Raw genomic sequence first — 72,089 nt, 5'->3', positions numbered from 1 at the left:
GCTCATTACTAATATCATGTCATTAGACAATGTCTACATTATCCCGACCAGACGCTGTTAATACGCAGTGCAAATAACTGGGCTGTGTATAGTTATGTCTACACATAAACTCTTATCAGTTCTAGTATTAGTATGACTATCAATTAAACATGGCTATGCCTAACAGTTAGTGTAGAGTCTGTGCACTGTGTTATTAATCAAGCTAGGGGCACAGTGCCACATCTTTATGATTTTGAAAAAAGAAAGTGCATGATTGCCCTAGACTGCATGTATAAGGTTAGTTAGAACCATAATAAATCATGGCTAATGGCTATCAACTGGTCGAATTTTAAAGTCCAATTGCTGGGCCCTGAGTTGAATTGGGAAGTAATTGATGAATTTATGCGTTTTTGGATTTTGGAATGTGCTTGATGAGAACTGCATCAATCAAGATTAGGCATAGAAACTACTAGACCTCTCACGTTTTCCGTGTATACGTTACTGTAGCCTTTGATGCGAGGCAGAGGTGACTGTCTATTGGCTAACCGTTTCCTCTAACTGACACAAAATGCTGGGGGGGGGGGGGGGTTGTTGTGTCTTATTTTGTTTTGTTTTTTGCTTCCAGGAAAAAAAAAGCATTCATTAAGATGTAACTGGTACTGTAGAAATGGAAACTTGGCTAATTTCATTGGCAGTCATGTGTAGAGGTAGACCAATAAATCTTCCTCTTGTCGGGTAGCCTCTTGTTAACTGTATTTATACGGTCGCTAATGCAGTCGACCGTATTACAGACTGTACAGATACAATTAGGCTACCGAACAAGAGACAAATTTATCGGTCTAACCAGTTAGTGTAGATAGACACAGCCCCGTCCTGTACACAAGAGGTATAATATTTCTAACAAGTATAGGTCTAACTAATTTGTTAGGTTTTTCTAATTTGTTGTGAATGCATGATATATTTATAATGGATAGGCATGCATTAATATTCATGGGTAAGCAGCTAAGAAGATAACACAGGCAAGAAAGGATTAGTAGAAATATAATTAATTTCCAAAGCCCAGATACATGTAGATTACATAGCTCTTTATGAGCTAAAATTTTGGTTTAACTTAACAGTTCAAACTATATCAGTACATTTGTAGGTAGGGATCTATTTTTATGACTATTTTTAATTTGGACCATTGTTCAGTGAATAGCGTAGGAGTAGACCCTCTACGAAACTAGTGATTCTCTAGTTTGTTAAAAATACTGCCATCTCACTCAGGATAAGATAAAGTGGAAGAAATTAATGAATATTAGGAGTTGATTATGCTTTTGAAATTCCCATTTTGGAATTTAAGTCTGACTCTACGCATGGCTTCAGGCCATGCGTAGAGTTACGCAGGACTTGGTGGGATTTACGCATGACTTAAGCTTTGTGAAACAGGATTCAAAGTCCTGCGTAAATTTACGCAGGACTTAGGGATTTACGCAGGGTTTGGGGATTTACGCATGAGTTAAGTCAAACTTAAATCTTTGTGAAACACCCCCCAGGTCTACCTATCTGTATACCTAGAGTATACTTCCTATTCCTAGACACATTGCTAGTGTATCAGTTCTTTATATATGGGCTGATATCTGAAAAGGTTTAAGGCATGGTTACTAACTACATGTCATGCATAATATTAGTCCTATCAAAATATGAATATGCATTGTTATAACACAAGTTAAAATAGTTGGTAACAAAAGAGAAATTTCCCAACATACTTCAAAGTTTAAACCCAGAATATATACTTTGGGTTTTTATGTCTTTTATCTATTTTCTCACCTTTTGCATGTTAGATGCTCTCTCATGAATATTCATGAGCAATACAGAAACCAAGTCAAAACATGGTTCGTGCAACTTGAATCAACTTGTGTTACATTTTCCAGTTGGGTTGATGAGGTTTAAACTGCATGGGAAGAAGTGAGTTCTTGGTACCATGGATATATTAGTACTAACCGGGTGTTTGCACTCACCCACACCCCCCCCCCCCCACACACACACAAGCACACACATACACACATACACACACTACACACATTCACACATATACTAAATACAGGCTGTAGTACATTTATTACATGAACGTACCGGTATAATATTTTGGGTCGTACTTGGAATTTGTATGAGATAACACGCAATGTAAATTAGTTCCAAAACTTTGCTTATCTTTAACTGGCCAGGCTTATTTGGCTATAAATGCTAAAAATTGCATTTTGGGAGGGAATTTCGCCTCCCCCCCCCTCCACAAGATCTCGACCATTAGTATTACGATCGTAACGAAATTTGGCCCAAGTTACAACCACATTGTAATCTACAAAATTATGTGTTATATGTCTTATAAGATTTTTTTTTATTGTCAATTTCTAATTTTAATTCATCAATTAATTATTTGTGCAAATTAGGCCCAACATCTTATTTTAGCCTAATTAAAAGCATTAAGAGTCTATTTCTTAATCATTTGTAAGTCTGTTTTTACATGTTTAAAGACCATGCATCAGACATTAAAGGACTTCCAAAAGCCATTTTTTTATGTATATGATTTTTTTTTTAGTTTCAAATGTATTTCTTTGTTTTTTATTGTTTCCTTTGTTTTCTTATGAGATTCTCATCGACCACTTTTATACCATAATTATCATAAGATCAATCAATCGCAGTGATTAATGTTACAGCAGTGATAGCTCCAGGGGGCCCCTTCTTTAATTTTTGATAAGATAAAAATAAATAAATAAAAAGAAAACAAAATGAAAATGGGCGTGTCTGCCCCCTTTAATTGCGGAAGTGGCACCATGACAGATCAACTGGTAAAACTGCCAGATTTGATGAACTGGTATGAACTTCCCCAGTCATGCCAGTTTGATACATTACCCGGCTGGGTTCTACTAGCTGTTACAGCCTAAACTTTATCAAAGTGCATGTAGGTTAAATCTGCATTGCTTTCAAGTTGAATAAATCTATCAGTTGTGTCAAGTCATTTGCAACAGGTATACAAGAGCCTGGTTCAAAAAAAGTTGAATCTGCTGGAATCATGGAGTTGATGTTTTAGTATGCCAGTTCTTACTGGTAAATCTGCCAGTTGTGTCCAGTCGATTCAACCTGCACCAAATTGGTCCAATTTTTTCGGGGTCATCCCACAAGTCATACGGCCCACAAGCTCGACATTGCATCATGGGGCTTATTGTAAAAGTGTCGTGGGCCTTATTTACCTAGTGTCGCAGTCATATGGGCCTTGTTCGCTAGGTGTCAAATTCATGGGTTGTTTGATTTGTTGGCTGTATGATTTGTGGGTGTCGAACTCGAATGTGCACTCATTGTTTCTACTGGAATCAACTGGTTGTTGTATGCCATTTCACACAATTTCTTTCAAGTGGATCATCAACTGAAAAATCTGCTTGTTGTGTCCAGTTGATCCCACTTTGTCTAAGGGCATACTTTGGTCTATTTCTTCCTACTGGAATCAACCAATAGGCTTTAATGTTCCAGTTTACACAATAGATCTAATTTTTTTAATCTGTCATTTTCATTAGAACAGTTCAACTGTTAGTGGTATGGCAGGGCCCTGTGGTATAGAGCAGCGACAACACTGGAGAGGCTCTCCTGGATAAGACCTTATTATTATTATTATTATCATCATCATCATTATTATTATCACCAGTACCACTATGCTACTACTATTAGGTATGTTGTTATTACACACATGTAACTCACTCATCACAGTTTGATCCATTTGTTCAAACTGGAGTCATCTATGTTTTCTCAGTGTACCAGTCCATTCCATCGCTTTCAAGTGGAATCAACTGGTAAATCTGCCAGTTGTGTCTAGTCAATTTCAATACAATTATTTTATTTATACAGGAATCTGGTAGTTGATATTTCAGTATGACACTTTATTCCGTTTCTTGCAATTGGAATCCAGTGGTGAATCTGTAGGTTATGTCAATGAATTATAATTGGTAGACAATTGCCTAGTTTATTTCATTTGTTTCAGTCTGTCAGTTGGAATAAAATGTTAGTTTGGAGTCAACTTGTCTAAGTGGAGTCAACTAGTGAGTCTGCCAGTTGAACATGTTTTCCAGTTGGTACAAATAAAACTTCATAATCAATGATTTAGAGCCAGGCCATAATATTCAGCTGGAATTGATTGTTTTTTTTGGGTTTTTTTCAGAGTGTGCCAGCTCATTCAATTTAGTGTCAGCTGGAATGGCGTGAGTTGGTATTAATTTTCATCTTTAATTGTATGGTAATTCACACCATGGTAATGTGAACGAGTATCGGCCTACTTCCAGTTTGCAACTATTTGAACAAGTTGGGTCAAACGGATAGCTATAATGGGACCATTTTTTCCTTGTGATACCAGTAGAGAATGTACCTTTTTTCGTCATTATTTGACATTTAAAAGGAGTATACAGTACTGGATGAGATGAGGATTCAGCTTGTAACATTTTGCGAGATATTTAGAAACCACTCTTTGAAATGATAAAGAGCAGAAGAGGACTCAAACGTTTATTTAATGAAAACAGGCTGAGAAATGACTGAGATATCTAAAAACAAAGAGCTCCTAATGAAAGATGGGGCCTGTCAATTTCATTTTGATTTTTTTTTTTTGGGGGGGGGTTGGTAATCTCAGCCATTTCAAGACGAATTTTCTTCAAAACGTTGAATCCATCTTGAAATTACAGCTGTATATGCTCTTTCATATTTCATGAGAGGTTTATCATCTAACAGAAAAAAATAAGTTGTAAATCTGAATCCTCATCTCAACCAGTACCTACTGTACAGTCCCTTTCAGCTGTAAGAATATCATAATGACTATGGTTATTATGCTGCGGTACAATTAAAGACCCTGTGGTTGCAGTACATGGTATGATGGTTATTATATGGTATCTCCGTGGTTATTCTATGGTACAAGTAGGCCTAGTAGTGCCAGAACCGTGCCATGGTATGATGGTTATTACATGGTATATCCATGGTTAATTAGTGCAGCAAAACTGAGGAAATTCCTTATATACCATGGTTATTTTATAGTACAAGTGGTAATACCGTGGTGATGCCATGGTATGATGGCCATAACCCGGCATCACCATAGTTATTTTATTGTACCTGTATAGTTATACCAGGCAAATACAGTAGATGGCATGGTTTTTCCATGGTACTGGTAGTAATACCATGGTAGTGCTATGGTATAAAAATTATAACATACTATTACCATGGTTATTTTGTGGCGCCTATGGTAAAACCATGGAAATACCATAGACTTCACAGTTATTCTATAGTATACGTATCAGTACCATGGTCGTGTCATGGTAATGATAGTTTACCATGGTTTTTTCTGTGGTATCACCGTGCATCACCATGGTTTTTCTGTGGTACTCATAGCAATACCATCGATACCGTGGTTTTACTATGGCAATTGAGGTTTTACCATGGTTTTTCTGTGGTATCACCATGCATCACCATGGTTTTTCTGTGGTACTCGTAGTAATACCATCGATACCATGGTTTTACTATGGCAATTGAGGTTTTACCATGGTAATACCTTAAATTTCATGGTTATTTTTTGTAAGGGAAATTTGGCTCAACATTTCTCCTTTTTGAAATGTACTTCTCTATTAATTACACATAAATCGCTGTTCACATTAAGAAATGGCACGCTAATAAAGTGTTTTGCATGTAGATACGCGAATTCCTATTTTACCGTATTCTGGATTATGTTGCCCTATTCTACTTTCATGTCATTAAATTATGGGTCTCAAAATACATAGGTCTAAGATACCTACCGTACCTCAATCGCATTCTGAATACACCTTTTTGTGAATCTGCATGTAGCCTTTCTCCACATATGTGAGTAAAATCTCAGGCAAACTCTGATAGGCCTATCTTTTAGTTTAATAGAAAAATGTTAGGGTGTGGCATAGGACACCTAACAAAATTACTAATCTAGGCCTACTATCAGTATTACTAAATAGTAGGCCTATAGTGTGTGTAGATCCTCTAAGTGACATCTCTATCAATTAATGTTACACTAACAACACTAACACTAACACTGTAACAGTATAGGTCCTACTCACACTGAACTATAGTAGTATGACTATGAATCATGAGGTCTTCCGAGTTTCACAAATTTATTACCGGTACCGATCCAGCCGAAGTGAAATGACATCTCTGTCGTTCAGCCCCTTATCTTCTAGTGTCTTGAGGGGAATTGGGACTCTACATTTTATTTTTCTGTCACCATCTCCATACTCTGTCACTGGTTTTCATGGTCTTCCTCTTCTTGGAGACAGATCTCTCGCTCTCCTCCTGCGGCTCCATTGTTAGTGTGGATGGAGTGGTACGGTAAGTAGGCTATACGCAGCCAGCAGAGTTCAAGCGGACCCGTGCTAGCTAGCTGCCGGGCGGATCCCGGGAAATGCACCGATAACGCTCGCTAGCCAGTGAACAGGCACCCGGGTTTCGCCTCGCAATCGCGGCGATATCTTGGGCTTGCTTTTCGCCTAGGAGAAGGCAATACATTAACGCTGTGCCAAAATCGGACAAAAGAGGGAGGCAAAAACAACACTTGAACGGAGAGCCTCTAAGCCGACCCCCCGTGATTTTGACAAGCGTTACATGTAACGCTCTTCAAAAAATCATAGATATCTTCATAATGCCGTATTTTTCATCGATTCTTTTTCATTGCTTAGTCCTTTCATAGGCATTGGTCCTTGTTTTTGCCTGTTTCACTTCATGAAATAGCACTTTTGCATTTTGGGTTCCAACACTCCTCCCCAGTCCCTTTAAAATTCGGATAAGGAACCTTTGGAGTAACGACACGAATGTTCGGATGAACGCACGCTATTTCATTTTTGGATTAAAAAGAAACATCTACCTACAGGGAATTTGTGTATTTCTGCGAAAAAAGCGAAAAGCGAATGTTATTCTATTTTTGGATCAACGAACCTGCGAAATAGCAACATCTCTCGTCCAGGCCTCATGCAATATCGACTCTTCAAATTGACATTAAATAGTATAATGAATCCTGCTTGAACAGATGCTCAGCCGATTCCGTATCGTTACACTTTTCGTGTTATTAGTTTACCCAAACACCATTCTTCTTACACGGGACTGTTAAGCATAATGTAAAGAACATCTTTCTCATCAAGGCTTGTTGTAGTAAGGTGGAGACAAAATGTCCTGTAGATAAAGGAGTGAAATGATTTCAAGAGGATAATATTTCGCAGGAAAAACTAATTTTACTGTGTGATGTCATTCGCGCCCCAAATGCGATAGTCAGGCTGAAAACTGACTTGTAACCGATTGTCTTCTAAACTACCAAATTGAAGCTGGTCATGTAGGCCCGCCGTACATCAGACAATATTTTGCGAGTATGGCATATTGTTTATCGACCTACTTGAAAAGGTTACTAACTTCCGTTCCCTCTACACGGTTGAAATTGATGCAGACTATTGTCCTTCCGACCAGAGCACTGTAGGAAGAAAAAGAAAATCAATAATCGATGTAGCACTAACCATGACCTGCGTGCAATTAAACTTCGAGTACTGTTGTTTCGATTTCGTGGGTATTCGTACTTTTATAGATGAGTGAAGATGAACAGAGAAAGAAGATGTAGATTACTTTTATCTTGAGCCTTAGTATAATATTAGTCGAGCAGTAGATCATTACACCATCGGTTTCTTTAATCAACAAGTAGACAGTTATCACTTTCTCATTTCTTAATCGTGTGTGTGTGTGTGTGTGTGTGTGTGTGTGTGTGTTCTAGGTGAGCCATTGGAATGAGCATTCACTAGATTTCCTCTTTTGGACTGAAAAATATGACTGGAAATTGCATACATTCACATATCTATTTGATAAGTAATTATTGTTTCATTTGTTTATTTTTTCCATATTTTTAAAACCTTGAGTCTTAAAAGCCATCGCAGTACATGATTATTCTCTACATGTTTCTCATTATGTGGCAGCCATCGGTATGAACTGTATAGCAGGCTAACAAATTGCCCTAAGACACAAATCGACGTAAATAAGAAACATGTTGTTCATCATGATCATATAACTTTAACAAATATAGGTGCATAATCATTGCAACTGATTGACAAATTGCCCTACATCAACGTAAATAAGCACTGAATTAATCAGTGTTTTAGTAGTAGCCATGATAAAAAATCATGGGCGTACATACTCGAGCAGGATTCGAACCTACGACCTCCTGATCACCGGACAGGCGACATCTCCACTAGACCACCGAACTTTCGCCCCACAGCAAGTGTTGGTTCTAATCCTTACAGCATGCAGCGGGTACTGCGCAATTATTCAAATTCGTTAAATTCTTTTGTCGAGATGTTTTCATTGCCATTGATTGACAAATTGCCCTACATCGACGTAAAAAAAAGCACTGAATTAATCAGTGTCTTAGAAGTAACCATGATAAAAAATCGTGGGCGTACAAACTCGAGCCGGATTCGAACCTACGACTTCCTGATCACCGGACATGCGTCATATCCACTAGACCACCGAGCTTTCGTCCGACAGCAAGCATGGCAAGTGTTGGTTCTAATCCTTATAGCATGCAGCGGGCGGGTACTGCGCAATTATTCAAATTCATTAAATTCTTCTGTCGAAATGTTTTCATTGCAATTGATTGACAAATTGCCCTACATCGACAGTTGCAATGAAAACATCTCGACATAAGAATTTAATGAATTTAAATGCATAATCATTGTCAAAGAATGTCAGGGGAACTGGAGAGGAAGAGTGTTGAACAATATAAAAACTAATGTGTATGGCTGGAGGAATCGAAGTAAAAGATGATTAGCAAGTATAGCGGATTATATCGTTTGGCACGAAGTGAACGCAATTATAGCGCTGACTGGAAGAAAGGCATGAGTACGTAAAGAAAATGAAATTGAAACAACCGTGTATAGTAGTCCCATGTTACAGCTATATCGTCGAGAATTCGGGAAGCTGATGGCGTAGGAATCGGTGGTTAACATTATCAAGAAACAAGCCTCCAGAGCGGTGATGTAATGGAGAATATTCCAGGCAGCTGTTTAGCTATGAAGCTGCCAAATGCGCCTAATGAGTTGTTTGATAATTCTGCTTTTTAGTGTCAAAGGGCCTGTCTCGCCGGTGAACCGAAAACGCAGAACTATTCACAAGTGGCTTTCAGTCTCATTGACATGAAAGAAAATAATGTGTTTGAAACATCTCTTGTGTTTAGGGGTATCAGATCCATGCAAAGTGCATGTTCGGTTGTTGTAAATACTTTTGTTTGTGTAGAACTTCTCGAAGGCCGTAATGATTTCTGTGTATCGGTGCTTGTAAACGGATATCGGAATTAGGATAGGCTTTACACAGCGTACAGTCGGATCAAAGTATCCTCTTGGTAGGCAACACCATTTTTGCGGAGACTACTGTATTGAAAGAGAGGAGCACTTCACAGTTAACGCCATAAGGCACTCTGATGTGCAGTGGATTGTGCGGCCTTGACGCTGATATTGAATTTATTACTTGAACACGGAACATCGCATTTTGCAGTTTTAACTGCAGAGGCGTGAGAAGGAGGATGACACGTGTCTGCCAATGTGAACCTGTGACTACTATCCATATCGTGATTATCCTCGGGAAGAGAAACAGAAACACAGAAGTGGTTTCTGTTAAAAAAAATGATAATGATAATAATGTTTCGGTAAAATATGTGAGCAAACTGAAAGAAGCGCCCAGAACTCTCTCAAGAGGCAAGTATATTACGGAATGCTAAATACAAGGCAGTGTGACATCGTATAGCGTTTTCTCGTACTACCGTCACGTGGTTTGTGTTCACACCACGCAGTGGTGGATCCAGAGGGGGGGGGGGGGGGGGCGCAAGAGGCGCACACCCCCTTTATTCATCGTTAAAACAAAAGAAAAAAATGAAACCCGGAAGTGGCACCAGAAATATTGGTTGCGTCCCTCCCCCCTTTACAGAATTCCTGGATCCGCCCCTGCTACGTGATCCTTGTCAAGGTCAAGAAAGAGAGAAAAAAAGTGTTTTGCACCAATCCTCATACACGCTATCGCTTTCTCACTTAGATGAGAAATTGCCTGCTCGTCAGTATTGCTGTAGTCAGTAAACATAATATTTTGAATGACACTTTTCTACCCGCTATCACAAAATGGGTAGGCCTACCAATAGGGGCCCTATCATGAAAGTGGATTCTTAGATATTCTGTTCATTGCAGTAAATATCACAATTTCGCTTCTTGAATTGTAATTAGCCAGCAGATATTACAGTAACGATAATAATGATTATAAGGATACTGTTAACCAGTAATAACGGTGTAATAATGAAAATAATGATGATAATAATCATGATATTGATGAGAATGGTATAAATTTGTACTAATAATGATAATAATATTAATGATAATTACAGTAATAAATGATTCGTAATTCGGGTTAGCAATGGTGTAATTATACCGATAAAATCTTCCGCTATCCTATGAATATTTAATGTATAATGATTCATCATGTTATACTGTGTATATCTAAAAACGAAATAGAAGTTACAGGGGGAGATTAGGAAAATTTGTTTCATATGGAAACAGAAAGGAGAGGACGGAAATCCTCGTAGCATGATAAAGAAGAATTTGAATAAAACAACTAAATCTATTATACAATGCTTTAAAGGGATAGTATAGTTTTGGTTGAGATGGGGCTTCAGGTGTCCAGCATTTTTGTGAGATAGTGAGAAAGCTCTTATGAAATACGGAAGAGCATTAAGAATAATTCAAAGTTTATTTGATGAAAATTAGTTTTGAAATGGCCGATATTTCCAGAAAAAAAAAGAAGTCCCAATAAAGGGTGGGACCTACCTTTCATAAAGACCTTTTTGTTTCACCCTTATTTTGGGATATATCGGTCAATTTTTTCATCACATCACAATTCCTAGTTCCTCTAAGAACCAAAACTCTACCATCCCCTTAAAGGGTGAAAGAATTGAAGACATTGCGGGGAGGGAGAACGAAGGTGATTTTTTTTTTTTTTTTTTTTTTTTTTACGGTTTCCTCTCCAGACAAACCGATGGAGAACGCTTTCCAATCAGGCAAGATGGCTTTTCGATCATCGATCACTTCACCCTTACCATCGAAATCAATAACCTTCCTTCCAACGAGAGCTCCTCCTCACAAAGGACAGGTTGCCTAGCAACGCTAAAGCAAGGCAAACAGCTAGCTCCCCTTTCCTGGAGCACGTTTGCTCTTTTCTTCCCGTAGCTTTATTCCCTCTTCGCCTGGTGTCTTTGCTACTTCTAGACAGTGCTATAGACTTCATCCCCATGTTAATTGGCGATAAAAGTATGAAACTGCAACGATTTTTATAAAAATTGGCACGCGCGCGGAGCCTCTCTTGTTATACCCATGCAATAACAATGACGATCAGGCGGCGATTAATTCTCTTTACAGCACAGGCGGTAACTCTCTTAAGGGAGGGAGATAGATAGATAGAGGGGAGGGGGTGGGGGTGGGGAAGGGTTATAAAGTGATTCGAACTCATTATGGCACCCCATAAGTGCGAGCGTACGTTTTCACTGCTAGGAGCACAGGGAGCATGTTGAAACGAGACGTCAAGTGCACGTGAGTTGCACCACGAAAGAGGAGGCTCCACATAATTGTAATGGTTGTTATCACATCGCTGGTATCACTCTGCTAGCTTCCAATTATAATGATTAACTATAACACTACTATCTCTGAGAAAAAAATGAATGCTCATAGATTATCCAATTGCGATTTCTTTAAAGCATTTCATGATCAATTTGAATGTCAATATCCCCCATAGCTTCACCAGATACGCTGTTATCTTCCAATTTGAAAACGTTAGAACTTTAAAACATTTTTACACCTCGAAATATGCCGCTTGTTGACAAAAAAGAAGAAGAAGAAAAGAAAATAGAAACAAAAACCCACGAACAAACCCGAAGGCTTACCAGGTGTGCAAGTATTCTGGTGCATAAGGTTGAACTAAAAGTTGATTTGATTGTTGGTACAAATGCCACCCAGCGCCTTCTTAAAGGACCCGTAGCACTATAGCGTGTAAGCTAGCGTTCATAGCGAAGACATGTATTACTTTATTATTTATCTTTTTTTTTGGGGGGGGGGTCGAATTCTCAGGCAAATCCGGTTTTCAGACAATATCGTAGCTGATGGTGAACGTATTATGTTAACCGTATTACGATGTAGCGCACAAAATTAGCGATGGAAAGTGCGTGCGTAGCGTTCATCCAACGGATGCTATTTGTACAAACAAAATGACCAGCGAATATCCGACGGATGTTGACCATAACGTTTGACCACCAAATAATCAACGCTTGCATGCATAATACAGTCATTTGACTACATTTGTTATAGCATTGGTGCATGTGCTTTGCTGTTTATCAAAATATTCAAAATGTCCGACGGATGTTGAACGTATTGACACGTTTTGACCACCAATCAACGCGTGCATGCATTTATACAGTCGTTAAATTTTGACTACATTCATAATGGCATTGTAGTCAGTACTTATGATTTGCATCAAAGTATTCAGCAATTTCCTTCTAAAATTTTCGCTATATTTACCAGAGTTACTTTGATAGCGTTATCAAAGAGAGAATGCATTTTCAGTACATTTGAATGTCTCCAAAATGTTTCATTAGCGCTTGTTTGCCAGAATTTACAAAGTCCTGCGCACACTCGTCACTCTATCGCTAGACCAGCGTCAGTCTGTCAGGTACGTTAGATGAATGTATTGTGAACGTTAACGTAGTTTGGAATATGCTGTATATATCCGTTGGTAATCTATTAGTCCTTTGCTACACTGACGCTGTGTGCAGTATACGAATAGAGTACATTGGTTTCTGCAAAGTTCCAGATGGGCTAGACTAACAACAGACGACTAAAAAACAGCAAGCGAGTATAATGCTCAAATCGGGATTGTTCAACGTATACGTAGCGTATTGATTGATTCGTTGTCACCCGCTCAAAGTTTTGAACAGGTCCAAAACCAACAATCAGCTCCTGTGTTTCTGCGAATCCCTGCGAACAACTAACGAATACAATAAATGTCACATGAATACATGTTACGAAATAATCAGCAACGGATGCGAACGTATTTTCAAATTTACCCATACTGTTATCATATATCGTGACTATGTAAAATACCCTACGGACAAAGGTATTGACGGTAGGTACTATAAACAAGTGATGCAACTTTCTCAGATCGTAATGGTATGTGTTGATAACACCTTGGTTAAAACAATGGACACCTAAACAACAATTTAGAAGGGGAAAGTCGATATCAAAATAATTATCTTATTTACTTCACAATTTCATTAAAAATTATTATCTTTCTTGAACGATTTAGACTATATATTATAGGCCTACGCGCAAATAAAAGTTTTGTCAACATGCCCAGCGCTTTAGAGAAATACCAATCATTACTTGCACTGCGCTATATCAATACGCTGATTGATTTTTTATGAAATAACATTACCAAAATATAGATGAAGGTCTCCTATAACAATGAGAGCGTGATGGCGTTGTCGGTGTGAGTCAAACGGTATCCTGCTCTTGTGCCAGCTCTATAACCCTTTCAGAAAAGGCAAAAACAAAGTCAAGAAAGAGATACAGAGTGGCTATTATTTGCAACCATCCTCCGGCAGTTCTAAATATTGCATCTATTTTAAATTAGCTGTTGGCGCCATAAAACTGTGCAAACTTCGCCATCAAATTGACGCCTAAGCCAGGCAATGCAAAGGTAGTGTGTATGACAAAAGAATATCTTAATCATTGTTGCTGTTTTTTTTTTAATCTACATGAGTATAGTCTTATTTCAGTCGATACGTGATTTCCATTTATTTTCAGTGATTCAGTGCCTTATAACAGCATTCTAACCAGTATACCAGACATGACACCTTTAACGAGTAGAGTCATCGTTTTTGCCTGACTGCGGTGGGGTGGGTGGGGGAGGGAGGATGGTGATGGTTGGTTTCTTTCACAAAAAAACGACAATGCCTGTTATAATCATGAATCAAACTGGTTACGTTGCATAATATGAAGATGAAGTGCTAGTGTCTTCTGAATGGTGTTTCAGAGAGGTCAAAGACGACTTTTATACATAGTCATCTTAGGACTCAGATTGTTACTATTATCATTTAATTTTGTATTATGTGACCATGCATCACAAAACGAACAAAAAGTCGCAGCCCTTGATCTTACGTGAGGACTCAAAAAAAGGTGAAATGGGTCAACCGAGTCAATGTTGAGTTTTTCATATTTTCTGAAAGAGCTAATTTTCTTCTACACTATTCTCTAGTTTGGGATCACGACATGAATGGGAAAGTGTGTTTTTAGCAGCTTTTTCTAAAATGATAATGCTAATGATGATAATAATAACAATAATAATAATATTATCATTACTATTAGTATTATTATTATCATTATTATTATCATAATCATTATCATTATTGATAAAGTAGCAATTGTTTACTTATTCTCTTAATGTGTATACTAGTAATCCATCTCACAATAATTTTAGGCCTGCTTTAGAGGTACAGGTGTACTTCTCATCACAAATACGCACAAACCTATCAACGGACGTATATACAGTATATATATATATATATATATATATATATATATATATATATAACGCTATTTCCAGCAATAAGGGGAAATGCGGAATAAATGATAGTTTGGGGAATTTTGATAAAAAGCATGAAAATATTCAGAAAAAATGCAAATATTGCCCTTTTTGAAAAATTATGCATTAATATTGGCTTAATGCAAAATTGCACTGACAAGAGCACAAAATGCATGTTATACCACTAAATTCTGTATGTTAATCAAAAATACAACTCTTTTGTAGAAAAGGCAGATATATCTAAATTCAACTAATGACCCGTTTTCTATGCACATCCAATATAATATACACCCATTTTTTTTTTGCATCCCTGCCAATCTCCCCTAAATTGTATTGATAGTACAGCCCTCAATCTATACACACTATGCCATCTGTGCCCTACTGTGGAGTAGTCCTGGGGCCCCAGATCAATGATAAGGCTTTTATTTGAAAGACATTGTCAAAATCTTAAAGGGAATAAAAACTTTCCACTTTGGAATGAAATCCCCTGAAGACACCTCGTTTTCAGACGTATATTCCCCCATGGACGCTTTTACACTAATAAGTATATATTACTTATATTAGTTTCATAGTTTTATCTACAGTGCACTGGGGCTCAATGGCTTAACTGCGCTTCATTTATAATACAACAATAATACAACTTGGTGTATTGGTCTGTGGTCTGTGACACTTATTGCAGACTATAATATTGTGACTTTAAAATGCTTAATTAGCCCGTATCCTGTATTAGGCCTATATGGTGCTTTATTACTCCTCTGGATTTACCCTCGGTGAGACGAAACTGTATCATGTGTTGGGAGTATACATGCATACTTCATTTGTGCACACTTTCAGCACATCAATGCAAACACGCTCACTCTTTCACTCTCTCCCTCTCTCTCCCTCTCCTACAGACAGACAGACAGACACAGACAAACAGACACACACACACACACACACACACACACACACACACACTATAGCTTTATTTGTTCCTTTCGGCAAATGCTGTAGACAGGCTGCTGACGAGCGATATTCAATTTCGGTATCTAATAGCAACCGCCGTCTGATGACATTAAGTGATGAAAGTAAACAAATTTCTGTTCGTCAACAATAATATCTTTCGTGGTGAGTTTTCTCAAGGACTACTGACCCAGTCAGTCCCCTCCCACCATCGAATATCGGCTCTCTCAATGTTTAGATAAGACCTCTTCTCCATACTCTTCGTAAAAGATTTAGTCTTACTTTGTCGTGGGTGTTTTTTATCACAACTCATTGGTCTCATTTCATGAATGAGAAGGTATAGAAGGGAAGCACGTTGCCCCCCCCCCCCCCATTCCCGTTTTCTCCCCTCTCTACTCTTAACCCTCCCCTCTTCTCCCCTCCCCTCCCCTCCCCTATAGGCCAGCGGCCAATGGGTATACAGTATGTAAGAGCCTCTACTACATATCCACATCACAGGGCTATGTAAAACCGGTAGTAGCTCCATGGTAAAACCGGGCGCCAATTAGAGCCCAAAATGGTTGCACCCGGACGAAATGTAAAGACATAAACGACCTGGACTTCAAAGGCATATTATACCATTTGCAGGTGAAACAAAAACCCAGCTCTAGTGCTTCATAATGTTTTTTTTTAATGTTATTTAGGGATAGAAACAACCAATGTAAAAATGTTAATCAGTATAATCAATGTTACGTATAGTTAGAGATTCATAATGTGAACAACAATTATAATAAGATTATTTTTGGAAAAACCCATCTACAGTAATAGTTTATTTTCTCCTTATATTCTAGGGTTTATTGAGAAATTTGTATCATCAATGATTATGATAGGATGTTTTGTGATACAATGCATCAAAAGTGATATAACCCGAACATTTTAAAATCACTGCTCGTAATGGTGAACAATTCTTTTAAATACACTCACAAGCTTTGAAGTGACCGTTGTGTGAGGTGTGTACAAACTTAAAATAAATCTGTCAATATCACAAGATATCTCTGTATTATCATTCCCAGCATTCAGTTACCCTTTCAAACGCCTGCGTGAGATCTCAGCGCAGACGAGAAACTGTTTAACAAAGAATTTAAATCGGTCATAGCTCAAATGTCACATTCTCGACATTTTCTGGACGTTTCCGCAAAATTCAGATCATAATATGAAACGTTGGTACAATTCCATTCGTCTGTTTCCAATGTTACACTCCATACAGACAAAGCGTTTATCCTTTCAAGCTTTAAACCTTTAAATTCAAGGCATAAATGGTTCCGTCAAGTCCAAAGATGTACACATGACATCCAACAATTGAAAAAAAAAAAATCACCATCTCTTCTTTTTAATGAGATTGAGCTTGAGGATTGATTTTAAGTGCGTCAAGGTCTTCAAATTTTTTAGATGTTAGTGTTGGCATGATTAGTTAAAGACTTACTTTCCTTGTGATGAAACTTCGGAACACCTATATGCAAAAAGAATGGTGAAACCGTGCTGGATATAATATGTACTGCAATCTTAACGATACGCATGGTATAAAATTCTTCACGAACGCGTGGATCTCACAATGCATGTCAAGTACATGTTGATTTGTCAGATGTATTCGAGAATATTTTGTATCAATGTTGATAATTTCGGGGATGGTTCAGTTTTAAATCATTGTTATGCCTCCGCCACGAAGTGGTGCCGGAGGCATTATGTTTTCGGGTTGTCCGTCCGTCCGTCCGTCCGTCCGTCCGTCCTTCCGTCCGTCCGTCCGTCCGTCCGTCCTTCCGTCCGTCCGTAATAAATTTTGTGGACAGGGTAACTATCAAAACCTTTTAAGGTATCCTAATGAAACTTGGCATGTATGTGTATTAGGGGGTGAAGTTGTGCCTATCAACTTTTGGGTGCACATGGTCAAGGTCAAAGGTCAAAAGGTCAAGGTCAAATGCGTAAAATTTCACTATTTCCTCCATATGTATGCAATGCCTGAAGATATTTTCTTGAAACTTAGTGTATACATGTATTACCCAATTAAGATTCTCTGGTGAAAGTTTTGGTTCATGAGGTCAAAGGTCAAAAGGTCAAGTTGAAATATTAAACTTCGCTTTTTTCTCCGTACCTTGGAAATTGTTCAAGGTATCTTCATGGAACATATACATGTACTGACTGGCAGTTATTATCTAGAGAATCTAGGGTTCATAGGGTCAAAGGTCAGGGGTCAAAGGTCAAGTGCAACACTTCAAATTTTTACTATTTCCCTCGTACATGTATTTATGTAATGCCAGCATTTTTTTTTTTTTTTGCTCTTGGTGTATGCATGTATAACCTAGATTATCTGGAAATTTTCTTTTTCTCTTTTTTTTGGGGGGGGGGGGGAGGGGCGGGGGTTTGCCTCAAAGGTCAAAAGGTCAAAGATCAAGGGAAAGTACTGAACTTTTTCCTCCATATCTCAGAAAGGCTCAAGTTATCTTGAAACTTATTATTTACGCATGTTCTGCCTGACAGTGATTATCAATGAATTTTAGGGTCAAAGGCCAAAAGAAAATGGTAGCAGTGTACTTGTCAATACAGAAATTACACTTTTTCTCCATACCTTGAAAATTACAGTATTCATACACATATGAATGGGTCAAAGTCAAGTTGAAGTCCTTGAATCCCCAAATACATGCTCTCCTATTCATCTAATTAAACCTAGGTAAAGGAAGGTGAACATTCAACACATTTGTGACAAACATGTAATTTCAATATTTTGCCAATATTGTGAAAATGTAATTATACATTGTCCACATGTACTATAGACCTAGGCCTATTAGGAGAATCATGCATTATGGCGGAGGCATAGCAGTCGCCTTAGCGACATTTCTAGTTGCTTACTATCTGAGAATATCATAAGGGCATATCAGCAAAAATAGTTCAACAGACAAATTCGTGCTAAAAGACGACAGATGCTGAATATAGTTTGTGAGTAAACGTTATCACAAAAAGCTTTATAGGCTTCATCTGATTGCTATCAAATGTCAGAGTATGGTATCAAAGCCGTGATTAACACATGAAAAGTTACATTGTACCTGAATTGGCAAAGGGAATACGCAGTCTAGAATAGATGTCGAATCCAGTTCTCATTGCATGATCCACTAAATTTGGTGGCAAATGGTATAGGCTGTTTATACCTTTCTTTTTATCTGTCCTCTATCAATCTCTCTCTCATTCTTTTTACACATTAGTTTTATTCATCCCTTCATCTTTTGATTTTTTTCCTATTCATTCATTTATTCATGCTTTCACTCGTTTACTCATCAATTCAATATTTTGATAATTTATTTAGTGCACATAATGATAGCACAATAATGTAATAAGCGGAAGATGATAGGTCTCTTCGTGTTCATAAATGGCTTGTTTCATTATTTTGTGGGATGAAGGGCCAGATATTTCATTATTCAGTCACGCTATAATGGCCATGGCAGCATAGCTACCTGAAATGAGGAGCCTGAATGCTGTTTTGCTGCCTTCCGTAGAAAAATGCAACACTTCAGACCAAGCATTATGGCTTATTCTTCTGTATCCAAGCTTTTAGGTGATGGTAATGCTCTCATTTCAACTGAATATTAAATTCAATTTCCCCACATCGTATATGCTATTTGCCTGGATCAATAGATTGAAGCAAGGTCCTCCATTTTGTGGTGACGTCAGTTTTGTGGTAAGATACATTGTATGGCAGACCATTATACACGCATCATGCTATCGAAAAGTTAATGTTTAACAAAACACTCTACATCGAGATCAATTTGTTACTAAAAAAAATATTACTGAAATGGGATGTGGTGGAACTCTTCGATCGTCTTCATTTTGTTGCTTTTGTGTATTTCTTTTCGTCTAATGTTGCATAGCAGTATCAAATTTACTATAAGCCTTATATAGCTGGCAGCAAATACCACAGAACTGCGTTCTCTCAGCTCTGTATGGTTAAATTCAAAACCAAATGACGTTCCCTTCGATATTTTGCAACCATGCACAGTATAAAAGGATAATTATGGTCTGCACTGTTTGATACCTAACTACTGGATTCAGCACTTGTATAGCGTTAGGGAATGGAACGTGTCCGCCTTTTCCCAATAATTGCAATAATTTCATTTTCTTAGGCTATTTTTATCCTTTCTGAGCCAGGGCTTACATTGAAAATCCAATGACGTTCCCCTCGATATTCCGAAACCCTGCAAATTATAAAAAGGATACTGTTTGCACTGTTCGATGCCTGCATACAGGAGTCAGTCTGCACTTGCGTTATAGAATGGAAAGTGCGGGCTTTTTCCGATAATTGCTATCATTTGTTAAGTTATCATTTCATCTTTTCTAAGCCACGGCTTTGAACAGTGTGTACATCGCTCTGGGGTTTTCTGTGTCAATTGATACTCAAAGCACACAAAGAGGTAAGAATTAATATCAGCGGCACAGAATTACAATTATGATACATGGTCCCTAAGGATGAATGATTGTCAGCAAGACAGTATGCATTTCTACCAAAAAATGTGACCCGGCATCACAAAATCTACAAAAAGTCACCAGACAGGGATTTTTAGTTAAGGGCAGATTCTGAAAAAGCAGACTCTACGCTTTAAAATGATGTATAACCCAACTCAAATGGACTCCCCATACCTATCTAAATACTGAAAAAAAACCCCACACACTCTGGAAAAGTGTGAACTGAGAAAAGAGGCTCTGAAGTACAGGGTCTATTCAAGTGCTTAATCTTTACCAAACCGTGCTGGCTGTGTGATGAAAGGGACAAAAACACACGATGTGAACCAACGGAGCAACAACAACGAAGGAATTACCAGATTAAGCTGAAATTAGGCATGCTCTATCAACATATTCTGTCCATAATTAATGCCAACTTTATTCAAAAGTTATTAGACTTGATAGTGAAGAGTGTGCAAAGGATTTCAAGAAGTGAAAAGGGGCCTCTAAGACATACATGATCATTCTACTCCCCCCCCCCCCAAAAAAAGGGTTGTTTTATCCTATGATATAATACATAATAAATAAATGAATGAATAGATAAATAACATAACAATAACAATGGTGCCCTATTTATCCAGGGTTGCATCTTCGGTGTTGTCACTGCTCTACCAGAGGGCCCTGCCATTATTACCCCAGCGTTGCTAGGTACCCATTTATACGCCTGGGTCGAGAGAAACGTGGTGGTAGGTAAAAACATCTTGTCCAAGGACGTAAGCACAGGGCGGGATTCGAACTCGGGTCCTTGGGAGTCGGGGGTCTCATCCACTATACGATGCCACAGCGCTCCCACAATTCATCTTACCTATAATATGCAGATGCTTGAGAGCTGTTATCCAGTCATTGTGACAGAAGTATATTCACCATCAGCATAAAACTGGCAAGCATGCACCCCCAATAAAAAAAAAAACAACAAACAAACAACAACAACAACCCATAAATGGACAAGAAAAGTTATGCCATACGTACAGGAAAAAAAAAATCATTTGTCAAGGTGATATTACGCAAAGTTTCTAGCTGTCATTAGTCATTCAATTCACTGAAAAACAAAAGAAACGGTAAATCAACATTTTAAAATTTGTCACTCCTCTAACCTTTTTATTGATGTTAAATCCAACACTTACAATGTTTAATATACCGTTTCTGAAATGGTAGTTCAACATTTTAAGTATCAAATTTAACATTACTAACAAAAGGGTGGAGGCGTGACAGCATTTAAAATGTTGATTTTACGTACCACCTAATATTTTAGAGTGAGTATACGACACTTTTGCGGTCAATTTCAGTTTGTTTTGCTTGTTCATGTCATTGATTAGAGGAAGTATGTGTCTGTTAACAATCATTGCATCATATTTAGAAAAAAAAATACTTCATTCCGCTAGAAGCAATATCGCATTCCTTGTCGCATACAGGGACACAGTGTAATGAAAGTGCAATTTTCCCTGGTGAGTCACTTCTTCCGTGGCTAATAATACTAATAATACTAATAATACAGCACAAAAATCCCTAATACACAGTGGAATTAAACCCCCCCCCCCCCCGCTCGTACGTACTCGTGTTATTGTCCTTATCCTACTATCCAGAGTGTTACCAAATCAAGGACCGTTTACAGTTTAGACGTCGCCCCGGAAAGAGAAAGAACAAAAATCGATATCGGTAAGCATGGTAAGTTCGCATCGCAATATGGACGACAATGCGGAGTTCACACGTCAAACCTAACGGGAGCTATTCCGCGGTATGCAGAAATTAACTCAGCGCAAGTCATGAATATTAAGTTATCGATTAGCTCGTAAATCGCCTCGTATACAGGAATATACGTACTGTGCGGTGGTGCAACGACTGAGAGGACCCATTTCATTTCGTTCTCCACTGCTAGTCGATATTGCGTAGCCTTTACTCAAGGCGCTAATCAATCTCGACACATCGCGGTGATTCTAGTACTATTATAACACATGTTGAGACAGATCCATAAGGATAGAAATGATTTCATGTACAGTGTATGATGATTCTGTGTTTGGTTATTATGGGAGCGCCCAAAGCTTTTACAGGGACAATAATGATGATGATAATACAAATCATTATGATAATGAAAAGGAAATATAGATTATGTATGTGACTATGTGTATCATGGGTGGAAACTCATGGTGGAAAACATTAGAAAATCATTTTAATTAGAAAACGGACCTTTAAAGGACAAGTCCACCTTCATATACATAAAGATTGAGAGAATGCAGCAATATTAGTAGAACACATCAGTGAAAGTTTGAGGAAAATTGGACAATCCGTTCAAAAGTTACGAATATTTTAAGTATCTGCGCAGTCACTGCTGGAAGAGAAGACTACTACAGTGTATGATGTCACATGCGTACAACTATATAAGGAAAATAAAAAGAGAATTTCACAAAACTTTACTTTTTTAATAAAGTGCACAGTTCTTCGACTTGCTACTGACTTGTTAAGGGGTAATATTATTCCCCCTGCCTTCTGAAAGAGAGAAGTCGAGTGTTCGTTTGTTATGCAAGAAAAATGGAAATATGTTGGATTTTCTTTATTCTTTCTTTATATCGTTGTACTCATGTGACATCACAAGCTATAGCAGTCTTTTCATCTAGCCGTGACCGAGCTGAAACTTCAAAAATTCATAACTTTTTAACGTATTGTCCGATTTTGCTCAAACTCTCACTGATGTGTTCTTCTAATATTGCTGCATTCACTCAACCCACATGTCTATGAAGTTGAACTTGTCCTTTAAGTCAGAAGACCAACACAATTCATCAGTTCATGTGTTCTCTAAACAGAACGAATGATAGTATCAACAACAACAACAACGTCAACAACAGCAACAACAACAACAACAACAACAGCAACAGCAGCAGCAGCAGCAACAACAACTACTACAACAACAGTAACAACATCGACTAAACGATCGGACTCGGTCGTATTCTTTCACATCAACTAAGGCTCAACCAGGGCCCCATTTCATAAAAGATGTTAGGATGGCAAATCTTGCCGGAATGGCAACATCCAATAGCAACAGCCAATCAGGAAGCTGGATTCTTGGCGTTACTATGACAATTGCCATTCCAGCAAGAGTTGCTATCATATCAACTTTTTATGAAATGCGGCCCTGTTCCACGGGAACATGGTGGTCTGCGTATATGGATTTAAAAATTCAGCATGCATGTAGCGGGTAATCAATGTTCTATCACAGAGGTCACTAGAGGGAGCGATTTTCACCATTCCATCATAATCTCGACCCCACCCCATCCCCCCCCCCCCCCCCCCCCTCGGCAAGTCTCAAAATAGTTTTATCTAATGAGACGTTTCAACAAAACAAACATACCACAATTGAGGTACGTGATCATCTGAAGCTATGACGTCATAATAGCAATTTATAATACATATACAAAGATTCAGAGCACCGGGAGTAGTCATATTTGGGCTATACCCAGCAAAGATGTTATGACGTCATAAAAGAAATTCTGAATGAATTATTATCAGAATATTTTCATTTCTATGGCTGATTTGACATTTAATGTCCCAGATTCTTAAGAAAAATTGAGCAATATCCCATTTATAAGATATTTCAACCGGTGAAAACACTTCCGAAAATACTTTTTTTCTTCTTCTTCTTCTTCTTCTTCTTTTCTCCTTCTCCTTCTTCTTCTTCTTCTTCTTTTTTTCTTCTTCTTCGTCTTTTACGTTTGCTTTATTATTGTTCTTCTTCTATTACTTCTCAGATTATCTCGCAGTTATGAAGTAAACAACAAGTTTGCGCTGTTGTCAGAGACAAGTTGGGGCAAGGTCACGTGTCTTTTGGGGTTTTTTTTAGGAAGAGAGAGAGGAAATTAAAGCGAAAGGATATCATTCATGATGGATTCAAGAGTTATCTTCATTTCGACTATTCTCTCATAATTGTCATCTCATTAAGCTTGCCGTGTTACATACAACGTTTGCCTGCATTGATTCCCATTTGCTTTTTTGTTTTTGCGCTTAATTCGTTTAATATGCAATCCATAACCATTATATTCTATTTCATTTCACTATTTTCATTTTCAACAAAGAATGTAAGTGTACGAAACTTGTCATGCAAAAAAAAAAATGTACATAATTATATTAATAAACATAACCATCACATTAGTTTAGTCATCAATGCTAATGTACCAATTATACTAAAAGCCAAGTAACGGCAGGTAATCATTCTGCACATCGGTGGGTCATTTTTTCTTCTACTCATTTCATTCTCTTTAGGCTATGCATAAAAGACCGGTATTTTCGTATTCTGCATCATTCGTGAAAGAAATTATCATTTCTATATGGCACTGTCAACTGAGATCAAAAACGATTTTTTTTAAATATTTTTTTAGCCCAAATAGAAACAATGAGCATCTTTTTTGGGAGTAGCGACAAAGGTAGCAACAAGCTCGTTTCCGAAACTTATGATAAACTAGAATAAACAAGTGGTGGAAGTAACTTACCCATATACTGCCACGATACAATATTCCCGACACCTTTTTTCCCACTCTTTAACTCTTTCACTATTTAATGTATTGCGACTTAAATGAGACTAACTACAACCTCGCTTGGCGGTCGCCTCTACGAACATTTTTTCATTACGAGCTCAATACCATCCGTTGTCACCAATGCGAATTTTTTTATTGCTGCATTGTTGGCTTTGATCGATGCCTGTGGGGTGGAAGTACGGTATTGTCACTGCGCTCATATATCTCGTTAATTTCCAGTGACAACTATAACGATAAATGACCGTCATCATTGTTACGATGTGCGGATGATAATGGCGGATCCCCTTGTATGCACGCTATCAACGGAGTTGGCGTCACGTATCCATGGCTGAAGTCGCGGGTATGGGTAAGACGTTCTGGAAAGGGATGCTTCTACGAATGGTGTGATACATGTGGAAGACCAATGCTCTCTTTCTCGACGGTGGAATGTACTAGTTTACAGCGTGGAAAGAAGATGAGGAGGCGATATGTCACTCAAAGCGAATCGTTGTTTATGGTATGGATGAGTGATATAAATTGTTATCATTAGCTTACTGCGCGTAGTACTACAACCAACGAAAAAAAAAAAACTCCGTGGAGATTACCGTAGAAAGTCATGTCGCATTGTCGGTATGCCACGTTGATGATATCTTCTAACTGATGCAGTCTAATGACGAGTAGCAAGTAGTAGGCTTGCAGAGCTTCACAATTTGTCACTTTCGTTCTTGGTCTTCTTGGGCATAACTGTAAACGGACTGAAATGGGTTGCGGAGCATCCCAGAAAATGAAACAAATCGAACAGGAAGAGAAAGAGAGGCTGAAGAGAAAGAAAGAAGAGATGGATAACAAAAACGAGGAAGGGGAAGAAGAGGAAGTGGTGGACGAGATGGGGAACAAGAAGAAGAGGAAAAAGAAAAAGAAACCAGAGAAGGACGAACACCTACTTTTAACTTTCAAGGGACACAAGAAGTGTATAAATTGCATGTCTTTGAGTGAGGATGCCAGTTATATCATCACAGGAAGCGACGATAAGACGGCACGAGTATGGAATGTGCTGGACGGGTCAGTTAAGGCCGTCTTAAAGGGACACACCGGATATATCACATGCTGCCAAATCTACGAAGAGTTTGCCTTCACCGGCAGTGCCGACAGGAAAATCATTAAGTGGAATATCGACGAGGCCAAAATCGAGCACGTCATCGAGGGACACGGCGGTGCGATCAACCGCCTGATCTGTACGGGCGACTTCCTCTTCACCAGCTCGTATGACAAGACGGCGATGTGCTGGGACCCCGACGACGGAGAACTCCTCCACATTTTCCGCGGCCACTCCCGCTCTGTCACGCCGCTCATGTACATCCCCGCTGAGGATGCGTTGAAAGACGACGTCGTCGACATGGACCTTAACAAGGACATCCTGATCACCGGGAGCGCCGACGGCACGGCGAGATCGTGGAACATGGACTCCGGGGACAGCATGGTAGTCTTTCGCGGTCACAAAGCCGCTATCCATTGTCTAGGGGCGGACAGCACGGGGACGGTTTTGTATACTGGAAGTGGCGACTTTACTGTGAATAGTTGGAACATTACTACTGGGGAGATCTTTAAGACGTTTACTGGTCACCAAGGATCTGTCATTAGTCTACAGGTAAGACAAAATGGAGTTTATGTACATACACGCACCATTTTGACTATCTTCCAACTGCCAGTCCTTCAAAACTCATTGTCATAGGGAAACTAAACTTCACCCCAAAATAGACTGTGATAAAAAGAGCAAAGTCAAACACACAGAAAAAAAAAAAACTATTTCAGTTTCCATTTCAGTAAGTTTTATTTCTCTTATAAAATAAAACAAAATTATGCATGACAATATCAAACATATGTGACCCTGCACCTCAAAACAAACAAAAAGTCGCCAGACATGAATTTTTAGTTAAGACCATATTCTAAAAGAGCAGATTTTAAGCTTTAAAATGATGTATAACTCACATCAAATGGACTCTCCTAACCTATCTTAATATTGGAAAGAAAGCACAAACTCAGGAAAAGTGTGAACTGAGAAAAGAGGCTTTGAAGTACAGTGTCTATTCAAGCGCTTAATCTTTACCAAACCGTGCTGGCTGTGCGATGAATGGGACAACAAAACAGGAAGTAAACCACCAGAGTAACAACAATGAAGGGATTATCAGATTAAATTGAAATTAAGCATGCCTCATTAACACATTCTGTCCATAATTAATGCCAACTTTCAAAGCAGTAGCACTATCCTTTCAAAAGTTATTAGAGTTGAAAGTGAAGAGTGTGGACAAGGTTTTTCAGAAATGAAAAAAGGATTCTAAAGACACACCTAATCACACTAAATTCTATCAAAAATGTTCGATACAAACTGCTAAAGAACACACTTTCCTGCCCGTTTTATGATACCAAATTTTAGCATAATGTAAAAGAAGACCCGCACGGTCACATATGTTAAAAAATCATGGAAATATAAACAGGAGTTCTCAGTACATAATCATGTAAATCAACACATATATTTCATGACGACAAGTCTTCAATCGTATACAGGTGGAGGAGACCTTTTGTCAATAAGCAAAATCACTTGACTTGGATAACGGCCTTAGAGAACAAACCTTCATCTGATTTCATTGAAAAAAAATGAGAGCGCTATATAGAATTCAAAATTACACATGTTTTCACACAACAACCCTCCTCTCCATCCCCCACAAAGAAGGAAAACAAAAGAAAGACATATTCTGCTGATCAGTGTATACAATGTATCTAATACTATAATATTGTTCTGTTTGTTGTAAATCTTCCTTTGAAAACGGAAGTAAGGAAAGGTTTGTGCCCACTGAACACTTTTCACGAAACAGTTGTGATTGCATGGGACAATATTCTATTTGTTCAGGTCATTGTAGTCGTAGTATAGTTATAGGGTTTATCCTACTGACATAACCCATTCTTATTTGAACGGCATTTGATCACTCATGCTCCTCATAGAAACGACGTAATACCTTCTATTGTTTATCACCTCCATGATCATATTCATCATGGACATGTTACGAATTCGCTTCATCAACGACAGCAGTCATGCCGGAGTTACTGCACCAACACTGTCGTCGTTCTTGATATTATTCAAAACCCGAAGTATATGTGCCTAATCCTGTCATTCAAGAACGCGACAACCAGCACGAGCAGTTGTAATTTCTTTTATAAAAATCTTTATGACCTTCTGATTGAATAGAATTTTGAAATCTCTTCTACAGGCGTCACACTGTCCCGAAGTTGAGCCCAGACGGACACACGATAACGGAAATGTTCAAATTTGGCTCTTTAAATATCTTTGAATATCTGGTCATTCGTGAGAGTGGTGTAAGCAGTCGTATGGCCACCTGTATAAAGTTTCTCAGGATCCAGCAGTAACTTCGTGAGAGGTGGCAAAATCGTTGTATATCCATCGTGTTTCCTTCGTGTAGTCCTTCGGATAAACTTCTTAAAGGAAACGTCAAGATGATTTTCAGATGTTTACATTTGAACAACTATAAATCAGTTACAATGAGGACAAAGTTTCAGAATTTGTGATAATTTGGATGACGAATAAGAATATTTTCAAAATTTAGAACAAATTGCATTGAACAAGGATGATGACATGGCAGAGTCACCATAAGAATGTGTGAGTTGGGGCTCAAGGAAGCAGAATAAAAGAAGAAGGTATGCATTATACACATGCAGGTGAACTCGCAAGCAAGCGGTAGTGCGATGGAATTACACTGCTATATTTCTGAAATATGTGAAGCTCCTATGTCATCATCCTTGTTCAGTGTAATTTGTTTAAGGTTTTTGAAAGTATTGTTTCTCTGCTCAAGAACCACAATAAATTCCACTAATCTATGCATGGAGTTGACGATTTACGTACTACATGATGTGAAATTATGAAAATCGTCTGGAATGTCCCTTTAATAAAGATTCACATATTCATGTAGCCTTCGTGTGTGATTCCGGTGTTACACTGTCACCTTCTGTATAGGCATCGTATGTGCTTCGACTGTGGGTTGGGTTTTGACCAAGTTCGGGGACAACGTCGCACGAAATTGAAAATTCCATATTCGTATAACATGACCATCTTGTGTCAATGTGGGACAGTGTGACGCTACCTTCATCGAAAGACAGATAGGATAAGCAAAGAATCATCAGACGCCACTTTATAAGATGATGTATACATTTTCAAAGTCTGCACACGGAAGAGCTATGTCATGTATGTCAGTTTGGAATAATCACGAGCGAGGTATTTGGTAGAGTAAATTATTGATACAGTGCCAAGACCTCGAAATACAAAAGATGTTTAAAAGAAGTAAAATAAAATGCGACACGAATTAAACAAAATATAACACTTATAAGGTTGACGAGACTCGGAAGCCACTTTCTAAACATTTTCAAAGTCAAGCTTTCTTGTGGAGCACAGTCCATTTATCCAGAGGAAAAAAAAAAAAAAATATACTTGAAATATTACCTCATGTTCCAGACGCAAAATGATTAACTTACTTTAGGTTTCGAACAGGGTATGTCATCTGGTATTGTGGAGGTAAACTTTCAATTATTACTATATCAATCTCTATCTACTTACTTAAACAAAGTCATTTCCAGTATATTATTCGTTGTGAAAATAAATCTCCCATTACACCGCGAGACTGAAGGGTGTCTTCACAACATGGAATCATATTTACATGTTTCCTTCAGAATCATGGCGTCATGTCAGTATAGTAGTATATCATAGTGATAAATGGTATCAAGAGAAGAAGACAAGCTGATAAACTTTGATCAAATTCGAACGCCAAGAATCTCATAAAAAAAAAAGATCAAGGTAGTTAAGAATTGAACCAAAAGGAGAAGACATAAGCCATTTTGTTTCAACATTTTTTGCTTCTGCTTGCATAGATTATAGTGAAAATAATAACTTAGCAATATCAAATGAGTGAATGAGGTAGGCGAAAACTCTCTTGTTTTATTCCGAAGAAGTAGTATCAACGATCAACGAATGACATAATTATAATACCATGCAAACACCTACGAAAATGATACTAACCAGAAAATGCAAGCTCGGTCGCAAGGAGAGAATTCTTTAAGTTCGAGAGAATGTAACAAAATACTTAACCGCGAGAGATTGTAAATGTAAGTATAAAATGAATGGCTTGGGGCCACTAAAATTGGTGTCGGGCCACCAACTTTATCTTTTTTTTGGCCCGATCGGGCAGCTAAGATTCCAAATGGATTGTTACTTTTCATTTCGGGCGACCTGATATCTTGTTGTTTTTTTCTGGCCACTAAATTTCCCATTTAAAGATGCCCTTTGCTCGAGTGATCAAACAGTCCACCAGACAAAAAAAAAAAAAAAAAATTAGTGTTGAGTCCTGCTTATAATCAGATATATATATATATATATATATATATATATATATATATTACATTATTATTTGCATGTATGATTTTGTTTTCCTGCTATGGCTGCCCCATTTGCTTCCACCGTTGCTTTATAGCCTTCATCACTTCTTGTTTTCTAATCAGTGACTTTGTCGAGTGAGGCTATTGGCCCGAAGAGGTCGGGCAAGAATACTCGAAAGGTCTTTCTTTTAATACTCGAAAGACTCTTTCGAGTCACGGAGATGTGCGTTAGCTTTTATGGCACCTTCCATACGGACATCCGGCACTTACTGTGATTAAATCCTCTGGCGGCTGCTTGTCCTTTCTTCAATAAATTGTTAATAAAGGCTGAAACCATTATGCATAGTAAATAACATCAACCTGGAAGTCCCGCCGTGTCATATCTTCGTTTCGGCAATGAAAAGTGTACCGTTCTAATCTGATTCGCGCTTTATTCCTCCTTTTTTTTTCATGGCAAAAAGGAAGAGATGTGAATGATTACAAAGATAATTAAAAAAACAACAGCTGTAAAAATAGCACCAAAACTGATTATCTGACTGATGACATATTAGCTGTTAATATTGTTGCAATGCTTGTAGTAAAAGTCACTGAAATCATTCGTGACTGACGGATGAAGGGAGGGGGGGGGGGGGATTGGGATCACTGTAAGAAATATAAGAAACCGTCTAAGAATGTACTTGGTGGGACCGTGATATACTCAATGATGACAAATTACAGCGCACGAGTATAACTACGGTAGTCACGAGTATTTTCATATCTTTGTTCTGTTTTGTTTTATTTTGTTTCAACAAAATAAAACCATCAAACACAAGATCTGTTTCAGTATCTTACACACATATCCGACATTCTGAAAGAAAACGAGACCTAAGCCCTAGACGTGAAGTCGACATGTGTTTATTGTGTACATGGCTTAGTTCCTACCGAATGTAAGACGCGACAGATCGATAGGAGCAGTTTGCGGCTTACGAAGAAATCAATAGCAGGGACCCTAATAGCCAAGTTCTAAAGAGTCCTGACGTCACACGACCCCTGCAGATGTGCTATCTGTATCCTACAAAATGAATCAATCCAAAAAAGACAAAAGTCTACAAATAGAACAATGTCATTCACATTTGCTTGTTGTATCCGAAGGAAAACTATAAGCTACTTTTCTATTAACTCAAACGTTTTAATGTTGTATACTGAGGTGCATGTTCAAGCTAGGAAAATAAATCTGTATTTTCCTTCTTGTTTGACGGGTAGCTTATGTACCTCGGAAGTGTGTGTGTGCGCCTGTTATTCTAGCGCTTTTCTAGGAGCGTTTCTTGGTCAAAAAGAAGAAAGGATTATACAGTATCTGAAATGGATGATTCAAATAGTATCGGTGATTGAGGGAATACTTGCAGGTCGGTGTCCCCAAAATTTGCTTTCTTGAGTTGATATCAACATAATATTATCAAAGTGTATGTTGTATAATCTTGAGATTGAATCAAGTATTTACCCCCCCCCCCCCCAAAAAAAAAAGAAAGAAAAAAAAATACAAAAGTAGTATAGAGGATTGTAAAAGATGGGCATTTCTTATCAATTTATGCAAATGCTAAAATTAAGAGTAAGGATCTACTTTTCTGGGCTTATATTATACTTATCATAGGCATTATGATGCTGTCTTCGATCTTAAACGTAATTTGCCACACATGTCCCTATATAGGCACACTAATGGTACATTTAATAGTTGTTTTCTTTTACCTGCCTGCAAATAGGGCCCAACTAACTCCGACAATGTCCAGTAACACCGGACTGGTCTTTTTTTTTTAAGTTCAGATTCATCACAGTTTTATATTAGTATTCCTTAGTCAGCACACCTGCTACAAAAGCTCACAAAGTGTGGGCATAATTGTGCACACCGAATTAACATAAAGCTTCCCAATTTTGAAAGATTTTAGCACCGAACGTATAGGCGCACAACTTGTGACCCTGGTGCATTTTGAACCAGTGCTATTTTTGTCAAATTATCTGAGATTGATAGTGATCGCTTGATCGCTTGAGTGAATCCGTATAAGATTGAAGGCTATGATTCTGTCCACCAGGAGGTACCATTTCGTGATTTTACCTTGTCAGTCGAATAACCTTGATTATAATGAAGAGTTTGTTTGCAAAAACTGATAAGTCCATTTGTGAAGATTTTGAAGTAAGGTCTCTGTCATAAAGTACAAAATAATAACTTTTATATGATATATTGGTTACCACATATAAAGGTGAAAATTTCCGAAGTTATGATCAAAAGAAGCAAAAATTTTCTAACTATTCTCTTTATTTTTCTTGACCTTTAATCACAAGAATCTCCACTTATCGGTTTTTGGAAACAAACTCTTCAAATATATATATATATATATATATATATATATATATATATATATGTATATCATATAGATATAAATATGTATACCTACAGTGTATAGATTAAAAACTGAAGAGCTCTGAAGCTCATGCTGTCAATACCAACATTGTATTTTCTGAAGCACAAATTTTCCTGCTCCTCGCCATTTATCAAGAACCATTGATAAAGGCGAGACGACCGAAAATTTGTGCGTCAGAAAATAAACTGCTGGTATTGACAGCATGACCTTGAGTTCTCTAGTATTTCTGATATTCTTGTACCAACGCGTGAACTGCAATTTATTATACATGTGTATATTTACAACTATATTCATTCATTTATTTATTTATTTATTTATTCATTAATTCATTCATTTATTTATTCAGATCACATCCTATATCACATCATACAACTCTTTACACATTAGTATAACTGCTTAAAGTCTAACAAGGGACACACAGGAAAAAAAAATGTATGTTATCAGTGCAGCTTGATATTAATTCATTTGGCAATATTGTTTAATCATGTATATTTATATTTGCATGAAGTATATCTTTCTATCCTGCTTTTATTTGATAATGTGATTCGGAAAAAACAACCAACAAACAAATGCCATGTACTTATTAAAGAGAACAATGGTGTTTTGACAATAAGCATGAGTATAATTGATTAAAAAACACCAAGTTTTTCCACTTAAAAAAGACACTTTCCTATGTGAATAAAACAAAACGAAAATTAAGAAATTGTAATTATCTATTGTCTTTAGATCAGATTATCTGTAAATACAACACCCTCTCATTATCTTCATGTTCCTATGGGAGGAAACGAATAGCAGGGTACATGGCTTATGATATGAATTGTGTTCACTGCTAGGTGTGAAGACCACGAAACTACATTTTCAGTCCGTATAATTTCAGTCTCCTTCCGGCTCATTTTGCTTGCCGCCGGAGGCCAGTCAAGAATAGATTCGAAAATGGATCGGTAAATTTTGTGAGTATAATAATTAGATATGTATTTTCCCCCGCCGCCGGCTCTTTGTCCATTGATTTATGGGTCAATGAAATGCACTCACTGACCGGAAATTGAATGCCACATCAGTGCCAAATTAGAAGTGGATAGTTTGACGTATTGACATCTATTTCATTTTAATATCGCTATACTTTCCAGGGCGATAATTAAATGAATGACTGCAAATGTATGTAAATTTCACACACCTTTCGATCTAAGAAATTATTCCTGGCGATTAAGAATCTTGCAGGTGTCAGGATGGGCTGAAATAGTTCGGATCCTGCATGAATGCCCTCATCTCATTAGGCAAGATTTTTATCATCCATATATTCCTTATTGAACGCTCTACCGGTGCGTGGGTACCTTTTTTGTTATGCCATTTTATTTCCACGTCAAAAATATACATGGACACGATAATAGTGCATAAAACATGACAAAACTACGGGAGAAAAAATACTTCAACATTTTGACAAAATACATTTTTATATACAGAACATGAAGACACTTACCTCAGTATGTAGGAGGATTGACAAAGACCGTTAGTCTTCTAAGACTGATCACGAGATTTACAGCTCAAGATGATTCCGTATATTCAGCACAACTCAGAGATTGGAGGTAAATAGAAAGGACCAAACACACACACACACATACATACACACTCAAAACAGAAGGCAAAAGTAAGTGTAGCCAGATACACACATTAAAGGCATTATTTACCATTTGCAGATGAAACAAAAACCCAGCTTTAGCGCTTCAAAATAATTCTAAAATGTGAGTTTGGGATAGACATATCGAATGTAAGAAATGTAATCAGTGTGATCTTTGTTCAGTATCGGTAACTATACAAAATGTGAACAATAGTTATGATAAAATTGTTTGTAGAATAAACCGTCTACAGTTCTGGTTTATTGAGAAAATGGTAATATCTCGTTATATTTTAGGCTTTATTGCAAAGTTTGTATTATAGTTGGATGTTCAACTGACCTACACTTATGCATCAAATGTGAAAACTCGAAAATTTTCTTAATCACTGCTTCCAGTGGTAAAGAATACCTTTAAATGCAGCTGAGAATTTGTTCGTTATGAAATACGAGACAGAATTTGTTTTCATTTGCCCGTTAAGTGTGATTGACAGATGATGTATCTGGCAGAATCTTGGTTCGGACAGTTTTTTATTTTGACGTTGTTGGTGTATCCAAGTTATCTGAAGAAAAGACAATAGTTGAAATATCATAATAACATAATGGCACATACTCAAGAAACTCTTCTGGGGACAGAAGTGATGATCGAGGTATTAGGAATTAAGACAAGTCAACAGGTATCCACATTGCATAGTTTCTTACAGTAATATTGATTTTGATTCGAAATTGATGATATCATAAATGTAAATACTTTTTGTATTTGTTAAATTAACCAAGTAGACATTGGCTGTGACGCACTTATGTTACAATTATAGATCCCTCATGTAACAAATTGTTCATTTAATCATTTTTCTTTCATTAGCACTAGAATATCTTATTGATAACTATCAATCAGTAACAATGTTAACACATTGCTGCACAGTAAAAAAAAATAATATTCACGAAAATACTTTTTAACTGCCTGAATTGCAAAGTGGCAGACTCGACTAGCATACTAGCATTCACGCTATTTTCTGGTTCCTATTGTCCTTGCTCTTTTTTCCATATTTGTGAGCATGTACGATCATCATTATTGCATTGTATCATAATTTCAAATTCATTCATTTCTTCATTCAAAATTCAAACATATAAAAAGTTCACCCACTTTATGGGATTATCACAATAACGGGTCACACGTATTATCGGTCCCCCTTGTAGACATGGTCTCTCATGAAAAATGCACGACCTTTACTGAGTTCGCTATTGTACTGAGAAAAAAAAATGACGATCATAATAAGCAGTTGTCAACCATTCGTTCGTAACGTAAGCAATATTTCACACAAATGGTATCAAACAGACCATAGATTGATGTCATTTAGGCCCTATACATTTATTCAAAACGTAATGAAATTACTCGCAAACAATCACCCGTTCATTCCATGCGTTAATGACTAATTGATTCAGACAAAAACACAAAAACAAACAAGAAACAATTACCGTGAAATATTTTACATATATTGAGCGGGCCATCATTATGTTTAAGCAGAAATTGATGGCACATTGTGGAATTTTTTTTCTATCGATGTATGTTCATTCGTGTGACTTTTTACATTTTTCTGTCGCAATTATAGTGGTAATGGAAAATTCCCATTAATATCTATTGTGTGCATACATCGCTTTGGTTATTGGTTGATTGCCCGCTCGCCCGTGCGGCCGAAGCTCATCGATTTATTTCGATTGGATCTACCAAGAGACATGCATCTAAAAGAGAGGGAGCTGACAGAGTAAGGGGAAGGGAATAACCGAGATGGAGAGATAAACAGATAAATATCGATAGATAAATAGATAGATAGATAAATAGATAGATAGATGAATAGATAGATAGATAGATAGATTGATAGATAGATGGACAACTTGATGAATATAAACAGAGAGAGGTATATTACCGGAAAGGGGTAACGAGGTGCGAAAAACGAAACGAGAATTGTAACAGGGCAAAGAGAAGACGGCCTCTTGGGAGGCATATTGAAGTTTTGCTCTTCAAACATGCCGAAAAACTCCCTGAAATGACACGGCGTGACAATGAAACGCACTTCATTAACCTATTAACCACTCCATGTCCCCAAACCTTCTCGGTATTCCATGCACATGAATGGTAACTCAAAGTGCAAACTCCCCTTTCCCGGCTCACCGTCGGCCAGAATTCCAATAATTGCCCTTGACAAAGGGACCCCCTGAGCAAACCGTGCACCGAAAATTGCCAATTCATTCCAAAAAAATCCCCTCCCAGGTCCTCCCATTACATGATGATGATGATGAGTATTGTTATCCTTTTTTTTTTTACTTTCATGTAGCTTTTGCGGAGAACTCTCTTCTCACACTGCAAATTATAGGTGTTTGAGCTCTTTTGAGTAGCCTGTGCATTATTGGCCATCGCGTTGAATATTTTACAGATTAGGAAAATGTGATTAAAGTATTTGAATTTAAACTTCATTCATTCATTTCAAAACATAATACAATCAAACCTGTCCAAATCCAAGGGAGACAAGTTATAGTTATAAACAGGTGGCCGCTGTAGATAGGTTCTTTAAGCTATCGTTCCTTAACATGCTTTTCTCTTAGAGGAAAATGTTTTTAGTGGTCGTATACGCCAGGTGGTCGTTATAGACGGTTCGACTGTATCTTGTACAAAACAAACAAAACACATACAAAGAGTGTACAAATTAAAGCAATAACGAAGACGAGATAACTTCAAGGCCTTGGGGAGCTGGATATTTTGGATTATAACAAGGTATGCCTTAACAAGGTCAAATTGTTCTCGAGATCATGCAGGATAAGGCGTGTAAATTGGTGGTATATAAGATTATCATATCAATGTGCTCTACATAAAAATACACTGGTATGTGATTGGTCATACTGACAACACGTGACTAATGCAGAGAGGATCGAAATCGTTATACCAAGTATTATAAGCAGTGGCGTTACGTCAGGTAATATGATGCAAGAATTTTGGCTGGCTACCAGTGGGGCTATAATGAAATGAACTGAATTTATGTAGACGATACACTGCAACATGTTACCTTGTCTGTAGTGTAGGAACACTGAATGGTCTTGGGGAATATTATAATGTAGGTCCCGCGGTGTCGTCATGTGTTATATTACACCTCTAAAAAGGCAATGTATGACAATTACTAGTATCAGGTCCAATGGCAAAATTCTGAAGAGCGTTCTGTATAGGCGTACAAAAAGGACCATTAAAGCGATAAGGATCAGCATTGTTGATGAAGTTTTGTTACTTCGTTCAAATTGAAACCATTCTTTTTGTATTGGAACATGATGAGCTTTAATTTCTATAAAGAGGTAGAATACGTATACGTTATGTCGCTAAATATTGGATTGATAAAAGAATAATACCGCATAATTAACATTATTAATGATGATATGCATGTACTTCTTTTCTTAATTCCCTGTACGATGTTCACTACGTCATTCAAAGTAAATGTATACCTGTTACTAGTCTTAGGCTTAGCCCATACTATTAATGGGTCTTGTTATTTGTGAGAAGAAAACAACGTGCTAATCATATGATGTTAATTGAATATTTGGAATTTGAAGCTTGAAGCTGTAATTAAAAAAAAATGGATTACGGCCTATCTAGAAATGGATAGGATGCCAAAACCAGACAACGATGTCTATGTGATCGGAGAGTGCATTTTTCTTTGATATTCTTCAAAATTTGAGGGCTCATACCTCATTGATAAGGTTCGACTCGGTACATTTAGTTTCTTTATAATATATATATATATATATATATATATATATATATATACATATATATATATATAACATGTGTGACGGAGGAATGACCCGCAGACGTTGCAGTAATGTTCACTATGGCCTTTTATTTTCCCTTTTATTATCTATCTATCTATATATAGATATAGATATAGATATAGATATAGATATAGAGATACATAGTTTATCATAATATATGAAGAGTTTTATCGAACAATGTGCTAATTCCATTCTTGTTAAGTTGTGATATTTGCGATTAAAGCTACTAAAAGACAAGAAGAAAATTCAGGATATTTGTAACCATAACCTCTAGAATATTCCTTGTTATGTTACAGTGAAGTATTTATGGAAAGGTTTTATTTTGCTCTATCTGATGATGGTCTTACTTTGAAATGTTTGTAAATTGCGCTTTGCCCATTTCACACCAAAGTTCTTCATATATATATATGGTGTGTGTGTGTGTGTGTGTGTGTGCAAAAAATGTGTATAACAAACAAAGGACAGATGAAAACATGCCAAACGGGTTATAATTTGTGCGTGGGCACGAAACACAGACCCAAATAATGCTCCTCTGGTTCCCCTGATACCAGTTGTGTGCAAATTTCCTTGATTAGCGAAAGAAAAGGAATCTCATATTTCGCAATTAATGCAGAGAATGGTACCCCTCTAGTCTGATACAAGCGCACAAGGTTATTTGATGCCGTCTGGACACGATGGCTAATTATAGCACAGCTAGTCAAAATACTAATTCCATCAAATCAAATGACGTAAATGCACTTCGTGATAAGGTTAGTTCAATGGAGGCTAATATATACAGAGGTATTTTTAATACACAATACTGATATGGCTGATGCTTTCTGTGAGTAAATGGCAAAAATAAAAAATAAAAAATAAGTGTACCTCATGTCTAAACGTATAGACCTCCTACAAAAAATCACCCCTGATCATGCTGATACTGGAACGAATAGCAGTAATCCTACGCATTTCAGTGATCTGATCGTATCTCTCTTGCTTCGGACTACACTTTGTCTAGTAACGTTTAAAGGAAACCAAAGCCCAAATATGAATGTAGATTAAGTGAAGGCAGCAATATTAGCAGGACATACATGTGAAAGTTTGAGGAAAAATTGGGCAATCAATTAAAAAAATTATGAATTTTTAAAGTTTTTGTGCCGTCATCGCGGAATAAGGAGACAACTATACTTCATGACGTCATTGTGGATAACAATACAAAGAGAATAAAAGAAAATTCCAAATATTTTCACTTTTCTTGCATAATGAAAGAGCACTTGACTTACCTCTTTCAGAAGAATAACATTACTCTTAGTATGTCAGTGATAAGTCAATGGAATTTGTATATTTCATGAAGAATGATATTTTGTGGAATTCGTCGTTACATTTTCTTTATATTGTTGTCTGTAATGATGTCATGAACTTTAGTAGGCTTCTTATTCAGCGATGAAGGAATGGAAGCTTAAAAAAAAAAACCAGCATAATTTTTGAACGGATTTGTCCGGTTTTCATCAAACTTTCTCTGATGTGTTCTACTAATATATCTGCTTTCACTCAATTCACATTTATGTTTGGGCTTTCGTTTCCTTTTAATGTTGTTTCAGCGATAGCCATTGATTGCCACCTTAAAGCTCGTTTGCAGTTGGCCATTTCCATACCATTCCCTCCCCTGAGCAAGTTTAAAGGGATGGTACAGTATCGGTTGAGATGGAGCTTGAGTTTTTCATCATTTTTTGATGATGGTTTCAGAGATAATGAGAGACCTCTTTTGACATATGAAAGAGCATGATATAATTCTAAGAGGAATTAAAAGTTTATTTGAGGAACGTTGGTTTATATTTCTTCATTTGTTTTCATTGAATAAACTTTGAATTCCTTTCAGAATTGTACGCTTTTTAGCGTTTTATTAAGTGGCTTCTAAGTATCTCGCAAAAAGTTAAAAGATGAATTCTCACCTCAACCAATACTATACCATCCCTTTAGAGAAGACCTCAAAATGATTTTAAGACTTTTACATTTAAACATAATTATATAGTTTGGTTACACATCCTGCAAGGGTGCAGATTTTCAGAATCTATTATAATTGATTAGGATGAGGAATACGAACGTTTTTAAAATTCATAACAAATCACAATGAACGAGGACGATGAGACGGCAGCTTCACATAAGAATGCATGATTGAATTGTACACAGGCAATGAACAAGAAAATACTTATATACACAGGCAGGCAATGCACAGGCAATGAACAAGAAAATACTTGGGATGAGGAATACGAACGCTTTTAAAATTCATAACAAATCACAATGAACGAGGACGATGAGACGGCAGCTTCACATAAGAATGCATGATTGAATTGTACGCAGGCAATGAACAAGAAAATACTTATATACACAGGCAGGCAGTACACAGGCAATGAACAAGAAAATACTTATATACACAGGCAGGCAGTACACAGGCAATGAACAAGAAAATACTTATATATATTATTATATAGTATCATGTTTGTACTTGTACTTGAATGTGTATATGTACAATGTACAATGATGGTATAGAAACCAATAAATCAAATCAAATCAAATCAAATCAAATGTTCAAGGAAGCTGAACAAAAGAAGAAAGCATGCTTTATTCTAAACAGATACCGTATTGTAATAGAATGACGGTGCTATACATTACCTTACGTTCCCCTGAACAAGTTGAATAAGTGGGACAGAGTCCACAAAACGTTAACGAATCCCGACATACAGTATGTAAACTCTCCCTCACGATTTAACATGAAAACAAAGTAAAATCATAATGAGGGTTAAATACGCATATACAGTTACATCCTAGACACCACAATATGTTCAACGTCAGTGAATTGCATGTGTGATCAGTTAGTGCAGTCATCTTGCTTGTTTTGGTAGAGTTGTGAGTGTTGTGAATGTTGACTATAGATATCCCAAGCTTTACGAGATGTAATGCAGTGATTACCTTAGTGATATCAAGATGATACTGTGTGTTTACGGTCTTGCATAAACCTGTATGCTATACAGTGAGTATAATGTACTAGTTTCGATTGATAGAGAGCGCCATTAGAAAAAGTACACATTTCTCACTCAAGTTCACACATTGATTGTGTAGTTGTACATGTTTCATCCTGTTAAGGGCACACTCGCCAAAAGTTCTTTACGACATGTTCCCCAACAATGTTCAAATTGATTGCATTGTTATCTGCACTTATGTCTCTTGTTTGCTGGAAAAGAATTTGTTTGTTCGATTGATTAATCTTATTTTCTTCAACATAATTTAATATATAAATCAAATTTCTTGTCAGTAACATCACAGAAAACATCAATGAACTGACTAAAATGCACTTGATTCGAGGAAAAAAAATACATGTTATGTGTACATTATTTCCATTGACCATTTTTCCATTGTTATATCAAATTTCCAAATAAATGTCATTGAACTAAACTGTAAAAAAAGAAAAAGGGTTGTTTTAGATATAAACAATTGTATCAATTCGTCGAGAAAAAAGAAACAATTATCAAGAAAGTTCCTTTAAAAATTCCATCAATCAAAATCAACTACGACCAATCAATAAATGGGCGTAGTCAAAAAGCAATTTAATTATTCCAGATTTTTTTTTTCATTTGGCCAACACCAAAACGACAAAAAGATTTCATATAAATTATGGAGTTAACTGGGAATACATCGCTCATGGCATTGCATTGAGTCGACAATAGGAAAGAATATGAGTTTCTTCGTATAATTGATTGATCATTAGAAAATGAATTGATTTTTTTTTTTTCCTAGAGGGGAGGGGGAAATAAGGGAAAATCCTGAGGGATCTTTAATCTAAATCAAATTACAGTGGAAGGTACTGCAGCGAACTATAGGAGAGAGATACCATTCCTGGCTTTTCCTAAAAGACAGTTTTATTGGCACAGTGTTGGGTAGATTATACTTATAGCGCGTGAATACTATCACCTAGTCACATTAAGGTAATATACATTCACCTCTTTATTATCGCAGACCAAATACAGACAGATAGATAAACATAAGCAGAAAATAAATTTGGTATAATTTGAATGGCATTACATGAGACATCCTGAGTGGATAAATAGAATATTGTATCATTGCGTATAGACGAATCAACAATGCTAAATGAATCTTTTTTTATACTTTTTTCTAAAGTTTCTCATGTCTTCATTTTTTTTTAAAGTTAAACATTAAAGGTCCTGTTAACCTTTAGGAACGGTGATTTAAAAAATATTCAAGATATCCCATTTAATGCATTTGCGTAGGTCCGTTGTACTACAAAACATCCTATCATATGAAATTTTCTCGATAAAGCCTGAAATACAAGGAGATGTCTGTATTTTTCTCAATAAACCGTAACTTTAGACGGTTTAGTCTAGAAACATTTTAATCATAACCATTCTTCACAATTTGTATACTTATATTTAACAATACTTAACATCAATTTTACTTATCTAAATTTTTACAGTGGTTATTTCTATCCCTTGCCTATCCCTATCAGAAATATTTTAAAGCACTAATGCTGGATTTTTTATTCATCTGCAAATGTGACCGTGCACCTCAAAACGAACATTAAGTCGCACACACTGATTTTATGTGAGGACTGAAAATAAGTGAAAAGGGTCAACCTAGCCGAACTTGACTTTTTCATATTTTCTAAAAGAGCGGGTCTTCTTTTACATTATGCTAAAATTTGGTATCATAAAACGGGCAGGAAAGTGTGTTTTTTTAGCAGTTTATCTCGAACATTTTTGGTAGAATAGTGTGATTAGGTGTGTCTTTAGAATCCCTTTTTCATTTCTGAAAAACCTTGTCCACACTCTTCACTTTCAACTCTAATAACTTTTGAAAGGATAGTGCTACTGCTTTGAAAGTTGGCATGAATTATGGACAGAATGTGTTAATGAGGCATGCTTAATTTCAGTTTAATCTGATAATCCCTTCATTGTTGTTACTCTGGTGGTTTACTTCCTGTTTTTTTGTCCCATTCATCGCACAGCCAGCACGGTTTGGTAAAGATTAAGCGCTTGAATAGACACTGTACTTCAGAGCCTCTTTTCTCAGTTCAAACTTTTCCTGAGTTTGTGTTTTCTTTCCAATATTTAGATAGGTTAAGGGAGTCCATTTGATTTGAGTTATACATCATTTTAAAGCTTAAAGTCTCTTCTTTCAGAATATGGTCTTAACTAAAAATTCATGACTGGCGACTTTTTGTTTGTTTTGAGGTGCAGAGTCACAAATGGTAAATTAAGCTTTCAGCTCCATGGCTGTGGCAGCACTGGCACTGCTGGCGGTCATTAAAAGTCATCTCAATTATCTGCACTCAACTGCCAGGTCTCAGTTGTAAGTACCTCTAAATAATCGATGAGAGTTCAGAGTTATGCCGGTTTTTTGGCACTCGCCATTGAACCCAGTTCGGATAGAATGTGTGAAACCCGTAGAGGACGAGTCCCGAGTATAACGGGCAGGTGTCTATGGGAAATGTGTGTTATAGCAAAATCAGCCTGTCATCAGTGTCCTCAGACGATTGAATGCGATAATAGATACTTCCCTCTGGGGTATATTTATATGAGAGTGCATGATGTCCTCAAAGCTATTGCTTCTTGTGGCATTTCATCACAGGGCGCTGCCACGATTATAGTTAACTAATCAGTTGTCAAAGTTCAGCGGACACTCAAAAAATGCTGACTCACGCGCGCCGCATACTCTGTCTTGATTAAATGAAACATGATTGACACGTTAAAAAGGGAGCTATTCTGGTGTGGGGGGGGGGTTGTATTAACGAATAACACAGCTTGTCATTATCACTTCAGTCAATTTAAGGTATCTATTCATATCATTTGTATACTGTATCACTTTCCATTTGACTATTCAAAGTGGCTTCATCATCGGTGTTAAGCACCGTTTTCCTGAGGGCCTTGTGGAAGATACACAGAGACAAAGAACGTGACAACAGAAGTTACGGAATATCAGAGACACTAAAATAAAATATTAACTTGAGTTTTGATTTGAAATAATAATAATAATACATACATACATACAATTTCTATAGCGCCGTTCTCCACTTTGATTAAATGCTCAAGACGCTTTACAATTGTACATCAAAGCAAACAGACTGAAGATACAAGTACATCACCGTAATAGAAGAAGATGAAGAAGCAGAAAAAAAAAGACATGAAAGTCTGTCTTCAAAAGACACTGGTCTTCAAAATGCACTGCTAAACAAATAGGATTTTACATTACTCCTGAAAGATGTTATAGAGCTTGAGTCTTTCAGCTCACGAGGAAGTGAATTCCACAGTGTTGGTCCAGCGTGAGCGAAAGCTCGTTCCCCCCAAGATTTCCTAGAAAACGGAATATGTAAGAGACCTGAAGTTGAGGATCGAAGAGTTCGTGAAGGCTGGTATTGACGAAACAAACAAACATTGTAATCAGGAGCTGTTCCCTCAATAACGTGATAAACCAAAAGAAGTATCTTAAACCGAATACGCTCCTGTACAGGCAACCAACGAAGACTCTTCAGGATAGGTGTGATATGACTGCGTTTACTTGACAAAGAAACAATACGTGCAGCGGCATTTTGTAGCTTTTGTAATTGGGCAATTTGCGAGTTTGGTAGATTGAAAAACAAACCATTACCGAAATCAAGGCGTGAAGAAATAAGTGCATGAACAAGTTTTTCTGTGGCAGAGCGAGTCAAATACTTGCGAATAAAACCAATATTGCGCAATTGATAACGGACTGATTTAGAAATGTTGGTGATTTGATCAGACATAGCCATGTGAGAGTCAAACATAACACCCAGATTGCGACATGACTTTGACAGAGGAATATCATTACCTACAATCGAAATACAATTAATATCCAACTTATTCAAGTGAGATTTAGAACCAAAAAGGATAAATTCACACTTGCTGTGGTTTAGAAACAATGAGTTAGACCTCATCCAAGCATCAATATCAATGATGCAATTTTCTAGACAGCGCAGTGCATGAGATGCTTGGATTTGATGTGGTGGAAAAGATACAAAAACTTGTATGTCGTCTGCATATAGATGGTACCGAACAGAATGCCTTTGAAATATTTTCCGCAGACCGATCAAATAGATAGAAAAAAGGGTGGGCCCGCCAACAGAGCCTTGAGGTACACCACAGCCTAATGGCTTTGAAGACGATGTGACACCATTCAAAAGAACAAACTGTGAATGGTGTGATAGGTATGATTTAAACCATTCGAGAGCTTGTCCCTGGATACCCAAACTTGTATTAAAGTGTATTGACAAGAATTTTGTGATCTACAGTGTCGAAGGCCGAAGACAGATCCAACAAAACCATTGCTGTGACGGATCCAGAATCCATTTCCCTTAAAATATAACTAGAAACATTTATCAAAAGGGTCTCCACACTCTGGTGAGGGCGATAAGCCGACTGTAAAGGATCGAATAGACCATGTTCCAGCATAATAGTCTGAGAGTCTTGAAAACACAACTCTCTCTAAAATCTTGAACAAAAATGAAAGATTGCATACAGGACGATAACTTGTCAGTGATTCCTTATCCAATGAAGGTTTTTTCAGCAAAGGACGGATCAGACCTTTCTTTAAAGATAAGGGTACGGTAGCTTGCTCGATACTGAGGTTAACAATTTGAGAAATAATCGGGGCAAACGTGGGTGCGCAGTCCTTTAAGAGAATGGTTGGAACCGGATCCAATGGACAGGATTTAGGAGGCAATTTACGAAGAAGGAGAAGTATTTCTTCAGTAGTTGTATGCTGGAAGGTTTCCAGTGTGGAAGAGGTAACAGGTTCAGATTCAGGTAGTACAACATTACAATTGAAATTATCTCGGATTTTTTCAACTTTCGAATGAAAAAACTGACTAAAAGTTTCAGCCATGGCACAGCCATCGACATGTTTAGCCAATGGAGATGACTGTTTGCGGTTCAAAAGTCGATTGGCGACGTTGGAAAGCTTCTTATGATCATCTCCGCAGTTTTCGATGAGTCTGGTGTGATAGATGCGTTTGGCTCTGGACACAAGGTAGTTTACTCGGTCTCTCTGATCACAGAACAACTTTCTGTCTGTCTGCAGCTTTCCATTGTTGCGCCATCTCCTCTCAAGTCGCCGCCGCTCTTTTCTTGCTTCAGAGATACCATAGTCATACCAGGGACTGTACTGATGAGACTTCACTTTCCGAGTCTTGGCTGGTGCGTGAATGTCCAGTAACCTGCTAAGTTCTGAATTGTAGCGTTTCACAGCATCATCAACGTCGGCTGTTGACAAGGACAAAATGTTACTGTCAGACACGTCGTTGGCGAAATCAGTCCTGTTGATGCATTTTATGTTGCGAGATGAGAACGTAGCATCATTCCTCTCTGGCTTGTTCAAACGAAACAAGCAGGTTACGGCGGAATGGTCGGAGATGCCGGGAATAACTCGTGTGTTAGAAAATAGCAGTCTGTCAGATTGCCGTATCAAGATGACGTCGAGAATATGGCCATGATCATGTGTAGGTGTAGTCACCGACTGGCGGAGTCCATGGCCATCGACGAGGTCGTTGAACTTCTGCGTGTACTGGGATGAGAGCTTATCTAAGTGTATATTAAGATCTCCTGTGATTACGAGAGAAGATAACTTATACAACTTTTCATCTAACAAATCCGAGAACTCATCAATAAAAGATGAAAAAGAACGATATGCTGGTGGTCTGTACATAACTACAATCTCAAAACTAGTAGTGTTGTTAGAGACCACGGCTGACATAGATTCGAAACTTAAATGGTGATCTGATGGATTGATAACTACAGAGAGATTGTCCCTGTACAAGAACCCAACACCTCCACCACGCCTGGAGGCTCGGGGCTGGTGCAGAAATACAAAACCGGGTGGAGTGAGATCTGTGATGGCTGCATCATCTAATGGAGTCAGCCAAGTCTCAGTCACTGCAACTATATCAAACTTGTTATCAACAACAAAATCTTGAAAAATTGTTGACTTATTACAAAGAGATCGGGCATTGATTGTAAAGAATCTAAGATGGTCACTAAATTTGTCATAACCTCCTCTTTTCCCTCGATGTGTCTTCGACCTCCGACCGATACCCAGGGACAGAATACTCCTCCATACTTCTTTGTTTTCTTCACGCCATTTTGGGGATTTACTGCCACAGTTGTATGAGTGAAGAAGCTCACTAGAATATCGAACCCTAGAATTGCGTGTGCCAAAAGTTATAGAATCAGACACATCTTCAGAAGGGCCTGGATTCGGGTTAATATCCCCACATATAAGCAACTTTACACGATAAGTTGATACAGTATTGGAGTAGTACAGTATGGGGCTCCCAATGTACTTGCCCTTTGGTTGTACAGTAGAGCCATGGGACATACCAGGCTGGGTAGCACACATACGACAATAGGTCTGTGATAGGTCTGTGAGTGCTATTACACAAAAGAAGGGCAACAAATACAAAAGAATGCAATGCCAATGGTAACATTGTGTCAGTGAGAGTGAACCACACAGAATCAAGTGCAGTTAAGCCTATGCTATAGCAAGTATAAAATGGCTGTGGTTGTCTGCGCTGTATACACTGTAGCTGTACTGAAAAATCAATCCACTGTAAATGCGCAAAAACAGTACAAAATCACTACAATTTGTCCAGCAAGTGCTTGAAGACAAACATTCAAAGATAGAGTACAATACACACTCAATGAAAAACTTACAACAGGAGAAATAAGCGAAGAATTAAGAGCTCTGCTGGCGGGCAGCCACCGGGCGCGCGCAACCACCACCAAAAAAAAAAAAAAAAAATAATAATAATAATAATAAGCAAATCTTTAAACGCTTCACCTCATTCGCTCATCCTTCCCTCCCTCTCTCCCTCTTGCTCTCTCTTTACCTCTTTCTCCTAGTCTGCCTGCTTATTTCTCTCTCTACATCTCTTTCTCACTCCTTTATTTCTCATTTTCTCTGACCCTATCTTATTTCTCAAGGCCGTCTTTCGTCGTCCTCTGGGTTGTCGCAATGGCATACCCTGGCTTGCGGAAAGAACACAGTGTCCCACAGTGTGGTCAAAGTTTGTCCACATAGTCGGCTATGTGAAAACCGTGTCCCACAATGTGTTCACAGTGTGTCTACATAGTCGGCTATGTGAAAACAGTGCCCCACAGCGTGTTCACAGTGTGTCCACATAGTCGGCTATGTGAAAACAGTGTCCCACAGTGTGTTCACAGTGTGTCCACATAGTCGGCTATGTGAAAACAGTGTCCCACAGTGTGTTCACAGTGTGTCCATATAGTCGGCTATGTGAAAACAGTGCCCACAGTGTGCACAGTGTGTTTACATAGTCGACTATGTGAGCACAGTGGTCCACAGTGTGTTCACTGTGTGTCCACATAGTCGGTTATGTGAATACATCCAAGTCCCACAGTGTGTACACATTGTGTTCACGAAGGGTGCGTTTATCAACTCCTTTTTTTTCAGCAGAAACAGGTTTTCTAAACTGCTTTCATTGATTTTTTTTTTTTTTTTTAAAGATGATGAACGCAAAGCTGTTTTGATTATGGGGTTCGGAAAGCCTTATTGAAAACCACAAATTGTTGCTTTTCGAAACTGGTTTCAGCCAGAGACATGTTTCTATAAGCGAGATAAACGCAAAGCTGTTTCGAAACAGCTTTGTACTGCGCACGCTGTATTGTATTTAGATCCCTTCTCCTCGAGTCAAACGGCGCAATGCAGCTGTGCAGTGACAAGGCAAGTTTTCGTGTTGGCGATGAGTTGATACACGCGACTCATTTCGGAAGGCGTTTGCAAAGGGCTTTGGAAACGACTTTTGAAAGTAGGCGTGGAAAGCTCTTTCAAACTGGGGAAATATGATGAACACAACCTTAGTCGGCTATGTAAATAAGGGTGTCCATGTTAAAGTCGACTATGGGAACATAGTGTCCTACAGTGTGCACAGTGTGTCCACATAGTCGGCCATGTAAAACGCATAAGTTTGATAGTGTGAAGATGATTTTGAGTACACAATAGTTGACTGTAGGATAGATTTAAGAGGTATTTAACGAATGAAAAACATGCATGTCATAGTTTCAAACCAAAGAAAAGACCAATGAGAAGAATGTAGTTTGCAGAAACCATTTTTTTTTGGGGGGGGGGTGGGAGGAGAAAGGAACCATTTAAACATTCGTAGTAAGTACCAATCAGCATGAGTAAAATTAAAATATTTTGTTGTCTCCTGTTGACGTGACAATCCATTTTTCCCAATGGAATTACTGCTTTTTGTCGACATCCAGTTTTTGACACAATTTCTGACGGCAATGGAAGTGAAGCTGAATAAAGCAGAGCCCCCTTTAAACGAAAAAAAAATCTATCGTTAGAGCGTTGGAATTCAATTTGAGCAATCAGTTATTACCCTCTGAGCACTGATATGCGATAACAATCAAATTAAGTGATAGGCCTATTACTGGCGAGTGTAATGAGTCCCAAATGATCAAGGTCCTGTAGCACTATTATATCACTATACTAAGTATACAGTAATGGTGAGATGCCGATCGTGCGATGAACGGTGGTAACTTTCGATCGCTGTTTCCCATGTGCCGTAAAACTGGGCGTGTTCTCGCAGTCATTTGTGAACCTTTATCGTGAGGACATTTCCATTCATTTTGCTCCAGTCGCACATAAACACACATGTATATGTATATATATATATATATATATATATATATATATACACACATTTATCAAAAAAGTAACTAATTTCACATCAGCAACGAAAAGTAATCGAAAATGCCAACCACTTAATAAGTCAAAATTAATAGTGTCAACTGTCTTTCTCCACTATAAAGTGGTGAAAATCCAATAAAGTGTACGGATCAGCAATACTCTCTCTCTCTCTCTTTTTTTCTTGGTGGGGGGGGGGGGGGGGTTTCTATTTCTTGTCCGAGTCTTACCACATCTGCCGAGTCCATATCCCTGTCCTCAGTAAGATTCTTTTTTTATTTATTTTTTTTACAACTCACAGTGACACAATATCACGAATACACTTCGTAAAGTGGTGAGGAAATTATACTGGATAGTGATATAAAAAAAAATAAATGTTGAATCTATTCTGGCATTTCATTTCAATCCTCGAGTTCTTTGAGTGTCGATCGGTAGAAAAAAACCCATCTCATCGGACACACTGTCCACAGTCACCAGTACACGCACACACACACACACACACTCTCTCTCTCTCTCTTCATTTTGTGCGTACTGTTTTGAAAATTCTCGCCCTCCAGTTCCTTGCACTTACTGTTTAACCTTATAAAGTGCGTTTCCACATTATTTCCAAGATGGCTGTAATGAAATACAATCATACGCGCGCAAAACGGTTAACATTGGCGACACCTCTATCCTTTTTCCCATCTGATGTTTCTTTCAATCTAGGTCAGTAAATTTGATCATGACATGAAATATTACTTGGAATTGTACTTGGAATTGTAATTGGATTTGTACATGGCATGGAATTGCCCTAGCAATACACAGTTTGCTTATAGTATTACAGTCACCGACGGTAGTCTGTTTCAAAAGAACGGTCTTTGGCGATAGCAAGTCCCCTGAGACACTCGTTATTGTGTTTGAAGCTTATAGCATGCACTCCAATGAAAGATGCTTTGTCTTTTTTTTTTCTCTCGCTCTCGCTTTTCTAGACCTCGTACTTGAGATACGCATTAATCACTATTTGATATGGACAAAATGCTTGTGGACCTCATGTATACTTACGCGTCGTAAAAAGAGAGAGAGACAGATAAAAAACAGGGGAAAAGAGAGAGATGGAAAGAGTGTGTGTGTGTATGTGTGTGTGTGTGTGTGTGTGTGTGTTTGATGTAAAAGGGGGGAGAGACATATAGTGACGGGGAGATAGGGGAGGGAGGGGAAGAGAGAGATGTAGAGCGAAGTTTATGCACTATGTGCTGGGGAGTGCTCGGGCAATATTGTGAGCATCGTGCGCTTGTCATCTTGCACTCGCGACGGGTGCAGTGAAGTATAGCCAATTAGCCAAATGAAATTACAGCGAGAACGTATAGGTAGACTCCGCATTTGCATTCGGCTGTAATTACTTGCCTAAAATATCTTCGTACATAATCATCTCGTCCGAATAGCCATGCCGAAGAAAGCGCGAAATAATCCGAAACAAGCCGGCACGGTGCCTGTTGTGCATGTCCTTCGTTCCTGAGTGAATCTGGTCCACTGAGTAGTAGGTAACTTTAAATCAAGAACTATTATAGAAGTAATTAAAGATAACATGATATAGCAGGGTAAAACGCAGTATAGAATACGTCTTCATTACAAAATACCATATACTTTTTTTACCATGAAATACAGGGCCTAACGGTTAACCACAAAACAAACAAACAAACAAACAAACAAACAAAACAAACAAACGCTAAAAAAGGCACACAATCATTGCTGGCGGAATGAAAAGAGCAGCTATACCAGGAAGGTGTGAAGAAACTCTCCTCCCTGGTTATACCGCGGAATCTCAGTCCCTATTCTCATGGTTCTGCTGCTTCGACCAGCCCTCATAGGGTCTCCATCCAAAGTTTGAAGGTAACCACATAGTTGAAGGTGTACAGTCGACTTGTGTAGAGTATGGGGGAAAGGGATGAAGATAATCAAAAATATGTTTTAGTTGTGTTTGAGATGGAGCCTCAGGTTTCCAACTTTTTTTTGTGAGATAATGAGAAACCTCCTGTGAAATATAAAAGAGCATACAATTCTTAGAGGGAGTCAAAGTTTACTTGATGAAAATTGGATTTGAAATGGCCGAGATATTTTTCACTCTTTTTTCCTACTTTGTTTTGGATTTTTTTTTGTCTGTAACTCGACATTCAAGGCCATGTCAGAGTCGTCAAATCAACTCAGAGAAAACTAATCAATCATACACCACACATCTTAAGCACTCACGTAACACAAGCAGACGCACACACAAGCAAAAACACCAACAATAAACGCAAGAGGCGCCATTTCTCATGCACAAATAATGATGCTACTCCGAATCCACACACCTACGCAAAACATGTAGTTTAAAGATACTTGTATAGTATTAAACTCTAATTTTCAAAGCAACAACAAGAACAACGCACCGAAAACACTAGACAAGATGATTAAAGAGCGCACAATTTACACAGCTACACCGCGTTCGATGGCATTATGACCGCTTCTGCTTTGCATTATTTAGTGTGCTTGAAAGCAGCCGTGCGCACGTGTCTCAAACGCACGTGACTGTATACCTAGAAGTTTCTAGTCTTAATTTAGAGGGGTCTGAAGCCACCGGCTTTTTGGGTGCTTGATGAAAAATGATACATTTTTGTTCCTTGCCGTATACAAACCAATTCAAGTAAACAAGAAATAAAACATTCTGAATGACTATAAACCGTAGTAGTACGCTGCATGCATGGTTTGTGAACTGGCGTAATCTTCTCAGCAGGTATACACTAAAAACAACAACAAACAAACGAACAAAACAAAACAAAACACAACCCCAAAACACACACACACACACACACACACACACACACCAAAAAAAAAAAAAACTTTCTTTTTCTTATGATGTGATCAATGTGAATGTTCCACGAAAGATTACGGTCATTGACTACCCCAAACATTATGTTTCTCATTGCCAATGATGGAAATGCGAAAATTTCGAGCTTGTCATGTTCAAGTTGTAAGCGTTCGCGTGGTGTGTACAGTAATGCGCATTAGTTAGAAATTACAATAAGTTGACTCTCACATAACTATTTTGCCTAGAGGTTAATAAATGTCTCTTTCGCTTTGTTTTAATTTCTCGTGGACCGTTTGATGATAACAATGGTAAAAGAAATATAATCGGCATATTATTATGATGCTATTTCGCATTATACCAGGATGTCTATCACTGCAGAACTACCGACAAAGAGACATATATAGCGGAAATCGTTTCTCTGTTTACTGGCTAAACACATGATGTGGAAAACCTTACAAGTGTGAACAGTTAATCCTCTTTTCTTTCCATTTTTTTTTCTCTCTTTATATCAACTTTTATACCAAGGTGTTCATCACAAGCATTACAATCATGATTAAGTATTAAAAACAGGAATAATCATCATTAACCATGCTTGCTACCGTCAACAGCGTTTCAGTATCGTTTTCTGCACTACCACTAAAAATATTAGTATTACTATTTTGCGAACATAAGCATTACTGATTTGCTTATTTCTGTGAAGTTCATATATGTTTGATTGTCAGTTTTCTATTACTCGAAATGATACACTTCATTATGTTTAATTATGAATCTAAAAGTAATAAATTGTGTTTTATTGTTGCCACTGGATATTTTGTTCTGTTCAATCTGTGTTTGATTGCTTCTTGCAGGTCATAAACAAGCTGATGTACACGGGTAGTGCTGACCAGACAGTTCGTTGCTGGGTAACGGAGTTCGGTGATCTCACTCGCACCTACCAAGGTCATAAGCACACAGTACAAGCAGTGAAGTTCAGAGACGGCCTCGGTAAGATTTCCCCTACAGTATATTATATATATATATATATATATATATATATATATATATATATATATATATGTTGATAAGGTAGTCCACGTGTTGGCAAGATAAAAAGATAAGTAACAAAGCTGCAACTAAAGTTCATGCTGTATTCACCAACGGTTTATTTCTTCACACAAATTTTCGAGCGTCTCGCCGCCCTTTCTCAAGTGTTGATACTGAGAGTATCAGTATCAACACTTGAGAAAGGGCGGCGAGACGCTCGAAAATTTGTGTGAAGAAATAAACCGTTGGTGAATACAGCATGAACTTTGTTGCAGCTTTGTTACTTATATATATATATATATATATATATATATATATATATATATATCAGTATATATATATATATATATATATATATATATATATATATATATATAAATCTATTATACTATTTCACATACCTCCATCTATAGACATTCGAATCTTCTTCTTTTTTTCCAAAAAATCGATGAATAATTTTTATACAAAGGCGATCAATCAGTGAAAATAAACACAGTCATATGTCACATGAACAAGTCTATAACTAAACCAAGTTCGATTGGAGAAAATGTTAGAGATTTACTTGGAAGTTGATATATTGGGTGAAGGAACACAGCGTAACCCATTGACTTTTTGAGGCAGAGTTAATGTTAATGAATTTACGCGTACAAATATCTGCACGCATTGGGGCAATTATGGAGGGTTTTGTTTTGTTTTGTTTTGTTTTGTTTTTTGGCTTTGACCAATACAGCATGACAAACTATTGTTTGTAATAAAATTGAAAAAAAATATGATTGTACCACACTGATTACGAATTCACCCTTGTTTGCAACATTTACAGCTTTTCAGATATTTGTTGGTGCTTTTAAATTGTTCCCATTATACAGTCTTCCGGATATAAATGAAAGCACCAACATTTTCGTCATAATATTTGAAAATTTCGCACATTATCATTAGAAGGAGAAAAATATGCAGTTTTATTCACAGTGTATAAGCAGGTGTCATTTTTTCTAAACGTTTTGTATGCCATCTTTGGTACGCTCCTCCTACAGTTTACACAGCATGTGGTGATGGCCTGGCCAGAGTATACGACGCTAAATCGGGAGCGCTCAAGAGAACATTCAAAGGACATGAAGGAGCCGTCTATTCCATTTTGGTAATTATACCATTTCCCCTTTTTTGGTTTTTATTAAAAATATTTGTTGTTATGATTTCCTATTAAACCCATCTTTTATGCCTTGGAGGGGAAGAACCGACTAACAACGAATTTTTTTCAGACACACACATGAATGTGTATCTATTTTCATGTGTTTGCGTAATTTATGCATGCGTATGTACGCAAATACATATAAACACATCCATAATCCCATTTAAATCCTTTTAATTCCGAATTACATGTGTGGACAGCGAACATTTATAAGAATTCTCGTTTTATGCTTGTTTGTGCTGTTTTGGTTAAGGATCACGACGCATTGAAACGGAGCAGAATGTACATAAATTAACCAAATATTTAGATGCTTTCAAACCACCATCCAATATAATGAAGTCGATCACCGCTAATGTGATTGATACTTTTTCACAAAAGATGGTCAGTAATAATTAATTAGGAGAGAATGTGGAGGTCTCATACACCAATTTCTGTCTACAAACTTGGGTGGGATGTAGTATGGAATATTGAAGCATTGAGCGAGACATACCATATCGGCATTGTTGCACTTTAATTCGTGTGTTTGCTTCAACCATGGATGAGATCTACGGTAGACGAACAATGTGCATAGAGGCCCTGTGTTGGGAAGAGATCTGTAATAAATGCAAGTTATGTTAAGTGCGGTTACCAAAGCGACAAGTAAACTATTCAGAATTGATTAGCCGTTGCTTGTGCAATGCCATATCGTGTAGTTCGGTTGTATTTGTTTTTTGTTTTTTGTTTTTTTTTCAGGCAACGAATAACATCATAGCCTATTAAGTGCGTGTGCGATACATTAGCGCAGGTCTTTGTGTTTGTGTATATGTATACCAATGTGAAATATCGTGAAAGGTAAGACAATTAAAGTACGGCCAATGTCGGTTGCTGCACATAGCGGTGTTCCATTCTAATTATTGCGAAAAAAAGACAGTACGTCTGCATGCCCCAGTAAAGAGATCAATAGAAAAGTGCTGGAACTGCTTTGGCTTGTTGTTGTTTTCGAACAACTTCGAATGTATGACTGCATTTGTGACGTTATTAGAGCTTACAAAGTCAGGTAAATTGAAAGAAAGAATCAACAAACATATGAAGTATGAAGAATTAGAATGCAAAAACAGACGTTTCATTTTTTTTTTCTTAAAGTAAGGTCATCATGAAATAGAGTAATGATTTATATATGTGACCGTGCACCTCAAAACGAACATAAAGTCGCACACACTGATTTTGCGTGACGACTGAAAATAAGTGAAATGGGTCAACCTAGCCGAACTTGACTTTTTCATATTTTCTGAAAGAGCGGGTCTTCTTTTACATTATGCTAAAATTTGGTATCATAAAACGGGCAGGAAAGTGTGTTTTTTTAGCAGTTTATTTCGAACATTTTTGGCAGAATAGTGTGATTAGGTGCGTCTTACGAATCCCCTTTTCATTTCTGAAAAACCTTGTCCACACTCTTCACTTTCAACTCTAATAACTTTTGAAAGGATAGTGCTACTGCTTTCAAAGCTGGCATTAATTATGGACAGAATGTGTTAATGAGGCATGCTAAATTTCAGTTTAATCTGATAATCCCTTCATTGTTGTTACTCTGGTGGTTTACTTCCTGTTTTTTGTCCCATTCATCGCACAGCCAGCACGGTTTGGTAAAGATTAAGCGCTTGAATAGACACTGTACTTCAGAGCCTCTTTTCTCAGTTCACACTTTTCCTGAGTTTGTGCTTTCTTTCCAATATTTAGATGGGTTAGGAGAGTCCATTTGATCTGAGTTATACATCATTTTAAAGCTTAAAGTCTGCTCTTTCAGAATATGGTCTTAACTAAAAATTCATATCTGGCGACTTTTTGTTTGTTTTGAGGTGCACTGTCACATATATAATTTTCAATGAACCGCATTCCTTACAAAAGAAAACAATTTTTTGAAGACATCATTTAATTCAAACTGATTTTGATTATTTGTCTTTCTGCAGATTACATCTAAAATATCTGAAATTGATATTAAGAGGTATATCTGTTTATGCATTTAAACTCTTCATAGTATATAGACATATCTAATAATGATGATGATGATAATAATAATACATACAAATACATACATACATACATGCATACATACATACATTCATATAATAATATTTCTACACAGGACAATGACAGCAATAGAGAGAAATTAATAATTCCTTCTTCTTTTTCTGCACCAACACGTCATCCTCCTACTTTATCAAGAACAAGGGTTGTCTCGGTTTTATATAGTAATGCAGCTATTGAAAAGAGATTTAGTTGCACGTCACCTTCGTAGCATGGAAATTAATCGGGCTTAATTTGCTGGCTTCATTACAAAGGATGCGATATGAAAGTACGTCAACCTTCCACTACTACCGGTCGTTCATATGATTATGGCTAAATATAGCTCAACATCTCATTTTAGGTGCCCCCGATGTTTAGGTCTACTGCAGTCAACACTATTTTCGTTGTTTTGATTTTTAATGTTTTTTTTTGTGAAATTGATGGGTGGCCTTTCTTTTTTTTAGCCCTGTCTATCGAAAATCAACATACATAATGCAAATGACCATACATACAAACGAGGACATTCGATTCCTCTCTCTCTCGTATTCTTATACAAAACATCTACGTTGGGCGGAGACAACATCTCGTAAAATTGAGACCTTGGGTCACAGACGACAATTAGGCAGGGCAATAGTTGACAAATTTCTTTATGTCTCATGATTCTACAATAAAAAAATAGAAGAACAAACCGTAGTTATTCTGAACAGTTGACATATAAACACACTCGCACTCGTACGAACAAAGATACACGCGCAATAGAAGAATCCATGAAAACACCTGTTTGCAAACAAACACATAAGAAGTAGGGACGCCGGATGTACTGTTGAAATGCAAATCTTCGTCTTACCAAGGAGGTGTAAGAGTTGGAGTTCCAACTAGCTGTAATTATTCAAACAGTTGTCAGTTTTCTATTTATGTACAAAAGAATATCACAGGTGCATTTGTGCCTTTGATGATTGATGTTCGACGCCGTCGTCTTGCTGAGAAATCTGAAGATTCATTTTGAACGTTAACATAATGTTGGCCATATTTTGCTTATTTATTTATTAAATGAAATGAAATTTCACTTAATGATAAAACATGTAAAACAAAAGTCATCCCGTCCAGAAATGTGTGCAAAAGTGTTAATCAGAGCTGTATCATGTGAAAATGTTTAAAACTGTACCATTCTGGAAAGCCGGTTTTATCATTTTCCACTTAATTTCCACAAATAAAACTAATACGGAATAATCTTCAAGTATTCTTTATTGATAGATATACCAGATTAGTGCCCGGGTATGCCCAGTCGAGTTATTTTTACCTTTATTTCAGCATTTTTTGCGCAATTTCTATTCGCGCATCCTCGTGTCTGTACCACTTACCTTTTATAAGAAGGGATAGCGAAAAGTAATTACCATTGCAAAGACATATCTTTCTTTAGAAAGTGGCTGGTGATTATGCAATAAGACACGAGTCAATTGTCTTCCTATCTGCGTGGCAGATCCTGTTTGGCACATGCTTCAAATATTTTTGAGCGGCAGCATCGAACATCCAACAAAGGAAATTAGACGGTTGTGACTCCATTCTTGAACCTCCTTGGTCTTATACATAAGTTCTCAACTTGCAGTATTTATATAGGCCTAATTAACACACCCAAGCACACACACGTACACACAAGCACACACAAACATACACTCAGGGCGGTGAGTTGGCTCAGTCGGTAGCGCGTCTGCCTCACGATCACGCGGCCCGGGTTCGAACCCGAGTCTGGACAGCAATGTTGTGTGTAAACATACCGTCCCCTCTAGCAAGAGGCAAAACACTCTGTCCCTCGGATAGGACATAAAATGGAGGTCCCGTGTATGAGAGAGTCACAGCTCATGCACGTAAAAGATCCCGTTTCATTCATTCATCGCAAAGAGCAGGGTGTTTAACCCGGTGAAGTGGTCCTACCCCACAACCAACTGGACCCCATGGAAGACCAGCTTAGTGTAGCTGAATATGGGCTATCCAGCCATCTTCACAGATGGAAAAGGAACAACAACAACAACTCATACACACACGCACACACTCACACATATATACACCAGCATCTGTGCATCTTTTGTACATTCAGCTTAATTCCTCATTTTCTCAGAAAAAAAAAAATGCCCTTCAGGTTATTAACGTGGTCCTGTATCGAACAAAATGTGTATTTCTTGTCTCAGTCGTGGGTGCCATCAAATGGAAAACCTATAACAGTTTTTTGTTTGGTTGTTTGTTTTTTAGTGGTGTGGTTGCTCGATGAATATGACATCGAGTCAACTTTTTTCGTTTTCATTGTTACTATTTTAAATTGAATGACAAATCAAATAGTGCATGACTGCATATCAAACGCCATTTTGAACGCATCGGCATAATCAGATCCGGAACTGCCTCCCCCATCCCCAACACACACACACACACACACACACACACACACACACACACACACACACACACACACACACACACACACACACACACACACACACACACACACACCACACACACACACACACATACACACTCACTCACACACCATAAAACACGATTCTACAAGTCCATGCTTGTATTGTATCATTCCTTCACTCACAATGGCTGACTTTTACAGAAAAATATGGCCTTTCTTCTATATACGCTGGATATGATGTCATTAGTTATGCTCACCCTTCACTAGCGCCTGCACTGTGCGTCTATTGACTCAGCAGTCTGCGCACTGGATCAATGTAGCCCAATCCATTTTTTTTTTCTTTCGTTATTGAAATGTCAGGCTATTGTTCGTGTGAAATGGATGGCTAGGCATTTGTTTAGTACATCATACGGGTGTCCTGCCAATTGTGCTCCGTCCCAGCATTATCATTATTATTTCATTTTTTCTCTTCACTTTATCATCGATGTCATTGCTTTTATTTGCGATTCTCATTTAGAATGAATATGATATAATACACAAAATAAATGAGTAGTACTTGCAGTCTGAGCGTTATTGACTGCAGTCAGTGTTCATGACCGTGAATGATAAGCGAACCTAGCAACCGCCATTATGTAAGCATACAAGTGAAACAGTCGTTTCGTGGTTTTAAGCGCCATGACATTGTGCTTTTTTATAGTTTGTGCGGCTAGAGCGCTGTCTGCTTGCATGATCAGAAGGGTGCTCCACCCGTTTGGGAAACGGCACGTTGACAATGTCACATTGACAATCACTCTCTTGAACCGATCACCGGGAGACTGGTAGATGGTAATGCCCAGTTTGTGCACTTCGCCATAATAATCATCATAAAAGGCGCCGCGGAACCACTGGGTCGGGGGGGGGGGGGGGCTGCAGCTCCCCCACACCCTTACACTTGGCTCTTGTAAAAAAAGCAAAGCAAAACAAAACAAAACAAAACAAATCGATTACAATGAAACCCATCACTTTCCAAGGGTCGGGGGGGGGGGGGGGGGGAGGGGTGGGGGGGGGGGGCGAGGGGGTCAGCGGGGAGGAAGTACCATTCATCTTTGACCTAATTACAAACACTATCCTTTCAAACAATCCCCCCCCCACACACACAATGAAAAACGTTCTGCGGCCCCTGTATTACATCACACAAAGTGACAATATCGTTACATGTCTTACAGCTGATAACCTGTCTATTACTGTTGTCATTACATCTTTCATCATTTCTGTATTTCTCTGTAATTTTGAATCCTCAGCTCCTTGACGGGAAACTTCTCACAGCGTCGTTCGACGGAACCGTCAACTTGTACGACTGCGCAGACATCAAGGACGAAATAACTAGCTTCGGGGATGACGAAGAGGAGAAGGAAAAGAAGAGGAAAGAGAAGGAGGAGAAGAAGAAGAAGGAGAAGGAGAGAAAAGAGAAAGCAAAGCTTGAAAAGGAGAAAGCGAAACAAGCGAAATTGGAGGCTAAGAAAGCCCTTGAGAAGCAGAAGGAGGAGGTTGCTAGGAAACTGAAGGAGAAAAGGGAGGCGGACAAAAGAAAGAAAGAGGAGGAGGAGAACAACAAGGCCGACAAGGACAGCCTACCCGAGAAGAACGACTTCGAAGGAAACGAGAAAAGTGACGACGTCGAGATGTCCGAGGAGAAGAAAGACAGCGAGAAGGACGACGCGGAAAACGATGACGAGAAGCTCATGAGAGAAATCGAACAAATGGACACGTCATGAATAAACATACACGTCACAATGTTATGAATCCCTTTTGATTGGTTTATTGATTCACGCTGACGAGGGTTTTTCTCGATAGTATCTGGTTTATTCTTAATACTCTTGAAATGTTTGCAAAAGATCAAGACATACTTTATGTCGCAATCCAAAGTCTCTGCCTTCTTTTTATCATAATATTAGGGAGAAAAAGAAAAACGCCTAACCGATATCAGATAAACGGGTGTACGTTGCGAGATCGACACCTACGAGTATACAGCCCACGAATCATTCAAAGCAAGAGTTATACTGCCCATGAGTCATAACGCACACGGGTTATACCCAAGTCGTGAACGGGTCTGTTCTACTTTAAATTGTGTCTTGCTGGTGGGGCGGTATGATTCTTTGGATGACCCCAAATAAACTGCCCTGCCGATAAACGGTGAGACAAAACAAAATATGAATCAGAACTTACTTTATGATAAATGAATACAGAGCACAGATGTTATGTGTTTAGCGTTCTAGAAAAATATACGAATCTTTCATTTGATATGAAAAGCATTAATTGAATCTTAGTATCTGCCAATTATCGTTGCAAATTCAGACAAAACAATACATATGTGCAACTTTCTTTGCTTGATAGATTTTAAGCAGGGTAAAGAGAACCTTCAACATGGTAGCTATGATCATGAATGGTTTATTTGCTTTCATTGTGAAAAACAAAGCAAACACAAATCTTGCAAGCACATCCAGATTACCTTTTCAGGCATTCGAAATTCGCTGTTATCTCTTCACAATACAAACGCAAGCCACATTTTGTTGACGTAAGCCTTGACGTGGAGAGAGATATTAATAATATTTCGATGTCATATTCGAATCTGCCATTCATTGATGCTTTGTTAGATCTGCCCCGACTACAAGCTGATTCAATACAGACATATGGTGTTTAGTTATTGCTCCATTGAAGGCAACTGTGCTACTGTGAGCAAGAAATGCTTGTTTCATTAGTGCAATAACCAAAGTGTTGCAAAAAGTCTTTAAGCGCGTGTTACAAAAATACTACAATCATATGATAATAAGAAAGTAAAAATAGCCTCTGATAGGCAAAACATAACGATCCATCTTGTATTAGATATACCCGTTCGTCAATATCAGGGAATGTAATTGATAAAGTAAAACAGACATAAAACCCAAAAGTCGAAAAAGTGATCTGCAATAATACACCGATCATGTGACATATGTTGTTTTTATCAGGAACCTGATTGTGTATTATTGGCATCTTTAGCTACACTTGGTCCACGATCTTTATGAACACTATAATATTTTGTAGCATTTTTAAAGAATTTAGATTTCATAAAACTAATATTTAGATGAAGAATATCTATGTACAAGCTCTTTCTGCGTGAAAAGTGCAATATTTGAATGTTTTGTTCAAAACCCATGTGGATATGATAAGTGTACATAATTATGTATCATAGAAAATTATGTAATCTTTTTTATTACAGATTTATTTTATTCGGAAGTAAGAAACATCATTCTTGCAGACAAACTTACAAATAGGATCAAGCAGGGCAGTGCCGTTTGTGATTGTTGAAGCTATATATTTTTAAAAAGAGCATTGAAATTGACTGTATGATTGCACGTATCTATGGATTTGTTTAGTTGATTAACTGGAAAAGTATGATATTATCACCTTTTTCGTAGCGCGTCCAAAGGAAGCATCATACTTGTAAGCACTCTGGGATGCTTTAGTCTCAAGATCTTCACACTGCATAATGTATTATCAATATGTATTGCTAAACCTTTTATGTGTGAACGACCTTGGATATTGTTTATAATTATTATTTGGGGTTTTCTGTACCAATCGGCACTCAAAAGACAAGGTTTAGTTCGTCCATCGTATTTCTCAGAAGAAAATTTCATCAATTTGACCACCATCTGACCAAACCTGATTCGATGAAATATTGATGACTGTAAAAATGCGGATTCGATGTCTTTGAATAATTAATTAGTTCACAGAAAGAAGCGTCCTTTTCTATATTATTTCTTGTCAAACCCTCAAACGACAAGCTTAAGGAAAATACACATTTCAAAGTCAGATGCCATTGTACCCCCACTCCCCCCGAAAAAAGACACACTTAAAGGTATCACTATTTAAAGGATGTTATTAACGACCAGAAAGCTAGTCTGAGCAACTCCAATTATTGAAATCATTGCGTTTTTAAGAACAATTTAAAACTTGCATTAATACACTTGTTTCCTTGAGTTCAGCATACACTTAACTTGCATTGATGAACTTGTTTCCTGAGTTCAACATGCACTTATCCAGCTTTCTTATGTTCGAGGTGGTCTAAATTTGTTTCATGTATCAGAAAATATACGAATTAATGAATCATCTGACTTTCTGCTCTTTCGAAATGTCACTTTATACGGCAATTGGTAAATTCATTACGTTTGGAACATTCTGGCAAAATCGATCCTCATTTTCATTCCCGCAATTATCATTTTGCTGTGGCAATATTGAATGTTATTTGATGCAAAAGGTGTTTTCGTTATTGGTGGAGAATATTTGTCAAGCACACACCGCGTAACACAATTATTACCATTGTGAAATTATTCAAAAAGCTGCCTTAGAGTGTGCCAGGGACAGTGACCAATATACATCCATATATGAAAAGCACCTCGACCTCCTGTTCAGTAATAAAGGCACAAAACCGTCCACAATTCTTACGACTTGGATTGTGTATTCACAGATTGATCTTAAGTTTCCTTTATACTGTCTATTTCAGATTCTGCGTTATACAATGTAACAAGATTCACGAGAACAAGATACACGATATAAAGATGTTGATAATTACGAATAAAAGAAGGCCGATATTGATTAAAATGCCACTAAATCTTTTGATCAAGTTTCTTGTCTGTCGAAAGCACTCTGAAACTTGATTTTGTAAAGATCATTAGCTTGTTTCCACTTTTGATATCTTTAATTTCCAAATAAATGGAGTTTAGAAAACACTATGTGAGCTGTATTTAGCTTTACCGATGTCCTTCAACAAGAATATCTATATGGTATATACAATACATAAAGTAAAAAAAAAAAAAAAAACACGTTAAAGTTGAACGGAATGTCATAGGCAGCGGCTATTGGTGTACGAGTTTAAATTCAAAACTTAAATGTGAAACTACGTAATGTGCCTCTATGATAAAAGTGTTAAGTTCCACGACTTGGCTCTTTACTCGAATTTATGTGAGTGGATTCCAGGATAACATCATAATGATTATACATTTAAAAGCGCTTTCACTCTGAACAGGGACACGGACACATTTGGAAAAGAAAAACACGTTTAATCATGATATATCTTTGATATTGAATGTCTTGTTACACCAATTGTGCCTGACAGTGGTTTTGACTAACCATCATGAGATACAGACATACCAGTGTGGTCTGTTTTCTGATCCGCCATATACACCCATCAATATAATGAAAAACGTCGGAAGACTTACGTGGAAGCATACTTAAGAGCGTAAACAAGTAAAAAGAAATAATATGTATCATTTATGTATTGACATTTTATCTACTACTAACAAGTATTAAGTGGTCATATGAACCTAAAAACATTTGGAATGCAAAGTACATGTAGTTATCTTTGAGTGTGAAATCTACATAGCGTATACCGATCATTATCAAACAACGACTGCAAAAATATGTTCACAAAGAGGATTAACATTTGGTTATTAAAGTGGAAAGATTGTCTGATTGTATGTGGCATTCGTTCAATATATTGTACCCTACTTGATCATTCATCAATGAGAGTACAATGGTAGAACAAAATAATATTTTTTCTCCATGTTTGAAAGTGAATGGATTGACTTCAATTTGTACCTGTCACGATGAAGTCCAAGCTCAAAGACCGCAATAATTTAAAATCAAAGTTGCCTTGTGTCTCAGTGCATATAATCTACTGATGCTCTATAATTTCTGTGAGATATTAACTTTGTAACATTGTGCAGAAGATGACAAGCTAAGTAAAGTCGAGGGCTGGAGTGAATGGAGAACGATTTCATTCAATAACGATGTGTTTATTTGAGCTTTTCTATAACTCTCTCTCCCTCTTTGGCTTGGTCATAATATGAGTTGTTAAACCATTGATATAAAACATGAGGTCACAAATCCAGATATGTGAACGATTCTAATTCCTTTGTAGTTCTGTACTTGACTTTTATTTCATGCATATGATTTATTTAGTACAACAGGCTCGATGGTGGTGAATGCAGTACAGTGGGTGGTGGCTTGTAAAGGATGGCATAGCTTTGGTTGAGATGGGACGTGAATATGTTTCTAACTTGTTATTGTGAGTAATGAGAAACTTCATATGAAATAATGTATATTAGAGGATGTGGTTCTAAGAGGGATTCAAAGTTTATTAGGTGAAAATTTGATAGAACAGAGGGATCCTGATACAAGTTGGAATCCACCGTTTATCAGGATCTCTTTGTTTTACTTTGGTTTTTTTTTTGTTATCTCAGTCATTCCAAACCGATTTCCATCAATTTTAAATTATTGTTAGAATTGTACGCTCAGCATGCTCTGTAACATTTCACAAGTGGTGTCTTAGTATCTTGCAAAAAGTTTAAAGCTCAGTCCCCATCACAACCAACACTATACCATCCCTTTAAATTCGTCTGCATTAAATGTTCCCTTTTTCGTGTCTTTCTCTTTGTCTCTTTCTTTTGTTTCTAGGTCAGAATTTAATGATCTGTCACTTTTAACTTCAGTAAACGCCACAACACAGACAAAAGAAATTCGGGTACATAATGCATGAAGGCAAACGCGAATGTCGGTCTCAATATACGTGTTCTCTGCTCGCACATTTGCCTTTTACTTTCTTTTACTTAAAGGATACATTAAGGCTATACATATTTTTTTTTTTATTCAGCGCCTCCGATCAAATCAGCTTTAAATAGTTTCTCTCGAATTACATCGAAAAAAAAAAATGCATTTCAATTCATATCCGCAAATCCCAAAGAAAAATGCATGAAATAACAAAATATGATACATAATGTCCAGCTTGGATATACAAAACATCGTTTTTTTTTTTTATAAAAACAGAATTTCCGTGAATGGGTATTTTCCTATAATCAAAGAAAGAAAGAAAGAAAGAAAGAAAGAAACAAACAAACGACAAACTGACTTCCTACAAACACACACACATAAATATTACACACGTTCACACAAAAGTTCAGTTAGACGGAGTGTGATATTGTCGGAAAATAAAGATAGCTTTGCTGTTTAAATTGTGTTTTTCCCGTAATTGCTATGAAGAGACAAAACTTAATTCTTCAAGAGAAAGATAGGTAAGAGAGGGAGAGAGAGTGAGAGGGAGGGAGAGAAGGGGGGGGGGGGTGATGATGTCAACAACTCCGTCACACAGATTTGCCAATCTAGTTCTCTATTTTTTTTATGTTTTCATACAAAGGAACACAATATCATGGTAGAATTACCCTTTTAAAGAATAATTGCAGTGGTAACACCGATTTGGCTTTCTTACACAATCTACATAAAATCATGATTCCATTAAAGCCCATGTCAATTGTTAGTTATTGCATGAAGTATTTTTGTTTATATATCATTGATGATACAGTATAAACGTCGAGGGAAAAGGTTTGTTATAAATATGCAACATATACACAGTAAGGGGAACGCAATTGGTGATTTTAAGTTCCATGCCAGTGGTGGCGCTATAGTGATTTCTCCCAAGCAATTACATTAAACCCACCTCCAACAGAGACTGTTAGAACATAATCATCATTATCGATCCCCAACATTTGTTTTGGTGGCCCAAGAATAGCACCATAGTAAAATCATATGATATAGTTTGAGGAGAAACAGAAATAAACGTTATCACTAATTATCATTCAATTCTTGTTCAGCTTCGTTTTATCAATTGAAATTCAACAATGACATCTGAAAGACAATGCATGACTGCATTCTCACACAGTCGTAAAAAGGGAGTCCGAAAAGAAATTTTGAGGGGTATTTGTATTGTTGTATTATACAATTCTGCTTCAGAGCAAATAACAGTTGTAAAAACTGGGGAAGTAATAAGGTTTAATTGCTGAATTATGGTAAACGAAGGAACAGCTTAGTGCTGCTCAACTTAGTGGTCGCCTGGATGAAAGGTTAAAGAGATGATACAATGGTGGAGTGGAGAATTGGGCTTTTAATTTTTGCAAGATATCAAGAAACCACTTATGAAATAGTACCATTTAGAGGAATTCAAAGTTTATTTGATGAAAACAAAAGTCAAACAAAGCGATCGTAATAGAATTTGGGTCCCATCTTTTATCAGGATGCTCTGTTTTGGGTATCTCAGCCCTTTGAATAACCAATTTTCATAAAATAAACGTTGAATCCCTTCTGGAATAACATGCTCTTTGGAAGCTGTGAACATGATGCATTTTTTTTTAATGCTTGAAAATTAATGATTAAACATAATGATCTAGTCTATAATGATTGTATTGCAAAGTTATAAAGTTTCAACTACAATTGCTGTTACGCCCCTCTCCCCTAAAAAACCCCAACAACAACAACAACAAACAAAAACGGTGGTTTGATTGTTCGCTTAAAAATTTCTATGTAAAACTTTATCTACAAGATACCAAAAAGGATACAGACATTAGGTACAAAAGGACAAAGTCCCGAAACTGTTGACGCTGTTGTGCTGCTGCCATTTCTCCTTTCCTGTATTTTTTTTTGAGGGGGGGGGGGGGGGGGGGACATTGACTGTGTGATTCCTCAAATCTTGTGTCAGATGCTTTTACATTGAACTGTCAACTGGCTGGACACTTTGAACATCTTTTGGCCATTTGGTTGTGGAGTAATTTTGGTATGATTTTCATACAAGTTTGGGCTGTCTTAGCACAGTGCATAAAGCAGAGACAGTTGGAGGGATAGTTGCTGTTTGTCAAACAACATTGACAAGACCACCAGCAATAGATGGATTTCTTCTTGGATAAGAAAGCAATAAGTAAACAATAAGTAGCAATCAATGGCAATACATCTAATCAACACTCTGCTGCGCAAAAGTAGTGAGATTATGCAAAGCACTATCAGTGGGTGGAAACCAACGTCCAATATACAAGTTTATTCTCAATACACCAAAATATTCTTTATCACCTCATGGTATGCGGAGATTTCCATACACTGTCAACCGAATATAGTAGGATTGTTGATATTGGTAATTAACATCATTAACTCTTTATGTGCCATGTTCGCACGGCCAACTTTGCATTCGCATATTCCGCTCAAACGCACTAATCCGCTTAAAATGATCGATAAATCGCCTAATCCCGCGGTACAATGAAAGCTTTTCTCACGCTTTTGTTCCTTTTGCATACAGGTAGCATTCTACGTGGTGATTGACTATCAAGTGGTGTTAACAACTAAATATGCGTGTAAATTCTAAGTTTCTCTCACGGTTTTATGTGCGAAAATCATGCCTTTACAGTAATGTAGCAACTTGTCATTAAAAAGATAAATAGAAATAGATTAGTCACACAATTTATATCAAAGCAAAGCTTGGCATTCCTCATCAACTTTGCTCACTATTATGTCCAGCTTAACAGAAATTTGTAGAAGTTATATAGATTGGAAAAAAATTCTTTCTCAAAGCATGACTATCTTCGTTTCTCAGAATATGTTTAACGTGGCTACAGGGGGTTTCCACCATGGCAAATAAAGTTAATCATTAAAATCACTGTGCATCAAATGCACTCATCACTGAGACATTTTTTTTTTCCGTGGGGATTTCCGTGTTTGCTAGCCACCACTCCCATGATGGTATGCATCTAACGCTCTGCAACACCATTCTTCATGGACTAGCGTTGTTTGTCGACAGGGTATCTAGCAGAGAGGAAAGGTATGTTCATGACTGCAAAATTTATACATGTATCTGATTTTTTATTTTTCCCCAATGTTCTTCTCATGTTCTGAGGAATGTCGACGTGTTCCGTCTTATATGAGCAGTGAGTTACCTTTATTTGTTTTAAGACCACTGCAATCCACAATGTTTTGTTACTCATCAGGTGTATGTGCTTTCCGTTTGTACTTTTGCCCCTAAAGCCATGTGTGGAAGTGATATATGTATGAAATAAATTCCATGAATTTTCCAATCTAATGAAGAGGCAGTTTGATATCGTAATATTCTACAGGGGCGGATCAAGGAATTTCGTAAAGCGGGTCGCAAAGAATATTTTTGGTGTTACTTCCGGGTTTCATCTAGTTTCTCATATTATTTCTACTTTTTAAGAATAAAGAGGGGGCACGTACATGCGCTCCCCTGTGGATCCGCCACTGCCTTATCCCCCCTTTGGTAGTGAAACAGAAACCAGGAATACAAGCGTGGACAGCGATAAATCGGCTGAATTGAGTGAGGAAATATGTCAGAAATAAGAAAGGGATAGCTTTGTTGGCTTTTGTTAAAAAGTGATATATTATTTTGTAGAAATTTAAATGCAAGACAGGAGAGAAAATTAGGTCAGTAATTCACTTTGCGTTACTTACAGAATATGATAACAAAGAACTAGATTTGAGAAGTTGTTAATGCTGACAAATTAGGTGATCCGAGGTATACCGAAATAAAATGTTTTCAGCCCCGACCGTGATTCAGATGACCCTATCAGTTACACCTGCGATTGAGGGCAAATGGCCATGTGATTTCTGATATTCTCATCAAAGAAAAGAGAAACGAGCCTGTTATCAACCTTACGAATTTAAAATTGTCAGGCCATGTTAACCTATTACAGAAGAAGTGCCTTCATCTTAGTCAGGAGATGGCCACGCGAGCTTTCACCTTAATTCACTCAGAACACCTTCTGATCCAATATTCCAAAACCGGGAGTAATGGATATACATGTATTTGAATTACATAAACTTTCCATTTGTACATTTATATTTGATTTGTCAAAGGGTAATATGTCACATGATCAAGTAGAATATTGTCAAAATATTCAACATTCTTACTCAACAAGAGGCAAAAAAGATGGCTTGCTTTATTTACCAAAATGTAAAACTATGTAAGGTCAACTCTCACTTTCTTATATATTTCTTTTTTGATTTAATTTCATTTCATTTCGATTTTTTTTTTTTGTTCATTATGTAACACGTGTTAAAGGACAAACACTTACTAGCACCTGTGCTATCCCTTGGTTATTTTAACAACCTTATTGTCTGCATTATTACCACTTAATATGTTAAATGAAGCTCTTTTCTGAAAGATATTTTTAAATTATTTAATCAATAATTTATACATTTATAATCGATGCCTTTTACATTGCTAAGTCAGTTATGTGTGCTATGTATTTATGTTGATGTTAACACAAAAGTGTAGTGTTAAATTACTATTATGTATTCAAACTTTCTTGTACATAATATGTTGCACATAAACTCAAACTCTAACTCAAACTCAAACATGGTTTATGACATTGTGTGTATAAATTATGGAGGCAATACTTCACGTCTTTACCAAGATAGAGGACGACATATTTTTTCCCTACTTAGCACAGCCAATATCGTGTCTGGAGGAAAAGTACTTATTTCATAGCATGATCCAGAAAACACGCTCTATATTAATTGGACAAAACATGGTCCTTGTAGTGCATATACTAACCACAATACAAAATAAAGAATAATTGATCTTTGAACCTCATTTGTATAGGCAAGATGGCGTCTGAAAATAGGAGTAATTCTATGAAATATTTCTTGTAAAATGATCTATGTGTGTATTGTGCAAAATATGGGGGCTGATACCGCAGAATGTAGTATATTTGACCTTTGACCCCACTTTGTACAGTCAAAATGGCATCTGAGCAAAACGTTGTTATTTTATGAAATAATTCTTGCAACATAGTCAACATGCTGCAAAATATGGGACATACGACATGCATTCATCAGAATAAAACATTTATAATCTTTCACCCCAATTCACATATCCAATATTTTACCATAAGTGTAGAGATGAATTTTAAGAACATGAATGGATAGAGATTAACATGAACTACCTTTAATTGATGAAATATGGATGAGAACAAGATTTAAGAAAATGACGTCATACTGACATCACTGCTGACTGATCACAATGATATATTAGATATGTAGTCCTTGGAACATGCTATACATAATTATGGTATAAGTTTGCAACTGACAGTCGAAGGACTTTTTGAATTAACCTGAAAACAAGATTTGAGAAGAAAGAATGAGAGAAGAAAGAATGAGAGAAGAAGAATAGCGAATAAGTATGGACACAAAAGGTGATTCGAGGGGATGTTCGGATCACCTAATCAGAAAAGTCTATAATCAGTAAACGCAGGTGTGCGTTTTATTTGTAAGCAGCAGAGCATTTTCTTGAAACATCACTGCTCCTTTATTCAGTTTTAAGTTTATGAGTCTCTACAATGGAATAATCAACCTTGCAATGCATACTTTGTTTGTCGTCAGTAGCCCTTTGAACCTTAAACTTATGAGACACAGAATATTGTTTGAGCATATTTACTTAATGCCCTAAATAAAACGGGATTATACTCGAAGTATATTTGCGATTATAGTCCACAAATTCTTTTTCCTGACTCAGTTGGTGTTCTGCACTCTTGAGCATTTTCGTAACCCTTCGGTAAAGAATTACGAACCAAGGTCCACAGTCTGCGAAACCAGTTCCCATAGGCACGATTATATAGAGTGCAATTCTGGACCAGCTAAAAGGCAGTCTGTGAAGAAAGAGTTTAATTTAATCAGTATAAAAATGAAAAATTGAACAAATCGGATAAGAAATATCATCCTGAAGCGTCGATATTTTCAAGAAAAGAAAAAAACATTTCAACAGTCATTATCATTATTATTGTTATTATTATTATTATTATTATCATTATTATCATTAGTATTATTATTTATTCGTCATTTGCAAAACAATACAAGTGATAGCAGAGAAACAAAAAATAAAAAAAAACAAACAAACAAACGAAACACAAGAAAACAAAGTGTCAGGCTTTCCCTGTTGAGCTTCCCTAGGGAGCCGGGTTGGAAAAAAGCAATCAAAATCACTATGACCCTTGGGCCTCTCCGACCAACTTAAGGAAGCACATCATGGAGTAGTTGAAAATAAGAGAAAAGAAATAATACAATTTTCAATTGAGCGTATACACCAGATGGAATATTCTACATACAAACTAAAAATATCATTGTGGCAAATACGTATTCCTTCCAACCCCCACGTCAAAAAAAAAAAGAAAA

The 72,089-nt window shown here is 37.3% G+C and overlaps 1 protein-coding gene across 1 annotated transcript; it reads left to right on the top strand.

The window, feature by feature from the left end:
* Nucleotides 1-25,255: 25,255 nt before the first annotated feature.
* On the top strand, nt 25,256-60,829 carry LOC139729560 (uncharacterized). The gene is made up of 4 exons (XM_071640485.1): nt 25,256-26,268; nt 53,262-53,397; nt 54,468-54,571; nt 60,356-60,829. The coding sequence occupies exons 1-4, from the start codon at nt 25,381-25,383 to the stop codon at nt 60,827-60,829; spliced, it is 1,602 nt and encodes a 533-aa protein (XP_071496586.1). The 5' UTR covers nt 25,256-25,380.
* The last annotated feature ends 11,260 nt before the right edge of the window (nt 60,830-72,089 follow it).

Source organism: Diadema antillarum, unplaced genomic scaffold, assembly GCF_040938485.1.
Source record: "Diadema antillarum isolate AM-2024a unplaced genomic scaffold, OU_Dant_1.0 seq00000246_RagTag, whole genome shotgun sequence".
NCBI lineage: Eukaryota > Metazoa > Echinodermata > Echinoidea > Diadematoida > Diadematidae > Diadema > Diadema antillarum.
Note: the sequence above shows the minus strand (reverse complement) of the source record. Positions and strands in the feature narration are given on the sequence as shown.

Excerpts from the sequence above, each read along its gene's own strand:
- LOC139729560 (XM_071640485.1), top strand. The coding sequence starts at position 25,381 with ATGGGTTGCGGAGCATCCCAGAAAATGAAACAAATCGAACAGGAAGAG. Across the intron at positions 26,269-53,261 it reads GATCTGTCATTAGTCTACAG|GTCATAAACAAGCTGATGTA; the intron begins GTAAGACAAAAT and ends TGCTTCTTGCAG. Across the intron at positions 54,572-60,355 it reads GAGCCGTCTATTCCATTTTG|CTCCTTGACGGGAAACTTCT; the intron begins GTAATTATACCA and ends TTGAATCCTCAG.